This window comes from Schistosoma mansoni, chromosome W, assembly GCF_000237925.1.
Source record: "Schistosoma mansoni strain Puerto Rico chromosome W, complete genome".
In the NCBI taxonomy this organism is placed as follows: Eukaryota; Metazoa; Platyhelminthes; class Trematoda; order Strigeidida; family Schistosomatidae; genus Schistosoma; species Schistosoma mansoni.
In genome coordinates, this window is record NC_031502.1 from 7814218 (window position 1) to 7886306 (window position 72089).

Genomic DNA, 72089 nt, shown 5'->3' on the forward strand with positions numbered 1-72089 from the left:
CAAACTTCACTCCATTGTACAAGTTAGTGACTATCAGAATTTTGTATAGTTTTATTTCCTTACTTACCTGCCAATTGAAACCTTTCTCATTCCTTAGTTTTCCAGGAACGCAATCAACGTTGATAAACAGATATGTGAGTAATCCCTCAACTCGTTCGGCTATTAATTGTTTAGCACTATTCGATGGATTATATTTTTTAAGACTACTTATTTGACCACCTTAAACAATTTTCTCGAATTTTGGATGATTGAGCAATAATACCCGAAACGTTTCCCAGTTTCATTCAATTTTTTCAATCCATGTGAATAAAAAAACGAAACAATCTAGAAATGATAGTATTAATCATGTAAAACTCTGAACACACTCTAAATCATTTGACAAGATTAAAAGAAATCATTACAGAAGTGGATATTTGTGTTATGTATCGTGAGTATTTTACAAATGTTTGACACGAATGAATACTGGTTTCCAAAGAACAGATGTTAAAAGTTACGGAAATAAAAATGGGAGAAACTAAGAGGCAAGGAAAGAGAAAAGGAATTTACGATCGAAATTGCAATCCTAGTTGTTACGTAAGTGTCAGTGAGCTACTGACAACAACATACATCTAAATGAATGCATCTAATCAAGGCGTTTTGATTGTGACAGCTTTGATGGAAAATAATAGGTACAAAGTCATTTGCTCATTGATTGTTTTGAAGAACATTGGGATATAACCTTCACGTCTACTATCAAATGGATGATAAGAAAAATGCTGTTGACCTCTTGGTCTCAATTTACGTTGAATGTGGTCGAAGGTGCAAACAACACTTTATCTTTCTGATTTTCCAATGTGCATTCTTCGACATGTACATATTATTTGACAAACGTAATCGGAGGTAACATGAGACGAGTATTCGTCAACTTCCGATAGTCGCACTGAGCGACTTTGTTTGGTATTGAGACTAGTTTAGTTGCTGGATAGGCTCATTTGAATACAGCTCGTAGTCTATAATCAATCCATTCATGTCTTTACTTACATTACACTATTATTTAATCCATTTCCATAGTTTTATTGCATAGCTTTTAACATTAATAGTTCAGTAACCTGTTTTCATGACCCTTGGAAGGAAACCTCGTTCTAGGAATCCAGTGTAGGTTGAGGTTCCGACAGGAAGATGTCGTAAGAAAATAGGGGCAACATCGGAAATCGAGTAACCAATCCGCTTCATTCGACACACCAAACTGTTGCAAAAATATACATGCTTACATAGATAGTCAAATATTTTATTGCGCTCCAAGGCGTGTACGGTAGCCATTATCAAAGGAGCCTATTACATTCACTCAGTCAGCTACAACGTAGGACCAAGCACATATATACATTGGCCCAAGTTGCCATACCTCATCGGCACAAGATGAACTCCAGATTCATAGAAGCAGTTACTTCAGTGGTAATAATATATAAAAATGAGGATTATATATAAGGATATGATACAGAAAGAATTAGTTCGTAGAAAGAAAGATATAGAGTCATTTTAACCTCACGGTTTAAAGGAAGACGAAGAGTGTATACGCCTACTCCAAAGTGATCGATTCTCAGCCATGTCACCTAGTCTCCAACCATTGGTTACGATAGTCGCGCAGACCCCAACCAAGTAGTCCGCATCTACCAACATGACTCAGACAAGAAGTTAGTGACTTTATGGACTGATCCCACGTTTTGGTCTTGCCATCCCTGACTTTCTTCCATTAGGGTTGATCAGACTCCCAAAATAAGTGAAGTTGTCGACACGTTCGGCCACTTCACTCCCTGTCCTTAGTTCAGGTGTTGACGCAGACCAGTCTTGAAGCAACAACTTGCATTTAAAGAGGAAGAAACGTATCCCAAACATGATGACATTGCTGCTCAGTGCTACCAAAAGACTGCATTTTATTAGCGTCTTCACCAAACAGGACTATATCATCTGCGTATTCTAAGTCGATAAAGGGAACCTCCTGGAAGGAGATTAATTCCTGATAATTCGGTCGACGAGAACGTTATTTCCATCAGTAGGTCTATGATGAAATTGAACAAAAATGGAGATAGTGGACAGTCTTGAAGGACACCACCTGAGGCTGCAAAATCAGATGACAGTTCGCCATAAGTTCTCACTCGACTAGTAGTGTTCGAGTAAAGAACCTTCACAAGGTTTATGTACTTCTGGGGTACACCTTTCAATGACAGACACTGCCATAGAATCTCTCGGTCTACAGAGTCGAATGCTGCTTTTAAGTTGAGAAAAACTATCATTGTCGGATGCCGATAAGCATCCCCGCGTTATAAAACCTGACGAATGGTGAATACGTGGTCGATGCAGACACGACCAGGTCTGAAGCCAGCCTGATTTTCTCGTATTTGCAGTCTTTGTTAGGCGTCCGATAATTGAGGCTAGTATTTTAGATGCTATATTAGTCAAACAAATCCCTCTATGGCTATCTTAGAATGATTTTTACCCCTTCTTATATATTAGGATAATCAGTGATTGCGACCAGTCAGATGGGCTTATGTCCAACTTCCAGATTTTAGCTAAAATACTAGTCAAGCTGACCACTAAAACTGAACCACCACCCTTAAGGACCTCTGGAGCCAATCCATCTGCTCTTCCTTGTTTTAGATTAGCTATAGCCTTTTGAATTTCAGAGTTGGGGGACCTACTTCAATGTTCCATTCAGGCTGTCTGGAAATGGTGGGTAGTTGTAGAGTAGCTGATCTGCCCCTTAAAGTGTTTGAGCTGAGGGCAAATAAGAGTCTGTCTCCCAGGCCGTCTCACTTACACTTGACTTCTTAATTCCAGTTTCTTTTATTAGTCTGAAAAGCTGTCTCATGTTATCTACAGCCACTTTCTTTTCCATCTCTTTTGCTTGAGTTGCCCACCACTGCTCACAGTAGTTCCCTAGATTTTTGGTTAACCTAAATCTGATTTGTTTTCGCTCTTCATCTTGTTCGGAGCCAGATGGGATGAGTTTATGAGAACCTATCAGTGCAATGGACTTGGCAGAAATCCACTGGCTTTTCGTAACCCTTTGATTCAAATCCCTAATAGATGTCGCTGCTGTTTCTACATCATTCCAAGCAACATCTGGGTCAGACTCCTTTTCCGAACTGCCTAAGTGTAGCCTCAGTTGTTCCTGGAATCTCATTTTGGTTTTCTCGTCACTAAGTTCAACTCTAGTGAGTCTTCTTAATGTTGTGAGGCGCAAGCGTATGCGTGCTCGTATTAGAGCATGATTACAGTCTAAGCATGTACACCAGAACACGCGGCAGTTTACTATTGAGGCTCTCCAATGATGACTGGTGGCAATATGGTCTTTTTGAGTCCATCGTTGGTTCGGTGCAGGGAATTGCCATGTCAGACGATGTATCTCCTTATGCTTAAAGTTAGTGCTTGCTAAAAATAAACGATTGTCTGAGTATAGTTGCAACAGACGATCACCATTATCTGTTCGCTGAGCCGGAATACTAAAATACCCACCTAAATGTCTTTCTGTTTGGTTTAAGCTACCTACTTGGACATTAAAGTCACCTGCTACGAGTACTATGTCTGAGCTTTTAGCTTTTTCAAGAAGTTGAGAGAGCTTTCTGTAAAAGTCATCCTTCACTTCATCCAGACTGCAGTCAGTGGGAGTGTAGACAGAAACGACGAAAAGGCAAAGACGTGTGTCCCTATACTTCCGAGGTCTTACAGAGTCGTTTAGCCGGACAGCACATAGGTGACTGTTAACAGAGACCCATTCCAATAATGCTTGTTCAGCCGTCGTACTTAGTGCTATGCCTACACCTGTCAGTCCACGAGAACTAGCTATCGGGTAGCCAGATAAACGGAGGATGTATCTCGTCAACTCTTCGTTATGGCGAGGTGAGGTCGAGTGACCATACTGTGGTCATATATGCGTGTTTCGGAGACGCAACATACATCAATAGTATGAGATTATAGGGTTTTAGCCAATGAAGCTTGCTGAACGATTTGACATAGGGTGCGTAGGTTGAAGGCTCAAATGTGTAGTTTGGAGCGAAGTTTTAGTAGACCTGGGACAGTATTTCGCACACTGGAATCGTTGACCATGGTGACACTTGAGGAAGTCAAAAGACGAATATTAGAGTTAAAAGTCGAGGTTGGAGAAATAATAGAAATTGAAGAAGGAGACTGATTATGAATACAGTGACCTTGAGTGCTGTTAGAGGTATGAAGGCTGTTACCGCTTCATGGTTGCCCACATCGTGGAAAGGTCCTTTTAGAGGTATCTAAAAAGGAAATTGAGTTAGAGGTGCTCTTAGTGGTTTGAGAGCGTGACCACAGTGACCAAGGGACAACTGCTCGAGGTCGGTCACACACTAACTTTTTGTGAGTCATTGTGTTAGCTCCGTACTTGTTGGGACCTTACCACCGAAGACAGAGATCTGTCAGATAAGGCAAGATGTGTATTTTTAGGGCCGACCTTTCCTAACCCCACCCTCCCTCGGTGGGATGAAAGCATCGCCTTTATGCTAGTTGTCTGAGGGAAACACCTTACCACCGTCACATCTTTAAACAGTCAGCAGTAAGACTCCACCCTCGGACCTTAGGTTTAATGCTTTTAGTCTTACCACTCTTCAACCGACCTATCTGGCATGGTGGGACCTTGAGGAACGACTATTTCAGCCAGTATAGCTCGATTGGCTCATTACGATGGGCAAGCCCGACCACCACGTCAAGGTAGCAGCAACAGTCGAGGAAGTCTGTTAAAAAAAATATCAAGACTTCGCTTATCACCAGATTCAGTCTAAGTAATTGCATCATTCAGTTCAGACCCAACCCCTTTATTCGCTAGTATTGACTGGATACTATTACAAACGTGTTCGGAAACAGCACAGTACGCTTGAAGAAAATACGTAAGTACACCATCTAGGTTGAAATCCAGACGTCGCGACAGAATTTAGAAAAGGTGAGAGTCATTTACCTCCATCAGTATTCTCATATCAAAACTAAACAACTTTTTTTGGTCAGCAGTGGCTGTGATCAGCATACTCAACTAAGGAGCTGTGAGTTCGGAACTTCATTTCACTTCGAGCAATATTGTAATATATATGCACACTTCAAGTAAATAAAACGGCTATAATGAAATGCCGTTAAGTACACTTCTATTCACAGGCCTGACAAATGATTATGATCAAGGTTATCCACACTCTCCCAAGCCTCATACATTCTTAATTCTTCCGCACTCACTTTCTGAGCTTCCTTTATTTAAGTGGGTAGGAACTGTTTAACTTGAAATGACATACAGGTTTGGCCAATCCTTTGTCTTAATTACATGAAAATCAAGACCAATGATTGTTAACTGCTATGATAAACAGTTGATACCACTTAAATGGTGGCTTCCGGTGACTGTGTCGATTCGAGCACCTATGTAATTCCGACTAGTAATGTGCTTAACTGGACAAAAACAAAACCTATACATATGGACTTATACGATCGAAAATTAGATAAGCAGCGAATAAATTATTTAGAATGAGTTTTCAGAATCAATAACTTTCATATTTGAAGGATATTTAAATGGGAACACAAATTCCTGCGAAGTTCTTAATACATCTTTTGATAAGTGCGAACACATTTTCAAGGCCCATTCGGAGTGACTTTGAAACATTCAACACGTAAGATTTCTAAAATAAGACTCAGGGCCAGTTTTGTGCTTGTATTGAGTTAAACTAATGATATTATTATAAACTTCTACGTATGTAGATAGAACACACTGTTAATCAGTGCCAAGAATATGAATATGATGTAAGCATAACAAATCCTTCTATACATTAAGATATTGACATGATATACATATGTTTGAGCAATTCATGGACTAAAGCATAGAGTCACACTATTAAAGTTGCAAACGAAAGCATGAGAATTCCTCTAATTCTAGGTGTTTATTAGTTTTACGAATTGAAGCGATTTTCAAGATATTAGCTACTTAATGGATCCAAATAGCTTTTACTCATATATATGTACACATGTAGAAGTTAGAACGGAAAATTGTGGAATAACTTAATTGGGACAGTGAAGTTCGTCCGTGGTAAATGACGAAGTCCGTAAAAACTACATATCCAAAAGCACCGTCTGACTGTTAGTGTGAAGTCTTTAATTTTATTGAAAGAAACAGGTTAAGTGAAGTGAAATCAGATCTTTGGGTGCCAAATTCATAATCATTTCTTAAGAATTTTTGTAAAAATAACACATATCTGCAAAAGCAAAGTCAAATGTTGTTACCTTACAACAAGTTTTAACAGCGTACACCCATATCTCGAAATCATCCAAAAACAACTCATTTGTAAGAAGTCAAAAATAAAATATTCACCAAAACAAAATAATGTTATGTTGAAGACTAAAAAACGTCTTGTAGTGAACGGAAAATAACACAAATTGTTTGGACTGTAAATAAATGTACATTACGATATTATTGTTGTACATTGTTACATATTTGATATTTGGTAAGGAAAATTACTTTAGTCAATAACATCCTACCCCCCTGCATTTTCTTTGGCCCATGCATTGTATCCACCAACAAGATTGAGAGGACTAAAAATAATTCATACATATATATTCGCACCAATAACTTACTTCTCATAACCCAAATCCTGAACGATTTTGAGAGCCCGCATACTTCTGACGCCACTTCTACAACTGAAGACTACATTTTTGTCCGCCACATTCGGCTTCTGGAACTTGTACTTCTCTAAGAAACTTTTCTCATCCAGTTTGAAGGCATCCTCGACTTCGCCGACTACAAAATAAAAATACTTTTGCACTTACGTGGAATATTAACAGCATAGGGGATCTTCCCCGTTTGTTCCAACTCGTCAGGTTCTCGAACATCTATCAATTTAAGGTCCTTTGATTTCATCATCTCCTTTAACCTTTTCACATCTATGTCCACCGATTTTTCCGACGTAAACCATCTAGATACTACAAGATAAATTTTCAAGATTTAAGAACTAGTACAACGTTTACAAACAATGCTGCTATTTTTGACATATAAACCAGGAGCAGCAACACGAGAACGGCTAGATACAGTTAGAAAACTTTGCAAGAAAACGGTTCGAAGATGTATGGATCGCATCGCGACACCGATTTACTTACTGTGGTCAAAGGGTCTTATATACGATGCGATCAGAACAGCGACGGTTAGAACCAAAAACCAAATCAAAACACTTCCCCGCCCCATCATATTGACGAAAACAAAAACCTGAGATTGGATGATGCGGGAAATTAAAATAAGAAACCAAATCCATTGCAATTAGCTGTTGCATCGACAAAACAATAATTATACTAGATTTTGTAAATATCAATAAAGTTTTTTTATAGAATTTATCTGTATAGGATAAACATTCTAGGTGCTTCTCGGTATATACTTTCAAGGATATGAAGCCTAATTTAATACTAGGAAAAATGAGTTCATTTCTTTATTTTTTGCGATTAAGGACTTACGTTGTAATTGTCACACCAGATTCTTCATTTCACACACATCTGATGAACGACTGGTCAACGAACAACTGAAGGGATATACAAGAAAAAACAACATCCTCCATGAAGCCCAGAACGACTACAAGTGAGGCAGGTCCTATACGTTCAATCTACTAATAGCATGCGAAAATCAGAAAACCTACTGAGATCATAAGACACCTGTTCATTTATTATTCCTCGAATTCTCAAAAGCCTTTGACATACAACCTCTTATACTTCTCAAGGCGGTTAAAAATACAGGCTTAACTAGCCCATTTATATCCTGGCTCCAGAACTTCCTTCAGAACAGAATGTTTCGTACCCAGATAAGAACGGTGAACATGAGTTGGGAGGTTTCAACATCAGGCTTTCCCCAACGATCAATCCTTGGCCCACTCCTATTCTCGATCATTATTAACAACCTGTCTCATAGAATTGGCTCAGTGGCACTGATATATGCGGACAACTCGAAGATCTAGAGGCCCATAAAAAGCTAAACGTATTCACTTGAGATTCAAAAGGACCTTACAACAATAGAGTAATGAGCAGTAGACAATAGGTTGGAACATAACACGTCGAAATGTGCTGTCATAAACATTCCACCTCATTAGACATACAGGACTTACTTCTTGCATAGAAATTGACTTCCGATTGTTTCCTCAAAGCATGATTACGGACTTGTGACCACACAGAGCTTATAAACCAGCTCAAACTACATTAGGTATGCAGCCACGGCGAACGCAACTCTCCACTTGGTGTGTGGATTATTTGGGGCGATCACCACAGATTTGTCCCAAACACTAATTGAAAAGTACACACGACCCCACCTTGAGATCCACAATGTCACTGCATCCCTCTCTTCAAGAGAAGTATAAATCTCCCAGACTAGGAACAAAAACGGGCAACCAGGTGGCTGATAGGTCTAGAACACGGATCTTACGAGGACACACTACAGCACGTGAATTTGTTGTCGTTGAGCTACATGAGAAAAGGTGATCCGATGATGGCATGCAACATGCTGAGTACGCCAAACCATCTGAACAGTGATTAGCTTTATGAAGAGACTTGATAAGCACGTACTCTCCCACGGAATGCCATCTGCGTGTTAGTCATCATTGACTTGCTTTGTCATTAGTTTTTGTTATTATTCGCATTTTTACAGGGGGCTTTATAGTGGCTGGTATTATGTTAAGCCCATATGGGTTATTTTGGCTTCTGGATAGACTATTTTATCTATTATTCTCAAGACACATACTGACCTTGTTGATTATTCGCTTATTGACCCTGAATGTTCTTATATCATCTTGTGCTAATCGCCCATCCTATTATTTACCTGTCCGCATGTTATTTTTGGTCTAACTATAAGTTATTAGTCATGCTATGTTAAACGATGCAGCTCACTCGCCTTCTCCACTGCGCTTCACTTCGTTTTGCTTCGCTTCTATTTGCTTCGTTTTCCTGGTTGTCCATGAGCGAATGAAATATACTTATTTAAAATTTATTCTCGTATTTTGTTTGTTTAATACGGTTAGGTCGACAAATATATATGAGGCGGCTGTGATGCCTTTTTTGTAACAAATATCAAGTGATTTAGTTGAAATCAGATAAATATCTACTAAAATCCTTCTTGGACGAGATTTATCTGATGCATGTCCCATAAACTCCCACGTTTTTTATTACCGCATAACTAGCAATTTTTATCATCTCCGTTCACTTCTTATTCTTTCATCTCGACATCCTGACGTAATAAGAACTAAATAGATCATTTATTTATTCTTGAAACGACTTGTTTTCTTAACACTTGAGTTGTCACTTTATCATTTTCAAGTGGCAACCAACCAACGCTTTCAGTGATTGTTGATGCTCAGGATAAGGATTTCGCTGGTGCTGTGATCTCTGACCTGGGCAGGTTAGTGAAACGTTTATACACGTCGTTGTCTTCGGTTATAGCTGACCAATGTTTTGGTCTTCGACTCACACATGCTCTAACAATCACTGCTCTTCTGCAGTTTTTAAGGTTGGTTTTCTATAGCCATTTGATGTGTCGATATATTTTTATATTATTGTACTGCTTGAGAAGTCACTGTTTTTCACATTTTGTGTTTAATTTTCAACTATTTTTTGAGAGGTTATTTCTTAGAAGCCATTAAAATGGACCCTTAGATCTTATTAACGCGATCGGCTTCAGTGTCTTTGAAGGCAACATTACAGGTAAAAAAAAGATGGTTCCACAAAAGCTGTACTAATCTTTGACCTACCTCAATTACAGCCTGATGAAAACTAGCTTCTTTTCCGGATATAAATAAAATGCTCCCTGGTAAAGGCGTCTGTTTAATATGGGATGATGAAACTTCTTAACCTAGTGAGGAAATTACGAAATAACGACTCAGTGTCTCCGGTGAATCTGACATCAAGCGAGGATTTTACTTAAACTGACATCGCAAATGTGGCCGGCCTAGCTAAAACTTTCGATTAAGACCCTGAGACTATCATCATCGGCACGTTAGTGGAAGCAAATGCCCGAGAATGCCACAGATGTTCAGGGTTTGATAACGTTTCCGTCTGAAAAATTTTTCGTTTGTAAAACATCAACACAGTTTTGTCAGAATTTATGTATGAATGAGTTCAAAGATATACTTAGGGGTTTGCCCATATGATGGGAATCGTTTGATCTAGGGTGGCTAGTAGTTGCGACAGACATGTAGCACCGCGTATCCACTCGTGATTTAGTGCGAATGTGATAGTGTGCCTTATATCAAGGTGAGTCCAATGAAACTACTGAGGTCATCATCAACGTTGAAGACTTACAGGATATTTTTCATTGGGGATTTATTGACCACTACAGTTCATTTCCATCCCCACTGAGGTAGTGATGACCCTAAGAGGCGACCGGTCGAAGAATAAATCCAACGGGTTTATTGCAAGTGTAATATTGTAAGTGTAATTACGTGTCAAAATACAGTGACATTTGCAGAAAAAAGAGCGGATTCGCGTATATACCATACAAAAGTGTGAAAATTGTTGGCATGAAAGAGAATAATTTAGAATTTTGCATATAAAATATGACATACAAATAAATAAGAGTATTAGATGTAAGCGATCTTTTGTTGTTGAAATTATAATGTAAAAATACCGAAGATAAAACTCAATAGTCGGAAGAGACGAACAGCGAGATGAGACAAGAACCTATACGGTTTCTCATGTGCGAATGTTCAAATGTTCTGAAACTCTAGCCGTTCTTCTGAAGTGCGTTGTTTGAGAGCGTTTAATCGGATAGAAGCGAATTTTCGCCGTGAACGTTACTTATCAAGGATGGCATTGTAATAGTGAAGTACGTACCATTTGATTGGGTTCCCTTCTAGGTAAAAGGCTTCAGGATTTTCCACACCGATTTACCGTATGTCCCATTTTTATCGAGGGCATATTATTTATTCTTGCGACGGAAGACATTTAATGGTGCTTCATTCGCAGTCTCAAGGGTAGAGATTAATGAATCACGACGCACAAAATCGTGTGTACCAAGTCATGAGGCTGGTTGGACGAAAATATCAGTTGGCCCTGTTCTAGTTTAAACGGGTTCAACTTGACCCATGGCTTCTGTAGGCTTGCTGGTGTAAGAGTTTAGATCCACATTCGTTGGAGAAAATGAGGGATCTACGAACTCAGCTTGAAGCAGAAGTGTTGTTTCACAAACGAGTTACGCCTCAATGTGTCCAAAACCAGCTCTTACGGCGTTGCGAATACCGAGCAACATGAGTGGAAGAGCATCATTTTGATACGTTTGTAGCTGTAAGCGGAGCTTTCAGCTGTCTATGAAACTGTTGTGTTAACCCGTTAGCTTGTGGATAATAGGTGGTCGTTTTGAATCCTATGTATTGTACAGCACCATATACAACTAGGAGTGCCCTGCCGAAAGTGCCATACCTCGATTTAGTTTCCTGCACTGTATCCAGAAGAACGCAAAAGGTTGCCAGGTGCTGTCGACCCATTGTTGCAAGACTGAGTCAGATGCGTCTACAGCAATATTGATAGTTGTTTTGATGCTTTGATGTGAGAGATTGCTTTTTACTCATTGCCGACCCAATGGATTATCGCATTTCCGCGAAGTTGGTCTGTTAAGAGTCTCATGAGAGACTCGTGGTTCGGTATCACCAGTCGATTAAAACTTACCAGGCTGTTAAACGAACATAAATGCATGTCTGTGATCAGTTTCGAGCAATCCGAAATAGCCTTCACTTTGCTCTGCAGGGGTTGAATACCTTGGGAGTCCAAAGTATGCCCGAGAAAGTATGTGGAGTCTGTTCTGATCTGGAATTTCTGGGTGTTTTAGTAATGTCAAGTTTTTGGAGTCCTACACAGGTCCAGTTGCTGGAGATGAGACACTTTGTAAGGACCTTCAATTAAGCGGTCAGGGATGAATGCGTCGACGAGATTGAGACTTTTTAACCGGATCGACGAAAAATCTGCGCGTTTGCGCAACCCACTACTCGGACTCAGGTTTCTAAGCTTATGCTGGCTTCGCTGTTCCACTAAGATATTCCTTAATATGCTAAATCAAACTTTGAAATTATGACCTTGTAGTTGATATTAGGCCGAAAAAATTGACAGTGAAAAATAACACACAAGAGGGGGTATATTTATTAGCATGTGGGGAGTAGTGTAACGTCGTGTACTATATTACACCTACATAGTTTATTCTAGTTTCTGGACAAGCCAATTCACCTATAATGTTATGAGTCATACTTTGATCTTGTTAATTATTCACTTATTGACCTTGACTATATTTTTTATATGAGCGCATGTGTATGCACATTTCGTATCTTATTCATCGCATGTCTGTCATTCATTTTTGTCTGACTATAAATGTTGATTAATGCTTGCTCATAGCGAGTTGGCTTCCCATCCATCTCCACTATGCGTCATCTTTCCTTCGCTTGCTTACATTTGCTAATGTGCTCACTGCCTTCTAGCCCATGTTATTTATCAATAAAAATGTAGTTGCTGCTTCCCTTTGTCTTCTGATATTATACACCGTTTACGATGATATAATAACGGTTATCGAGACGATCGATTAACAATGCACTCCACTACAAGCATTTCTTAACACTTTACTCTCTTTTAGCTAGCCTTTAGTTCGGTGAAAAGCCTCTCTGATTCTAACTTCGACTTTCCCTCGTCTATTTGAACGCATTCCACCTTGTTTGTTATACGTCACAACTCATTGTCTTTCATTAATATATTCCCTTGTCTGAAAACTCTATAACTACATTTCATTCTGTCAACATGAGCTTGTGCAGGTTTTGTTCATTAGTTTACCATACATTCGTCTGTTGCACTATAAACACCTAAGCATTTCTGAGGGTTTATATCCAAGTTCCTCATTGCTCCTTTGTTTCTCTTTTTTCAACATCACGTTCATAGTATTCAGCTAAGAAGCTTCATACGCCTGGATGAAGACTGAAACAAACTTAGTGTGGGTATTTTCCAGATCACAGCTCTTACTAAGAGTCTCTTATAAGTACTTTATAACAATTATAAACTTCTTAAACAGTCATATTGCACAAATAAGTAGCAGTAACACCATTCTAAAATATGGATGCCGTGATTGTGCTTGATGTGAGTTTAGAAAGGTGGTAACGCGTTCACTGTTCCGTTTAAGAAAAATATCATACAAACTGTTCCCATGGTACAGTACTAAAGCATAAACGTAATCCCTAACTTTCTGGTGTATCTGCGAAAATGCACTGCTTTTTAATTCCATAGATTTTCTCTATTAAACGACCCCGAATGAGAAGCATTTTATATGTCAATCAACGTATTATGTTATCGACCATGTCTGCAAAAATGACGTGTATATACTTTGTCAGAAAAATATATTACTATTGCTTCCTAAACAGAAAGGCATGGAAAAATCTCTGAAGTCCAGAAGTGTGATGATGCCTGTTTTAAGGATGTTGTCTGTAATCATAAGAATTTGGTCTTTTCTTTACCAGATTGAATTTTTTAGAAAACAATTTTATCTTTTAAGGCAGCCATTGGGTCATGGATGCATGGCCAGGAGTAACTATCGTGAGTGGTGTTCATATTAAGACGCTGATAATCAGCAATTGGACGCCAATCGTCACTGTACATTTTAGGAGCCATGCGCAAAGAGGATACCCAGGTACTGTGTGATGGCCAGATAGTTCCCAAATCTATCGTATGCTCGAATTGTCTTGAGGACAATTTTAGTTCTTCTGAAGCTGGTCGAAAATACAAGTAGTCCTGTTGTCGTGATGTGGTGTGTAGTATTGTTGATTACACACAGTAGTTTCAATGATGTTTTGTAAGGCTTAAGGTAGTTTCAGCGTGTTTGTTGAAGGCATGGATTGTTTGCACGCATGAACTTGACCAGGCATATTCTAGGGAACGAAAATAGTGCTTCCCAAACAGCCAGTTTCAGTACTTCCATCCACTAACCTCCGTTTGCATGTGTCGAAGAGTAAATTATGATATTGTAGCACGTCTATGCCAATGATTGGAATTTACACAACTGCTACAATGAAAATGCAGTGAATATGTTTGCATAAACCCACCTTAAAATAAGCATATATTCCAGTGTATTTGATGATTGGCTTTCCATGGGCCGTCTGTGAGATGAAAAGCGGATCTTATGGACGGGTATTTATATTCGCGATAGGAATGCATAAATCTACACCAGTCTTGACGGAATTCTCGTCAATAAACCAGCAGTGTCTAACTGAAGGCTATTTCCATCGATCACCACTGACATTCACGCACACCGGCTGGAAAGTTTCCTGAAAACTCTGTCGATACAGTAGGTTTGAAGCCGAGAAAATCGCAGTGCTAAAATGAAACGAGAACCGCTTGAACTTGTTAAGGAAGCTTGTAAGAAAATCATGGTCTAAAAGGCCCTTCGTCAGAGTTCTTTGACCAATGACCTCCATCATACGTAGCAACGTTTCTGTTGCTGAGCCATGTTGCAGTTCTATATTGCAGAAGATCTGGCTTAATTTTTGTCGATCGGTTAATTCTCCCTGTTTAAAAATAACCTTTCTTGACATGTCGTACTGTTAGGAAACATTAAGAACGATACTATATGTGACGCACTGATTATAATTATTCAGCAGTGCTATCACCACTGCCAGGAATCGCCCAAGTGAGTCTGTAATGTGGTCCCAACAGAAGCCAGCTTCTGCATAGCAGAACGAAGCTTATGTTATGCCTGGCCAGAATGGCATAGGCTACAAAGTGAGGTGGGTTCGTAGGAGTCTTAATCTTGAACAGTTTGGGTGTCTGCTCCATTATGGTGAAGATAAAATATATAAATGAATAAAATGATATCTGAGAATACAAAAATAAGATAGTTAGATGTAAAAATAAAGAAATTGTCACTTGTGGAAAGTGCTCTTGATCTCACTAAACATTACCAAGATGCCAAATAAAGATTTACGGTATGAAAAGAGCAAACCTATTACAGAGGACAAACAAGGCAATAAAAAGTGGATTGGCGAAAGTGTGAGCAGTAAAAAAGAAAGGTAACGACATAGTCGAAAGCTGCGGATGACCTTCAAGGGTGGTTGGTCCAACCTAGTTAAACTGTTTAGAATCTTCAGGAATCTAATCGAACAACCAAGTAAATGGTATGCACAAGACTTACAGCAGATCGAGTATTTCATTAAAAATGTACCATCATTGGATACTTTGAGGGTACAGGTTATCTAGATTGTATGAATACGTTGCCACGACTCACGAAATCCAGCCCGAGGATTCCAAGTAGGTTTATTGTACGGCTTGTTAATTAAAAAGGTAGGAACGTCTTTCTTTTTTGACTTATATTGGCATCGGTTCCAGCTATCAGCACGTATGATAAGGAAGTGACTCCATTTTTTGTACTTAGATGGGCATAGCGAATGTCACATAGTCCTAAAAGTCAAAGCATTTGAGAAGCAGTTATACTATCACTAAAGTACAAAATACTTTCCGCATGTATTCATATGTTCTCTTTTCTCATACAAAACTCACAAAAAGTGAAAATTCCAACCTAATTTGAGCACACATGTGACACATTTAAAGTACTAAGAAATGTCTTTTACATGTTCTGCTGTATCATTAGTAAATGGGTGTACTAACAGACAATTGATTTCGCTAGATTGTCTTTCAAAATCTGAATGTGGTGATAAAAAATCTGAATTTGGTAGGCATTTAGCCACTCATTGCTCAATGATGAAATTATAAGCACTCAGTTCTAAATTCCATTTCTGGACTACGGCAACAGATCATCAATAAATTGACTTTGCTGAGTGATAAGTCCTTAACACTGATGCTGGCCTCAGTAGTTTTGGAGGATAGACCTCACTCAAAGGCGCTCGCTCAAGCACTCGCATCAGACCATTTTGGAGAACACCGTGCTACTTATCCCCCGCGATAACTGACCATTTAGGATCATACTTTTCCAAATACCGACTATCCCAAAAGTATACCGTCGAACTCTTTGATTACTAACTTCTGGTTCGATTGGCTTTCGGACAATCAGTTAGAAAAATGTTGCAAACACAAGATCTTTTAAGCCACGAATATAATAGACATCTTTGCGATTCTTCGCTTCCACAAAAACTCTCTACTAGAAACTGATGAAAAGTGAGGATGAAATTCGCATCACGTTAGGAACAAATCTGGAATAAAATTGAAGAGCACCAACCCATAATATAAAAACTGAGTTATTCGTTGGTGACGATGGTTGAAATAACGGAGCTAAGTGACTCATATTAGGATGTAAAACCTCATATATTTACAGTGTAGCCCAAGAAGTTGATAAAATCAGGTCAAATCTGACACCTGTAAGAGTTTACGGCCACGTATATGTCACAAAAGAGTTAAATGAATGAACGTCAATCGGATGTTAACTGCCGATCACTAAATGGCAAGGTGGACCATCCTCAGTTCTTACTAAGTTGAAACATGTTTCAAAATCATGGTATAATCACAATACAAGAATCCTGGCCAGAGGACTAACATGACTACTGTTGAGTATTGCTACTTGGTCTTAATGTTTATTGTCAGGTTATGCCACGTAATCAGGAAAAGTGTAGTTGTGATGTAGTCACATTCATAAATATGAGGTGGTGTCAATCTAATTTCATAAACTTTACGTTTCCCAACTATTTGTCTACTGTTTAACTATAAGATGCCGTCCAAAACACTTAAACAAATACGTTTATGTTATAAACATTTGCACAACCCCGGATAGCTCATCACCCTCAGCATCTGTTTTCGTTGACGAATTCAACGGCTTTACTGCAATTGCCTCCAATTACTCACTTTCATTTATATCTAGTTATCTTTATTCATGTGATTATAGCTTGGCTTCATCCCTAAGTCACAAAAATGTAGTAGATTCTCCCACTTGTCTGGACTCCCTCTGGGCTTAGCTTTATGTAATGTTTAAGAGTATTTCAATTATAGTATAAACTAGTAATCCTAGAAACAATGCAATTTAATCAAGAAGTATTAGATGAGCACGAACGAATGTACTGTATTTGGAATTCAAAATCAAAACAGTCATCAATACAAAGAATTCATCTGTTCAAATAAACACTAGACTTTAATTATTAATATAGGGATATATGTGACTCGTAAACGCACTCTATTGTCTAGTTTTGATCATTGTATTATACGTATTCTATTTAAAGCATATGGTAAGCTTGTAAAAATCATACCCTTACATCAAATAAGGTCGAATACAGGAAGAAAATATCAAACATCTGAAAAACATTTTTCGTACAACAAACTGGGGATTATTTAAAAATGACGAACTGAAAAATACCATTAATGTTGTCACTTATTATCTTAAGTTCTGTTCTGATTTTTGTTGTCTCACTGAAATCATTTTTGTAAGTTTTGATTGACCTACATCTCCACAAGTAAAACGATTACGAAGGATAAACTTGAAAATATATAAGAAAATCCCATTGAAGTTGAAAGCTAAATGGTTTAGTAAACCAGTAGATTAGACGTCTAAACTTGGTATTTGCTCAGAAACCCCTATCTTGCTAAAACTATTTAAAGATCTCACAGGTGGGAAACGTATTAGTGACGATAGCCAGTTAAGTGTGATGCAAGCATATCTTTTGCGTGTCAATAACCTGACATCATGCTTCCTATATCCACACGTTTGAACGATAGTTGTGCTTCGATTTTCAATGAAACTGATGTCCGAAAATGCCTTCAGTTACTTAACTCGTCCGATAGTTTAGGACCTGATGAAATCCCAAACTTCTTTTTTAAAAGATGTGCTGACTTTCTGTGTTATCCATTCATGAGCATCTTTAATGAATCATTCTCAACAAATCTTATGCTGAAGATATGGAGAAAGATAAAAATAATCACAACACCAAAAATATATAAAGCGACAAGAATGCAGAACATAGACTCATGGTAAAAACTTCACCTCTTTTCAAAACAATGGAAAAACCATTGCTACTTCCGCTTCGATCCGCATTGGAAGAACATATTGATTCATGTCAGTTTGGTTAGAAATGCAAAAGAGGTACCTTTGATGTTGCTGTTATTCTACATCATAATATAGTGTTCAGCTTGGAAAAGGGCAACTAGTAATTTCGATGAAGATTTCAAGATTATACTTCCGGCTTTGGCTCTATTTCAAGACCACTACTTCTTAAGTTTATTAGCATCAACACCGATAGCTGGAAGACCGACTGACTGTGTTCGTATCTCTCTGGAAGAGAACGGTACACTGTGCTTGGAGGAAAGTGTTCCAATTCTCTACTATGCGGTTTGTCTCACTGTATGCACACGGATTTCTACCGCTTTACACCCTCTGAAACGAATGAGTCCTTATCTCTCTTTGAACGACGGCCTGTTGTTAATGATCTCACACTTAATCCTTCTAAATATCAAATTGTTAACTGTAGCCTGAGATATGAACATCACTTGAACACGCTGTTGGATTCCCATCAAGTTTCTGCTATAAAGGTTTTGAAATAGCAAGTGTCAAAGGTCATTTATCTTGGTATAATTTTCTCCTCTGATCTCTATTGGTCCTCTCACGTTTTATTGCTATCGAAGAAAATTTTCCGCCTGATTTATTGCATGAAGTGATATGGAGAGCCAATCAGAAGTAGCCTGATGAGACAGTCAGTCAATGGCAATCAGAAATAACCTAAAAGACAAGTGCATTTCATTGGTTAAGGGATGGATCAATTTCCCAAGGATAGATTGATGTATATATGAATGAGTGTTTGTGTATTTCATTTGGTAGTCCGATACACTTTCTCGCTTAAGTAGTCAGTTGGGATGAGGTTAACAGACAGCACACCATGTATCATTATTAGATTTTGGACATCGTCCGTCACAACAAAGAGGCTGCATAGTTTTGGCATTACTCGACATTTACTCCTACGATTTGGTAATTCTTGCACAACACCTTTTATTCTTTACTGCTCTCCATTATTCTTTACCGGGCTTTTGAGAAAAGACTTTGATGTATTGTGGAGATTATTGAAGGCAGTTAGCAGGATAGGAGGTAACTGTTTTGAGGTCGCTATGAACATGATTGCAGACAGACATTTAGGATCTTGCAAAAGTCTGACAGGTGTTATCAGATACTAATGATCCACTTTATCCATATCTTTCTCTTTTTATATCTTCTGGTAGAAAGAGACTTCAATACATTAGAATCCATGCACACAAACAAAGGTATAGAAGCCATACAATACCTTATCTAGCAAATATGCTGTGTGACGAACAGGTTGTTAGAGTTGATCTAGTAAATAACTCGTATTCTTAAACATGTTTCTAATTTTTAAAAGATGTACAGATTCAAATCTTCTTTGAAAAAAAAACGTTTTATTTAATTCCAGGTAGTTTATCTACTTAACTTGTGTATGTATGTATACAGTTATCAGTTCCTTTCGCTTTTTTTTCTTTTTTGTAAAAGAAACATTTTGAAATACCTTGTGGTGAGAATTCTACATTGTATTAAGTATACGATATTGAATAAAGCCATTAATAATAATAACAATAGTAAATAATAATAAGAGAACCAAAAAACGTACAAGTTACAGTATGGAGATTGCATTGCAAATTTCATAATGTACAGAATCTCAGAAACACAATTCATGAATTAGCAAAATAAAGTGTTCGACAATGAATTCATTAATGGTATAATGAAAAAATGTCTATGGAATAATGGAAGTAAATAATAAAAAATGATATTTTTTTACAAATAATTAGAACCAACACTGGTGTTTGATGAACTGAATTCGTACCCCCAAAAGAAGCCAAACTAAAAATACCTGAGGTATTAGTTCACTTGACAAGGAACATTAAATGTAACACAGCATAATGCATCAGAAGGCAGAACGGTAAATTTTGCAATGGATCCTGATTTGAAAGGAAATGTGACACCACTGTCAAATGCCAAATGCCCGTCATCCATAAGCGATCGGATGTACAATCTAAGTTGAAAAATTAAACAAAAAACACGTTACTAATTAATTATGGACGGTAACTTAGTTTTTGCATTACTCATGGTTTAATCACGTACATATTAAAATATCTTATTTCTGATGTGTGATCAGATAATGAATGTACATCCAACCAACGAATTTTTTGAGAAATGACGAATTAAGAACTTAAAATCATTGTTATTTTCATTGGTATATATCGATTCATATATATTTATATTATTATTACTAGTTCGTCATCAATATTATTCTTCTGAACAGATGATTAATCTATTTAGCCGTCACCCCAGTTATTTCATACTGAATTCATATTACTATATAATCTTTCACCGAACAATCTTGAATTCACACTCTATAATTTGAAACGATGTATTTGGCTAAAACCTGTCCACTATACGGTTTGTTAACTTGAAAATATAACTGTAGAACGTGAAGAGGATTTATTAAAAAGGATATTATTCGTTCAAATATCTGTATTTTAATATGATGGGGGAATTTTTTGACGGCTAAAAAACGATTGATCAATTTTTTCTGTCTTCTGATTAGATGCTGATTTGGAACGACCAACAGTGATTAAAGTTCTTTAGGCGCTGTTCCATAGTTATTGTATGTTACTGATAAGAGTGAAGGGGCTTAGTCCGATAAGTGTAAAGTGAACTAATCAATAAGTAGTCAACTACTCAATATCGATCGGCTCGATCAAACTGACCCAATAATTAAGAGAAAATCTTTGAAAATCCAGCAACAGCATACTTAAAAAACAACGTTAACAGTGTAGCGCAAATCCCATAAAGTTAAGAAAACTGTATATATACGTACTACTGATAAACTTACTCTGAAGCGAAACCATGCGGTTTAGTAACTTTGAATACACCTAAGAGCAAAAATAGAGTGAATTTAGTGCTTGAAGAAATGGCCTTAACCTATTTAGACAGAAATTTGATTATAACAGCAAAAATAACGATAATCATATTAACATTCATACAATACATTAATTATATGATTTAACAGCTATGATTTACATATTCAAAATCTTAATTATTATTGACTATGTTTAGTATAAAATAAAAATTCGATGAGACTGGAAACTATAAATATGTAGTTTTATGTATTTAGGATTCACGTGAGATAGTTATGATAATTACACAGTTACTGGACATGTTAGATGCTTGGAGATAGTCGACAAGAAACCTCAGAACTAAGTTTCACGTAAGTTGGCACTCGCCAGTATACTGTACCTGAATGCTTGAGAGAACTGGTGCTTTCTTGAGGGGTCCAAACCCACATCATCCAGCTTCAAAGTTTGAGAGGTTCCTGCTGCTTTCCAAATAATGTATCTGGCTGTGGCGCTGAGTGAGGCAGGTTCGAATCCTACAGGGATTATCAGTTCCCCAGTTAACGAATAGTAATAAGCAAGAAACCAAGATCTAAGGTCTGCCACAGAACACTTCAAAGCACCTAACACTAAAACACTGAACACGGTGACCTGTCACTTACAGTAATGGACATATTGCAACTAGATCAATAGAATTTGATCGGAGTTTAAAAGGACTGGACAAATATAACATTGGTCACCACACAATCATGAATCATTGTTATTGAATATATCTACAACGAATCCAAAACCCAATAACCATTTACAGAATCATTAGCTTCGAGTCACAGCGATTTTCTAAGTCCTGACCAACAATAATACTACTCGGTTACTTGAAGTAAAACAAGTTAAGTGGAGCCTGAACCGGGAACCTAATGTATGAAGTCAGTCGTGTTAAGCATTAAATGATTGTTCGACAAGTTCAGAGAGATACATGTAACAGTTTATCAGATAAGTGATAAACGGAATATTTAACGTTAGTAACAGATTTCCATCTAATTCAGTGCATTTAAACACACTGTTTGAATCTAAGTATATAAAAAACACTTAAGTCTTAAATGAAGAAATTACTTTGGTAATCTATAAAACATTTGTAAAAACAATAATCGATCTAAGGTAGACCACCATTGAAAATCAAGTAAGCAATACTGAGATTAGACGCAGAGTACTATGTAAAGATGATAAATCACTTGATGTGGTAGTGAATACTAATTAAATAAGGTAGTTGGAACATGTGTTACGTAAGGCCAACTGTCACCTACCTCGCGTGTTGTTAGTCAGTGTTAGGATAAGCTGAGAGGAAGGTAGAGGTAACCAAAACAAAATGTGATATCAGTCCATGAAGTCATTGATCTTAGGTATGCGGTATGTTGGTGGATGCGGAGTACTTTGCTGAGGCCTGCCTAATCACCAAAATCAGCGGATAGAGACGAGTGACAAGATCCAGTATAGGTCACAATAGCAAGGATTCATCTACTGTTTGTCCTCCTCTAGGTCTTGAGTTCCAATATTTCTCCATACATTCTTTTTCATCTTGCCCTTCAGAACCATAATCTCGATCTTTAGTCTTTTTAATTATCATTGATATGATAATCGTCTCGACTCCTTTGCTAATTTTTATGTTAATTATATCTTCTTGTGCTTATATAGTGCAGCAACTCGGATTAACATATGTCTTTTCTAGGCTTTAAGTTGACTACGACTGATGGCTGGCTAACTGAATAGCTTGACAGATGGATAACGTATTCGCTCAGTGCGTTGACTGACGAATATTCAAGTCATAGACAGTGAGGAAGAGAAGTGTTAAAAGTATTTTTTCACCCCATTGATGTCTCTGATACATACTTTTTATTTATAATGCATTTTTATTCTACATCGTCGATCAAACAGATAATCACTTAGCTGAGAAAACTTTCTACAAATTTTCGGAATAACAGGATAACCCGCGAATCAATGAACAGCACTTAGTTTATATAAGTACAAAATAACGTCGAAGTAAAACTGAAATTGTATCACAAACTTTTTATTTGTTCAGAGTTCAAGATTTATAAATTGGTTGGAATCTAGAAGTTGAATAGTAAGTCAATATAGACAGGTGTCCAATGTTCAAACCTAACAATATTATGCTGGAAATATGAAAGTACCTAACTTTATGACACTATTACAAAGCAAAATTTGTTTGATAATGAGGACTGAAACAGTATGGTATTTTTTTCTTCTTATTTTAGTAATGAATACTTGGCATAACTGATTAAATAAACACTATAAATTCAATTGGCTGGATAAAAAGTTATTATCAAACATCAATTTTCAAAATGATGAAATAACTGTTTTATGTCACATGTTGAATAACCGTTTCTATAACGAAAGGGCTGTATGAAAGCAGATATCAACAGGCATAAATCAATAATGAAACAAACTCCTACTTACAAAATTTACGTTAAGAAAATTTTATTTTGTTAATTAAACAAATTCAACTGTACATAATTTACTTTCATCACTGATGATGGATAACATATTACTTTATATTTATACTTGTTAATAATAAGCAGGCCTGATCTCTATGATCAATTGAGTACGCTAACCCCTACGTCTTTAAATAATCAGAACTGATGTAAAACTAAACTACTGGATATAGCACATCAATTTCATTATGCTGGACCAAAGAAGAGAAACATATTAACTTCTCATCATTTTAAATCATTGACAGAACTTCAAAGAAACCCTGATATTGTCTTGTTGAAGCCCGATAAAGGATCAGGCGTGCTTATCATTAACAAATATGAATAAAAAAATTAGGTGTTATCCATTCTCAGTGATGAAAGTAAATTTATGCCTGATACCGAATTCGGAGGTAATAGCAAACTAGAGGGAAGAATAAATTCAAACCTAGTAAAACTGATACACATGAATACTATTGATAAAGCGAAATTTAATTTTGTGAAAACCTATGGGTTCTGAGTATCCCTATTTACATGAATTACCCATAATTCACAAATCAAACATTCCTTTATGTACAAATTTATCAATGTGTCGATCATCTACACATAACATATCTGACAAGATTGTTGGGTCCTATCCAAAGACGTTTATGTAAGTATTCTCTGAAGAGTTCTTTTGAATTAGTCGACCATTTGATGATATTAATATCAAGGGAAAGACAATAAGTCCATTTGAAATTAATGGAAAATGGCTATTCTCTAAAATTTATAAGCCGATGGAAAGGTCATGGTATGGCGAGACCTACTATGGCCTTGACACAAAAACGTCTGTCTGTATCACCTTACCGTTTAGAGGTGATCCAAATAGCTTTTTATTGAAACAAAGGCTTAAATCAGTTATTATTAAGACGTACTATGGAGCAAAGGTCATTATCAAAGGAAAAACAAGGTCCATGTTTCACCAAAAATCTAAAAGACACGAACACGATTGTGTCACATTCCACTGTGTTTATCAATTTGAATGTATGTGTGGCCAAACATACATAGAAAGGAGTAATCGTGGTCTCCAAATTAGGGTGTCTGAACGTGTACCTAAATGTCTGAAGAATCAAATGACCCAATAAGCGTACATGATAAACATCCACCATCCTCTACTGCCAACATACAGTTGAATCAGGTCATAAGATTGACCTAAACACGGCTTTCGTGGTGTTGTACAAGAGTGTAAAAGGGCGTATACTAAGGTTTATTGAAGCCCTAGCCGTATGAAAATTCAAACCCCTTTTAAGTATTTCAAAACAGTTTATTCTCATCTTAAACCCACCCTAGTAATATTAGCTTATTATCCAGCGGGGTGAGTTTTCACATTGTTTTTCGTATTATTTTTTTTAATATCTTTGTTTCCTCCATTTGTCTAGTTGACTTTTTTTCTCCTATACAAATGTTCTTACCAAGTATATATGTGATCAGATTGTTCGAAATATATTGCGCTAATATATCACATAGTTCTTATAATCCTCATCTTCTTATTTGACTAACCTGATATGTGTTTCTGTAAATTGAGGTCTGAATTTTGACTTACTGAATTTCACACATGAAAACATTTGCTTAATTGTGAACCAACTAAAACACAACGAATATTCACTGTGCGAATTGTTATTGACTACGAAACTTGATCCATGTTAATGACGAATCGAATTCAGTCGACATAGCACGTCTGAAGCTATTTTTCATACAGATATCAGTTTTTGATTCTACTGTTTTCCGCTAAAGATCTTGATTAGCTGCATAAGCTTTAAAATCTTTAGAATGTTATGAAAACTCATTCTTGAGTCCTGAAATCGAGCGACTGTACTCTTGAGTACATTTTGGTCAGACCGTTCGTATACCCAAATGTTGCGGAATGAATATAGTCAATTTCTTCAATTTCCTGAGACAGCAAGATTGAGTTTCATTTGAGGATTCATTTCCTAAGGATTTTATATTAAATCCTAAGTTTCCAAAAGGTAACTGTATACTATATCAGTATATCTGTTATGGATTTGTAATTTGTCCAACCTAACTGTTATTATTAAACAAAAACTTACCATTGTTCAATGGATCTCTAACTGTATACATCATTTGACAATCTTCTGGATTAAAAATAAATGATTTATTATATAATGCCTCAATTGTTTCGATTAAACAATCCAATTTAGTCACATTTGAATTTCCAACTGAAGATGTGTTTGTACCATGATCTAATAAACCATTCGACAAAATAAATGGATTTATCTGTTGAACAAGATCAAATAATTTCTTAATATTTGATTCGGATAATTTATTAATTTGATGAGACCATGAAGTTGAGCCTGTACCAGTAGAAATGACTAGACCACTTGATTTTTGTCTTTCAATAGTTTCCCCAGAATCAACTGAGATATCATAATCGGAGACGCTGAGATTAAACAAAAAATGATCAGCTGACTAAAATGATCAACATTTGCTGAGTTTTAAATATGACTATATAGGTAAATACAATATAGAAAAAAACAGTCTATACTACTGGATCGCTTTAGCCAGTTAACTACTAAAAAATATGGATAACAGTTGGTTTATTATAGTTTGAAAGTATTCAGTAGTCTATGTTCATAATGACACTCGAAATTGAATCCATGATATTTAGACGTTTGGTTAAGTGTATCATCTGCAGACCACCGAGCTGATATTCATCGGGACATATTTCACAGTTCCATCAGTTCGTAATATTAAGCGACTAACATCAACTACCATCAGTAATGTCTATTTCGTCTCAGAAATTATCAAATAAGTAATATTGACCAATGAATGGCGATTTGAAAGGACTTCACGTCATAAAGTTTACACTAATGAAATATCTTAAGACACCTTTTATCAAACTTAACCTATTATTCATTATAATTTAAGAGGTATTTTCATCGAGTCCAATGTGATATAAATGACATCAATCGGGTTTTTGGAGCTCAGTTCTTATATACGCAAAAAGTTTGTGCTAACTAAAAACAGTTAGGTATCTACTTTTATGATTTGTAAACTTCCATATGTTACTCAATGTCCTATACCGTTTCCCATTACTTCTTACTGGATATTGAAAAAAATTGCTATATTCCGTAGAGCGTTGAAGGAGATTAGTAGAATGATTGGTAAATCTCCTGGTATTATTATGAATATAGTTGTGGAGAGACATCTTAAATTTTGCAAACAACTGGCAAGTGTTACTTTATCAGATATAAACTATTCAATCCGTTCACATTTCCTTCTTATAAATCTTCTGATTGAACAAGACATAAATTCATACACGCAAAGGATACAAAAGGTATAAAATAGCCTATCTAGCATATATATTATGCGATGAACAGATTGTAACCGTTGACCTAACCAAAAGATATATGCTCTTGAAAATCTAGGTTATTCACTACTATAAATATTCTCTTTTCACAGAAATTCGATCTAATTTTACCGTACATATGTATGTTGTGATATCGACAAAGAGTGAGAGAAAATTGTTGAAATATTGTATGCTGACTATTCCATGATGTACTAAATACATGATAACGAATAAGACTGTTATTATTAACATTATAATTAAGCAATAGTTTCCAATGTCTAATTTAGTAGACTTTTTTTTATTACAGTTTAAATCATCACATATTCAACTAGGCCTGAGAGTTAATTTGCAAGTAAATTGTAAAAATTTTTTCAACTATTCTACCACAGACTACTTCTGTGGTGAAGAAAGACTCAATTCAGACAGACTAATTTATTGTTTTGTACAAAAACACACAGTGGATTTGTAAAATATGAAAATTATACATTAAATACATAATTTGCACATCTTCCTTCTGTTGTCCTTAGCATACTCCAACAACCTTCCGATTTCTATATCTTATTCTTGTTTTTATTTCAATATTCTGCTGGTAAGCATTCCACTTATGATTTTTGCTATATACTACTTATATCTGTCGACACAGGAAGAGGACATCATACTACTTCTCACTAAATAAATAAACTTCCTAAGATTTTAAGAATCTGTTATTGATAGAAAATCAATTTCATATATTATTACTGATTGATTTAACAAAAAACCAACCAGTGAAAATATAAATATACTTGTGCAGATAACACAATACAAATAAGGTCACCAGAAGAAACAACAGTGTTACATTGTAGTCCAGTAAAACGTTGCTTTAAATGATCGATTTTTCTTATACTTAATAAATATATCACTTATTGAGATTTTAATGTGTTTGTGCATGGACACTTAATTTTGTTTGATTGACGACAATATTCAATGTCTAATTATCCAATGAGTTCGTATTCACAAACAAAAAATTAAGAAAAAGACTAATAACAGACTAATACAACCACTCCCACGTAAGTCCTACTCACTGCCTTCTCGCTTGTAAAACACAGGATCATGCCATATTACAAACATGTTATAGACAAATGAACCTCAAAAGCTAATAGTGATAATAAAATCACAACGATAGGTAACAACTAATTTTTCAAGAGAATATTTATAGAATAAATCGGTTTTATAATTATGAATACAATGGTCTGAAATCTTTGTATGTTTTAACTTCCACGGATATATAAACTGAAAGTTTCAATTGATTACATTTCATTTATGATCGATTCATTTTGTCAAAAGGTATTTCGGTGGGTGATTAAGAAATAAGTGAAGGCTTGTTTGTCAACAACTGGATGACAGTTGAAATCAAATTAAAGATCCACGGAATCTTTAAGTTTAACTTATTTTCTCCATAAAATTTCGCTATTTTGGAACTGCAAACATTTTCGGCAAGCAACGCGACTATTCCCATCACTAGTATCTATAACAAAATATCTAACTTACCTGAAACATAGGCATAGAATTTAACAACATATTTTATCGTAAAATTTATGAAGTCACAACGGGATAGCCTATTAGGTATTGATATTCGGAAACATTAAATTTTATCTCATTTTAGAAACATAAAGTCAGTCGGTCAATTAGTCATCCTTAACGCAGAGCCTAGCAAAGGTATACGTTCACCCAAGTCACCACACCACACTAATACTACGCGATGAATAGCAAAAGAGATCGAGATTAATGTAGTAGCAATTATGAGAATAATTGAACATTGGGAGTATAGAACAAAAATAAAAAGTGGAAAGGTTCATGTAGTAATTTGTCAGAATACGAATGTTACTGTTGATGGTATGCAAACGAACTAAACTGCTACTTTTTCAACGGAACAAGACTGAAATGGCTCGGCACAAACAAAATACTAGACTGTTAAATGCTGATTTATTAATACAATAACTACTGGCTTACAATTACTCTAAACGACTTCAAAGTGTACAGTAACATGTACGTCACTTCAAAAGTCCATTAATAGGTAAATGTGAGTGCGTTGAAATGGTAGTAATTAATTTTAATTAGTCAATAGTTCAATGCACGTATGTAATTTACAAAATCCGTAGATTAACAGTTTTAACTAACAAATATAATTAGGTTGCTGAGTTGTATATTTTACTTTATGCTAGTAGCTATGTAGAGGAATAGTATAATTCAATATCGAAACGAAGATGAAGAGTGGATGTACCTGCAGCATTATGGAAAACTCTGAGGCATATGACCATAAGTCAAAAAACTTGAAGTATACACATTCAACTTAGTAAACGATAGTCCAACCTAATTTTCTCTCTTCTATGTATATTCTTAGTAAAATAAATGAACTACGTTGAATTTCAATTGGTAAACGATATTTGAATATTACACATTATAGGGAGTAAATAAGTAAGAATGAAGTTATTAAACTATATTTGAGTTATTGTAGTTTTTATTTCACAGGATAACAATGATGTATGTATTGAACATTATTTATATCCAAATGAGATTTGTAAAACCTTGATTTTAGTAAACGTTACGCCCTTACTCAAAATAACAAACTGACTAATTGATGTAACTCATTAATTATGTACATCTTTATGTACTCAATTCATTTTTGCATTGTTTGTTTGGATCTTCCCATTGATGCTTAGGACTGCAATTGACCAGTCTCTTATTAGCATATGTGCATCGTATGAGGATTGCTTTGATATCGCCTTAAAACACAAGCATTATAAGCAGAGATGGATGGTGGCTGACAGTGGGATCCCGGATGCGCGTTTCGTCTTACTTGGGACTCATCAGCTAGATGTACTCTCATTCGAGTTGATATTCACTCCGATCTTATAATGCATGTAACTTAAGGCAACAATATCGGTACAATCCGCACACGATGCACATATGCCAATAAGAGATTGATCTATTGCTATCCTAAACATCAATGGTAAGATCCAAACAAATAATACAGAAATGAATTAAAACTTTACCATATGGCACAAGCTAGTGACTGTCTGGACTCAAAAGCTAGGTGGATAACCTGATGGCGTTTGAAGCGAAAGGTACTGTGTTCGAGTCCCAGAGTGAACATCAACTCTGGGTGCAGGTACATCCAGTCTCAATTGGAACGAATTGCGAGTCATGGGTTTCATTACTAGCTACCATCCATCTCTGCTTATTTATGTACTTAGTTTATTGCCATAATTTATGTTGAATTTTAGTGTGTAGTATCTTTTGACCACGATAATCCACTTGACTCTTCCAAAATCGGGGCGGGAATTTCGACACTGATACCGAATACCAAACAATGTAGACAACTCACTAAATATATCTGACAGCTTAGTTACTGTCGCCTCGAAACTGAGTTCCTGAGGTAATTTCGGCAGAATATAGTCAGAAATGTTTTTACTACTACATCCCTTTTGTTCGCATTATTGTTAACTCTCGATTCATGCTGTGATTTGGGATGAGTCGAATGAAATATTTTAGTTGCAGAATAGACGGTAGTTGAGTATAACACTGAGTGTGATAGCTAGTGACTGTTAGGTCGCCCAAACCGTGGTAGATAGAGAAAGGTTTGAATTTGAGGCCAAGTGGGCAAAAGGTGATATTTTTTAAACTCTTGGTTCTTAGAGAAAATAACAATTCTGTAGGAACTGACACGTTTACACTACAAAAGTTCCATGTGCTTTGATTATGTGTTATAAAGTAATCGCAAATACACTGAAAATACAACAAAATATTAAAAAAACGATAACTGACTAACTAACCATGCACTCGAAGCAGCCCCGGCGAAAACCTCATTCAAAGCAAATACAGGCAGTAATGTTGTCTTCATTTCACTTGGACAACAAGAAGATGGAAATAGTTGGCATGATGACGAATCCAGTGGGGTGTTTGATAATTCTATTTCATGAATAGTCTGATTAATTGGTTTATTTTTATCCAAAGGTTGCATTATCAACTGATCATTTTTTGAATGAGTTATGGTGACACGTATACGCTGACGCCAAAGCCATCTGAAGGTTAAATTAGTTTAGCTATGACAGCGCAATAACAAAAATGTTAAATTAAGTTCAGAATAATATAAAACGTTTAACCATTCACCTTGATTTTATTTTGATTATCGATAGCTATTTCACAAAAATCTCAATTTTGGTTACAATTAATCTCTAGAGAAAAATGCTTAAGTATTGTCCAAATCATTTTAAGCACACCATCCTTTGCATATTTTTCCACTTTAATAACTATATTTCATAAATATAAGAGGACACTAAGCAAATAATTAATTAACACAATTCAATTTACCATGTGCGTAGACAATTTTCATTAGCTATATATACCAGAAACATATTGAAATCTATGCAACTGGGCTTAGATTTTGTTGATTAACGGATAATTAAGTCTAACATAACTTTACAAGTATCAGTTATTTAATTCAATCTCGATAACCAGACTATGTATTTGTAAGATATTCTATGTTACTCACTGCCATGATTAAACTGTCACGGTTTTACATTCCGCGTCAGTTAACCTGAGCATCCAAGAATTGTTGTCGTAATTTAGGGAATTACACTTATGATTGTGGTGCACATTCCCACGAGCAACCGTCCAGTAAACTTCAATTAATTTACAATAGATGAAGGCTGGACATTGAGAGTTTGTTGTAGCCCTTTATGAACAATATAATAACACTATTCAACTTACCTCCTTCGTCTAATCGGCTTTGAGGATCCGTTCGGTGTTATAAGACCATTTTTCCAACCCAAATTTAATATACGGCTTCAGATTCTTATAGAAATGAGAATCGCGAACTGGGTAATGGCAACACGTCACCGTTTCATAATTTTTGATGCTCTTTAAGGCTTTAAGATATTAGAACACTACCAGATACAATGTACTCAAGAACACGTTATCCGTGTCCGTGAGAACGTTCGAAACAATAGAGCTTGTACTTTGTACGTTATTTACGTCCATAATTTGGAGGAAAGGTGATCAGTCGAGAGATGTTTATCTTTTATATCAATTTTCAGAAATAACTAACCAATTATTACCAGTTTAAAACTGATAATTTAGTTGGACGAAACGGGATGAGACAATTTTTATTAAAAAACAAATATAATAAAATAACCGTGTGATAAATGATAATTTTGCTATAATTTGAAAATTACAAATCGAGGTCAGTTCGCTGTTACAACAAAAGTATTACCATGGCTAAGGTCAACTGAACTAACCACTGATAAATTCTCATCACGCCCTAGTGAATATGTCATATAATCAATTAAGAATAATGATGATGTGATAATAGCTCTCATATTAGTAATACTTTTTTCTGGTTTATCAAATATCGATCTCATCTAATGAACACTGATCTTTTAATATAAACACTGATCTGTTTAATAATAGTACATGCAAACTTCAATAAGAATGATGGAAGGTCACTAGCAGTGGAATCCAGGACGCGCGTTTCATCGTATTAGGGACTCGTTGGCTGGATGAAGCTGCATTCAAGGGTTGATGTTCACTCCGGGGCCCAAACACTGTGCCGTTTGCCTCAATAGCCATCGCATTATCCACTTAGCTAGAACGAAACGAGCGTCCCGGATTCCACTGTCAGCCACCATCCATCTCTACTTATAATGCTTGTAGTTTAAGGCGATATCAAAGCAATCCTCATACGATGCACATATGCTAATAAGAGACTGATCAATTGCAGTCCTAAACATCAATGGGAAGATTTAAACAATCAATACGAAATGAATGCAATAAGAATGTTTCAATATTTTTCACATTGTTCAGCTGGACAAATGTAGGCTTTTATTTATTATATCGAAATTAAACGTCAGTACAATTAAATATCAATTGATACAGTTGACGTTATTTACATTTCGCAGTCAAATAGACCTAAAAGTTTATTATGTCAAAACTAGGTCTGTTAATTAGCATTTGATACGACCAATATTTCAATTACTTGTCCAAAATGGTTGTTATTGTAATATTGAAACATTCACATATTATGAATATGTACAATTTGTTAGTGTCTCTCTAATATGTTTAACAAATAAATCAATGATTCGAAAAATGATTCCAGACGTGAATAATAAAAATCACTTAGTGGTGACCAATTTCACGTTTATTTAGTCCTTCTCAATCCTGACCAAATTCGACCAATTATGTTGCAATGTGACTCTCAGGTTAAGCAAATAGACACCAAGTCCACAATGTTAAGATATAAGCTGATTAGAAGTGGCTGGCAGAGAGAACCTGAGCTTGGTTTTATGCTAGTTAGGACTCATCAGCATAATTCTACACATAAATTCTATACAAACTAATTACAGTTGACTTATGCCTTACCAAGTAAAGTTTGGGACCTAGGGTGATAGGAGAAAGGACAGAAACTCTGTTGTGGTAAACAAATGCGGATCACTTTTACTCATATAAAGTCTAGAACATTAGTTAACTTTATTTCACTGAACTGATGTGGTAGGACAACATAGATCCATATATATTGGTCCCAGATCTTATGTGTATTATGACTGGCTGATTTCTGTCCATTTATACTAGACAATTATTCGAATAGTTAACATATAAAACTGCCAAAAATAGGTGTTGGGATCATTAATTATACAGTCAAACGACCATTATATAGCCACAAGTCCAGTGAAATTTTCACATATCATCAAGAATTCAACAACAGAGTGGCTGAATTTAGGATAAGGCAGGTTGTACAGTTTCAACAAGTATCAATAGGAAGAATTCCAGACAACTCGCACAACATACGACCATCATATTTTGAATATATAGTTTACTTTTACCAATGGTTGTCGAAAAGGAACAAACAAAGAAAAATCGAAAACTTGAATGTTTTCTTAATGTCATTTATTTACAAGGGTTTTATTTCAAAACTGTCCTCTTTTATTCTCAAAATCCACCGGGGGTCATCTTACACTGTGACGTAATGTCATATTCGAAACAACGAATATATTTAAATTTTTACGAGAGCTAGTAGTAGTCTAGATTGGATGGGAAGTAGACATGTCAGGATTATCACCATTAGATATAGGGGCTTTTGTTAATTCTTTATGATAGATGTCAATATATGTGATGGTCGAAAGAGATCCACGTGAAGCCCTCAACTTAAGTTTCGTGCTATTTGGTACTGGTCAGCAAGGCGTGTATACACACTCTTGATGGAAATGATACTCCCCTGTGAAATTTGAACCTGTGTCGACTAGTGCCATAACAAGAGATGCTACAACTGAGTAATTTGGGCCACAGCTAACCTCCTATGAGACAGAGATAATCACGTAATAACTGTTCATATTGTAATAACCAATGCCTAGTTAGTTATCTAATCTTTAATCCTGATCATACTTAATCAATCAAGTTACAATGCAGCCACTATATGGAATAGCTCGACATTGTAGTGCACATTGTTAGATGATATGTAGTAGAGGACAATCAGTAGAACTGGATTAGTACTGAAAACTAGATAAAATGATATTGGTCTTGGTTGAATTCCTGGCAGTGTAAGATCAAGGTGTTAGATGTTAAAAATGGTCCAACACACATTGAATACATGGACATAATATCAAAAGTTCTTGGATAGATTTTAAATAACTCCATCCAAGTAAAATCCATAGTTTAACAGTAGTCTTCTTTAGATGTTTTGATAATAATCTGAGTACTTGGCTTGCATAACATTTTGTACCAGCTATATATTTGATGTCTGAAGTGCTTAAGAGATAATTTATAAATTTGAATTCATAGAATTAAAGTTTGTGATGATAATACTTATTTGTAGGATGAGTAGATCCATAGAACCTTCATTTGTACATAACACTTGTGGAAGATAAATCAAAACGTTTAGGATCTATAGATTGAGGAGATTTTAGTAAGAGGTAGCGGCTTTGTTGAAATAGAAACTTCAACCTGTTTTTTTGTTGACGATATCGTCTAGGTAATCAATGAAAGCTTTATAATAAGACTATCCGGAACGAAGGACGCTATTTCAACAAGTTGTTGCTGATAATACGCTGATTAATTCTCAAAATTGATTTAATTACTAATCAATAGAGCAACCAACACAATTATTTTTTTCATTCTGTTTGGAATATTTGGAAATAATGAATTCAATTACAAAAAGCAATTTTATTATGAATCAAAATTAAAATATTTGGATAAACATAGGTCATCGTACTTACTGAAAATGTTTTGATAAGAGAAGATCAATAGCTGTCGAAACATTGGAAGTACACCATTTCGGTAAACATAAAAATCCATGAGAGCTAGATATACAGAAATAAATGGAAAGAATACTTCGTTAAGAAGTTTATTTATTTATTTCAACACATGAAGATTAGTACAAGGAAGCACCAAATATATATATATATATATGCGCCACACTTCGTCATTCCATTTGTGTGAGGACTAGAATATTGTCCGGGTGCCCGAACCGAACAAAGTGGTTTCCTCAGGGAGCCACATCTGGAGCCTTTAACCTAGAGATCTAATCCAAAAGGCAGTGGAGCAATGTTAGGAGGTGCAGTCTTATGGTATCCGGTGACTAACAATAGGTTTATACGCTATTTAGTCCCTTAAGATCCTAAAGCCTATATGTACCATTGGTTTGGAATCAGGGTTTTCCAACTGCCCTAGATGGGTCCTCCGTACCCACCAACCCGATTAGTGCGCCGGACAATCGCCTTTCGTCTTCTCAATTTCATAAACAACACTCCCGTTAGGAAGAAAAACCGTTATAAAGGTTAAACTGATATGTCGAATAGCATTTCATAAACATTTGTTTCTATAAATAAATCGACAATGATGGAAATATATTTGATAATACTAATCATTAAAAGTATGAACAGAACATTTATTGTATACCTCATTTGTTTCTATGTAACAATAGATAAATTATGCTATAATATACGAACATTTTAAAGCATTACATAACACTGCAAACTTGATTGGTAAGATTAAATTAGCACTGAATAATACTTAAACATAACACAATAGATTATCCATTTAATTTCAAACTATTAGGTTAGGACTTCATTTACTTTGATTTCGTTGGTACTCCGACTAATCCTTACATAAAGTTTGTACATAACGGTTGAATTAAAGTAGAAACAATGATTAAAACAAAATTTTCGAGTACTGAGTTCCAAGTTCGAACCAAGCTTCACAAACTAGGATCTGCATAGTTTCAGCGAGTTGTATATGGATTGAAATATATGAAAGTTTGTTGCTTTAACATAATAATTATTATCCTGGCATTGGACTTATCTATATTTTTTAAGGCACACTTCATTACAACTACAATGTTTACCTCTATTTAATATGTTTTCTGATTAAGACGAAAGTGGAAACCAGTAGTTAGTCAGCCATATCTATACGCATTTCGTTTTATTTGGGACTTCATATCCGAGCTAGCCCGTATAGTGCCAAAGATGTTCATCCAGAATCACCGCTTACAGGCGGTGTCATGCAATTGTTCAGTTAGACGAAAGGTTAAAACACTAAATTTTCAACCGTTAGACTGTAAGCTTTAAATCAGCTTCATCTTCTTCTATTTGGATAGCCATGTAACACTACCAACTGTCACACAAAACATCTGGTTAAAAGCCAATCACATGGAATATTATGTCAATCTGACTTAATGATGAAACCACTTGACTTCCAAACTTTGAGTTGCAGGTTCGAGCCCTGCTCCATTTACTTTCTATCTGGATAGCTTGGAAGTATATAGACCAACAATAAGTTATTCAGTTGCGCCATTAAAATCAGTTGACTTGCTTAGAGACAGTGCTAGCTTGCAACTTATATGAGCAAATATGAAGAGGCCATGAAGAATAAATTAAATTAGTTGGCAGAAACCTTTGAATGATCTATCTTCTGTATATGTTAAGTATGTAAATAACCCTGAAAAAATAGGTGCGAACTGGTCACAAAGACGTAGGTGCATTTAAGCTGGTCATTTCCCACCCTAGATCGTGAGTTTCAATATTCCTCCACATAGACATTATCAGTCCCTCTTCTCGACCCATATTCTCAATGCTTAATTTTCCCATAACCATTACTACTACAATTATTTTTATTTTTCTGTTATTTATTGTTCTGATGTGCTAAGGAAACTTGGGTCGGCGTAAATATGTGCCCAACTTCACGTTATGACTAAATGAGTTCGAATGATATTTAAGTCTTTTTTAGGAATAAAATCTTAATTATTTACTATTTAACTACAGGAAATACTAGACTGTAGGTGTGCACTGATGAATTGTCTCATTCTAGAAAAAGGTTTTGTAGACTCCCCCCTTGACTTTTATTTGCTCCCCAACCGATATCGATCATTTGTAGGGACAATATTCAAATCAAAATCTAGTCATAACTAATCCCTCAAATGAAGTAGGATTAAGGAATTCTATTTTGCTGCCTTATAAATTCCATCACTATTATCATTTTGTTTTAAGAAAAACTCACAATGAAGGATCAGTGTTAAAACCAATAATTGGTTTATTAGGATGTAAAATTTTACTGGCACCAAGAAGAAATGTTCCATCACCACCAGCAGTAAAAACAACATCTGCCCAATTAACAGAATCCACTGAGTAATCATGACGATCCACAATATGTACTTCTAAACCATGATCTCTAAATATATATATAATAAGAAATTGTTAAAAACTTTAAAAAAGCAGCAGTTATTAACTAAATAACACATAAATAAACACTGAGTGAAATGAAAAGACCTATATCACATAAAAGTAAGGTCTATAAACAAGTAATGCTAACAAAGTTGAGAGTGAATACACAGTAAAAGTATTATTATTATTATTAATTTCATTAAAAGAAAGAAAATGTATTTGTCAACAGGCTAAGCTGGGTCGATTTTGATGCCTACCATATTGAGGAGTTGTCGCCTGAAATCTTCACTTGTGACAATGTCGCGAAGAAACAAGTATGTAACTCACTAATAAGAACAACAGTATATTTGTAATAAATAGATAATTGAATTTCTAACGTTTCGTGGCTTAATGTAAATAGCTTCTTCAGAGAATTAATGAATAACTAAAATAAATCGACACTAACGAGCATACAAACCATTTCAAATCTACACCATACATATCATCGGATTGTCTATACCCACCAACACACAGATGTACGTCTCATGCAGGATGTACTTGACCGAAATGACGTGACATTCCCATAACTATACTTGTTTTCATTCTAATTATAACACTAAAGATTTTTTTCTTTGTTTGGTATGTACAATTTAAACTAATGTTAAAGTTATTTAGTCATTTATTTATTCTCTGAAAAAATAGCTTACACAGAGCCGTGAAACGTCAGAAAATCAATTTCCTGTTGATCGGGATTTTACGAATACATCATTATTTTCATCAATAACAGTGTATCCAATGCTGAATTTATTCGAAATTATCAAGGCGCTAAAGCTGAGGCAGCACTAATCGACTGGATCTACATTAACAGTCGGTTATGTGCTGTTAGATTAGAAAGCTCCATCAAAATAAGAAGAAATCGGTGTGAGAAACGATGTCTTTTTGTCATCTCCGCCTATGCCCCGACAGATTGCAGCCCTGATGCAATCAAGGATGACTTCTACCACCAGTTAACTGTCCTTCACCAGAAAGTGCGCTTGACAGTTATTGTAGTACTAGCCGGAGACTTGAATGCACAGGTCGGGCGTCTAGGCACAGAAGAGAGTCGTCTAGGTGACCGAAGAGGACTTGTTGGTCGCAGGACAGATAATGGGGACCGCCACCTAGCGTCCTCCCTCTGCATCTCAGGCCTGGACTCAGATTGATCACATCGCAATCAGCTACCGCTGGCGTGGTTGTGTACAAGACTGCCACCCCTTTTGGAGTACCTATCTGGACTCTGATCATGTCCTGGTCTACGCCAATCTTACCTTACTTTTCAGTGGCCAGTGAATTGACTGTCATCAACGGATTGATGTTAGTAAATTGGTCGCAACTTCTGTTGCAAGTAAGTATCGAACCGAACTAGCTTCTAGCCCAGCTGCCATCCCACCGAAAAGTATATGTGAGCATTGGTTGCAACTGCATGACACCAAGAAAATGGCGAGTAAAGTCGTTTGCGGCTTCGCAAAACGTCCCGCTGACAAGCACTGGGTTTCTTCTGGCTTCTTGCAACTGATCGAAGCCTGTCGGTCTACTTCGGGTGACCGTGAGTTTGACCATAAACGAGGGATGTTACGCAACGAAATTGGGCAAAGCTTGCGTAAGGACCAAGAAGCCTGGTAGTCGGATGATGCTAATAAGCTGGAAGCAGCAGCTGCATCTGGTAACTGCCGGAAGCTCTTCCAACTCATCCGAGCCACTGGCAGCAAGAAGTCTGGTGTGAGTGAAACAATCTACGAGGATGATGGGGTGCCAATCACTAACATCTCTCGACGTCTTGGACGATAAGCGGAATTTTTTGAAGGGCAGTTCAACTGGCCTGCTGCTCCGGCAACATCGACCAGTTTGTCCTGCCCCCATGGCTGGTGACGACTGATCCACCAAATAAGGCGGAGGTTTGCAAGGAACTCCAACTCTTGAAACGCCACAAATTACAGGGCCCAGATGACTTACCTCCGGCCCTTTTTAAAGATGGTGGTGACTTTCTGGCTAAGGAATTGACTGCGTTGTTTGCAAAGGTTTGGGAGCTAGAGAGTGTTCCAACATCATGGAATGAGTCGATAGTTGTCCCTACCTTGAAAAAGGGTTCACATCGTTCCTGTAAAAATTATCGGGGGGTAAGTTTACTTCCGATTGCGTCCAAACTATTGGCTTCTGTCATACTTCGTAGATTGTTTAAAACCCGAGAAAGATTGACTCGCGAGGAGCAGGCTGGTTTTTGTTCTGGTCGAGGATGTATTGACCACATCTCCACCCTCTGCCAAATGTTAGAACACGGTCATACTTATCACAGGCCAACAATCGTAGTGTTTCTTGATATCAGGGCTGCCTTCGATTCGTTGGACAGGACTGTTCTCTGGGATTGTCTATTGAAGAAGGGTGTGCCTGAGAAGTTTATTAACATATCAAAGGCCCTGTATACGAACACCTTAGGCAGAGTGAGGGCATACAACCACCTTTCTCCATTGTTCCATTCGAGCAGTGGGGTTAGGCAGGGTTGTCTAATCTCACCATTCCTCTTCAACTTTGCCATCGATGACATTCTGGAAACAGCTCTGATGGACGTAAGTAATGGCGGTGTGGATCTGCTGCCTGGAGAAAGACTTCTCGAGCTTGAGCATGTCTTACTGTGTGATAATGCCCAAGGCATGCAATCCGCATTTAATCAGTTGCCAATCAGTGTCCGCAGGTACGGTATGTGCTTTGCACCTTCGAAGTGCAAAGCACTCTTACAAGACTGGCAGGATTCTATTCCTGTGCTCACCTTGGGTGTTGAGCAGATTGAAGTAGTTGAGAAGTTTGTGTATGTAGGTAGCTGCATAAGTGCTGGTGGTGGCGTGAGTGATGAGATTGATGCACGTATAGTGAAAGCCAGAGCGGCTTATGCCAATCTGGGCCATCTTTGGCGCCTTCGTGATGTCAGTCTGGCTGTAAAAGGTCGGATCTACAACGCGTCGGTGAGAGCAGTTTTGCTCTATGCTTGTGAAACCTGGCATCTCCGAGTTGATGATGTTGGACGACTCTCTGTGTTTGATCATCGTTGTCTCCGAAGGATTGCTGATACTCAGTGGCAGCACCATGTTAGTAATGCAGCGGCTCCGCATCGTGTGTTCGGGAGCAGAGATGACAATGCAATTGGTGTCACTATCTCGAAACATCGACTTCGGTGGCATGGACATGTTCCACGAATTATTATTTGCCGACTCTGGGAGTGGTTGGGAAAGGCAGAGAGGTGGTCAGTGCATGACATGGTGTGATAGAAAGCAGTACAGGACTGGTTTCCGTCGGCCTTTCATGACTCCCTGTTTGGGGTCATACAGATGGTGCATCACAGTGGCTAGAGGCGTTATCAGATATGGTTCAAAACAGAAGCCAGTGGCGATCCTGCTGTAACTTTCGTTTACTTTCTACACAAAGAGTGGTCATAACTTCCTTAGCTGAAAGAGATTTTCTGGTTGTACATTTCAGTTTCCCCTATCCTTACTCTTATTATATATATATATATATATATGCATCTTACTCCTTTTCTCTTCCCATTCTCATTGTTTTGTGTGGAGCATGTGTATCTGGTGCCCCCTTGTACTAATATTTATGCGTTTAAATAAATAACTAAATTCTAACCACACAGCTGGAACGGGACAATAGGAAGAAGGCATACGCGCCCCTAAACCCTCTGCTACCGCCACTGATAAAGTCCTCTCTCCCATTCAAAATGCCCTATTATAAATACGAATTTATAGCTACTCTCAGAGAAGTCCTGTTGGCTGCTTTCTTATGGCTAGGGTGTTATTCGACAAAAGGGAAAGGAAGGAAGGCGAACATCTGGCGCCTTAACCGGGTTGATGGATACGAAGAATTCACCTAAGAGAGTTGTAAAACTCCGAGTTCAAACTAAACTGCACCAATATTATGAGGGATCGAATGGCATTTAAAGTTATCTTTGGTTACCGGCTAACGTGGGATTACATCTCATGATGTCCCTTTACTGCCATGTGAATTAAACCTCTAGGTCAAAGACTCTAGGAGTGGCCTACTAAAAAATCACCTAATTCGATTTCGGCACCCAGGAAATACCCCAGCCCGCCGACTAGTATGACAAAGAATGATTCTGAAGCAACTACCCTACAAACTTTTGGAACAAAAACGTTGTAAGAAAGTAAATAAATGTTACCTCACCTTAAAGCATTTTTCAATTCAAATAATTTTGCATAATGTGTTTCATGCCGAGCGACCAGAAGACGAGGGTTAAAACCTCTTCTTTCTATCTGAATCAATTACACCGTAATAGTAGCGATAATAATTAGCATACAGACGTCTTTAACTGGTCATCATTCAAATAAGTTTCCATTGACTTTTCACAATCGTATTTGGATAATTTAGCTAATATTAGCGCAGTTTTGGGTTTAAATATTGGCAATTGCTCCGACGACACAGTAGACGATCTGCACAGATTTGTTAGATATCTAACGTCAGCAATTCGAGCCAACGAACAACATAAGAACATATTCTCTGAACAGACAAGCAATGAGAGGGAAATAAATAGGTTGACTCTGGCAAACATTATTGTATATTTAGTCATGTAAAAAACGTGAATAAATATGAAGACAAATATGTCAGCAGATTTTTAAGGTCTAATTACACAAAACTGAGGATATAGAAAGGATTTTGGTGCGACCCGATTCGTGAATTACAATAAATATATGTCTCGAGATAAAGATCAGTCTGTATTCTTTATATGGTCGTAAAAATACTGTGCGTAGTGAAAAGCACGAAGTATGTCGAATAACGGCAAAATAATGAGTGTTAGTTTTCAGGCCTGCTAATTTCCGCTTAAGCAAACAAATATGCAGCTCTGAGTAGCGTCTGAATAAACATATATTTGTATTCGAGTACATCACGGAGAACTAGTGGTCTGACATCAAAGTGAAACAAGAATCCAGGTACATCAAACTCGACAATACCATCGCAGTTCCTTCTGAACTATATAAATTTATATCTTTTAATGTTGTCATCATTTAGGATTACTTATTTTATTTCCTAGTAATTTACCCTTGAAACTCAGATGAAGTATCGCTACTCAGGCCCATGAATATTGATGACAAATCCTACGCTGTTTACGATCGGTAATCGAGTTTTTTTTTTAATTAAAGCTAATTTTGGGTATATTAAGAGCTATACAAAAGTTCAGATACTTTGAGTAAATCAGTAGAAAACATCTTACTAGTACTCATTGGGAAGGTTTATCTTTAATAGCGCATCGAATATTCAGTTTTTCATACTCGAGGACAGTTTAGTGATTTAGTCATATAACAGAGAAAATTCCACTCTGGAACTGAAACAAGTATTCATTGTTTATCCCACAAACCTTTCCTCATGTTTAATCCGTCAATCTACTTTCGTAATAGGTGCAACACATGAGACTGTGTAGTTATCCTGCGGTTTGAAACATTATTAAAGTATCGAAATATGAAAATCATATTATTTATCTATTCAGAAACAGGGGTGGTAATAAGTATTTTCTTACAAATACGTGAACTCAAATGTGGTTATTAGCTTGACTTAATGGTCGTTCTTGGGTTAATAAATTATATACTGTCTCCGTAAGTACGACAACCATTATTAGGTTATGCAGCCTGATAATTTATATCTCTGAAATCTGAAGTGACGCTTCAGGACTGTTCTGAACTTAAAGTTAGTCTAAGCATTGGGAGTAAGGTGGTTAGTTTCACTAAGCTCACAAATGCCCTGGTAAAGTCGAGGGTGAGGAGATTCCACTCTCCATCTCGAAACGCTCTCACATGGCCACGCATATACATCCACCGCCAGAGAAGTACCACTCACTGCTTCTTCGCGGCATTACTGTTGTTTGCGAAATTGAGAAGATGAAAAGCGAATGTCCAGCGCTTTAACCAGGTTAGTGGATACGGAGGATCCACTTAGGGCAGTTGGAAAACCCTGACTCCAAACCAATGGTGTACATGAGCTCCAAGATCCTGAGGGAACAAATGGCGTACGAACCAATTGACGTTGTTCTACTGCCTTGTGGATCAGACATTTAGGTCAAAGGCTCCGGGTGTGACCCCCTAAGAAAACCCCCTACTTCGGTTTGGGCACCTGGGCAGTATCACAGCCCACACACAAACCAAATGACGCATATATATTTGATGGGCGATACTTTAATTTATTGACGACCTCTGAACGAATCTTAAACGACCCTGAGAAACACTAGCCAATCAGGAAACAGTTAGTACAGAATAAAAATATATTATACAAAACCAAAGAACCAAAGCGGATACACTTCTTTTACATGGCCCAAAAACTTTTCAGGGTTAGAAATAGGTTAGAAGGTTCGAAAATCGTAACGCATACGGTAGAGGAACTCATCCATATGGCTTCATAATAGTCGATCTCTGGAGCCATGCTAAGGTCGCAAATACTCTTATAACCTCTACCACACAGCTCCAATATTGTTTGTGTGTACTCTATCTGTGTAAGCTTGCCATTTTTATTACGCATATATCTCTACAATACTCATAGCACTGAACGGTCGAAGCTTCAGTAACATCCGTGAATATTGCAGCCAATGCTACTGGTGCCTTTATTACACAGTTCGCAGCAATTATTACACTTTGTCTTAATCTCAATTTGAACCGAGTGAAAAAAGCTATTCTAGAATACTTCTTCATCTAACATATATTACATCGGAAGACATAATGGTGGTCTGCAGTGTCTATGGGTCATTTGATTACCACAATTACAAATAAAGGAACGTTTAGTAGTCCCATTTATTGTAGACACTTAACTTTCACGTCTTTAAAATCTGCTGTGACGGATTTACTGTGATAAGCTAGCTGATAGCAGAATTTCGGAGATCCGAAAGTCAAAAAAGCTGTATTTTTATTAGGATACCATTTGGATACATACAGATTACGGTGTACTATTTATCAATGTCACATTTTAATAAAGTCGTGAAACATAACTCCATTGGTAAGGTGGAAGACACTAGAAATCCTGAATTGTTGTATAATTGGATTTTTGAAGCACCGTCAACACATATAGGGGGAAGAGCGAAAGAAGATGTGATCAAGAATGATTTCATAAAATAATTAAACGACAGCTATTTTTGCATACATGGACCGAATAAAATAGTTGAATCATTGAGTATGTGATAGCAGTCACAGTAAATATGAAAGCGAACTAAGCATTCAGGCTGAAACCAATAAAAAGTCTTACTTCATTCATTTTTTCTAATATTTACACCTACAGATCCACCCTCAAGAACTGTCATACAAAACCTTTAAATTTCCAAAGTCAAATAGTGAAAACACCATTTAATAACATTCATTTCAGCACCGTGATGCAGTGATTTCAACAGACGCTATGTAAGCTTGATTATTGAAGTCGATATTAAATCTGATAGATATGACCATATATACTTTGCATCATAAAACCAGTCATTTATTTACAATAGATTTTTCAAGTCTGATACAAACAGGAACCTAAAATCGCCACTTTGAATAAATTAGGGTTTATTAACTTCCGTTCTTGTTATTTAAATACCTTCTCATACCATTGAATCTGTTGGAGAGTGACAATAAGGTTAACTGGTGATGCTTCGACCTTTATACATTTCTCTGTAATGTTAGTTTTGTTTTGACTTCATGGTAATACCAGAGAAATAGGGCGCCAATCCCCTCACTAGAATAACTAATTGTAATTATCTTAACTTAAGTGGCAACACGATTACCAGAAATAACATTTTAACAAAGATATACTTAAGAAGTTTGTTACATCTGGTCCTTGAGAATGAACGAGTGGACAATATCGTGTGAGCCGGGTAGGGGATGTCAACAAGATAGTCGTTTTGCCTTACTGTGTTTCAGTGATTAGAAACATAACTAACAACAAGATACGAATTTTAAATGAATTTTGGTAAATATAATAAGTCAAATGTGGCATCAAAGTAACTTACATAAAATATGGTGAACGTAACTTCTATCACAATGTATATGAAAATGGCAGGACCTAAGTGAATAAAACAGCTTCGGAATTAAAGACCGACCACTCACAACCTTGAAATCAGCTTTCCGCGTATTCCTTTCGATACTCAATATTCTTTATAAGTTTATGTAAACCTCTAGCAACATCCACCGTATTTATTTCGGATAACCCAAATTACATGCACCATATTTCGATCTCATCTGATACTCAGTTCCTTTTTATTAATTAAACTACATAGTATACTTTTATACTTAGTGATCCAACAAAACCAGTATCTTTGTCGCGAGTTTATGTAAACCGATTGATTTATTTGCACTTGCTTCTTATTTCGGCATGGTTCCAGGTACTTGGAAATTTTCAATGGGTGATAGTATAGCCGCTTGACTGCACCAATTTTAGTCCGTTTGGTAGTTATTTGTAGATTTGTATTTATCACAGTTTGAGTGTGTTTCAAGACAACAGGACTCCATGATATCAGCGGCTATCACCTTACCAAGAAGGAAGTTAGTTGGTGGCAACGTGAAAATAATGAATTGATAATTCGAGTGCTAGGAGAAGACTGTCGTTCCGAGAATAAATAAATAATCTACCTAATTTGTAATGTGTAAGAAGATGAAATTAAAAGAATAATAGGAGACGAAGATGATACTAAGAGAGATAGGAAGTAGTTACTGATACTCAATAATGACAAAACCTGTAATTTGTCTGACATGTACCAGACGCGGTTGGTCCAACAAGGAGATCGTGATCCGTGGGTGAGTACATGTTTATCAAGTCTCCTCACAAAGCTAATCACTGTTCAGGTGGTTTGGCTTACTCATTATGTTGCATGCCATCATCAAATCACCTCCTATTCTCATGTAGCTCAACGACAACAAATTCACGTGTTGTGGTGTGTTGTTATAAGATCCATGTTCTAGACTCATCAACCACCCGGTTACCCGTTTCCGTACCTAGTCTGGGAGGTTTATATTTCTCTTGAAGAGAGGGACGCAATGACATTGTGGATTTCAAGGTGGGGTCGTGTGCACTTTTTGATCAGTGTTAGGGAAAAATCTGTGGTGGTCGCCCCAAATAATCCACTTACCAAGTGGAGAATCGCGTTCGACGTGGCTGCATACCTCATTTAGTTTGATCTGATTTCTAAGCTCTCCGTGGTTACAAGTCCGTGATCATGCTTCGAGGAGGCAATCGGAAGTGGGTTTCTATGCAGGAAGTCAGTCCTGTATGTCAAATGAGGCGGAATGTTTATGAAAGCTTATTTGCACATGTTTTGTTCCAACCCATTGTATACTGCCCATTGCTCTATTGTTATAAAGTTCTTTTGAATCTCAAGTGAATACGTTTCGCTATTTATAAGGCCTCTAGATCTTCGAGTTGTCCGCATTTATCAGTGCCACTGAGCCAATTCTATGCGACAGGTTGTTAAAAATGATCGAGAAGAGGAGTAGGGCAAGGATTGATCCTTGTGGAAAGCCCGATGTTGAAACCTTCCAACTCGTGTTCACTGTTCTCATTTGGGTACGAAACATTCTGTTCTGAAGGAAGTTCTGGAGCCAGGATAGAAGTGGATCAGTGAGATTCCTCTTTTTTACCTTCACTATGCGAAATACATCATGTACATTGGGCATTTTATGTTCTCAGTTAGTCGTCCAGCTTTACCATTCGATGCTTAGATTGGTTGTACAGAACCGGTTTTACCTGAATTCTTATTGTGCTTCACGGAAGATGTTTTGTTATTCATTTTCGCACTCACTAGCATTTCCATTAACTTCTATAGTATTGTGAGTAGTGTAAAGTATCTGTAAAAGGCTAGATTTTCCTATCTTTCAAGATTGGAGTGAGATTGGCCTCCTTCCTTTCTCTTCGGAGTTGGTGCGAATCTTGTGTCTGTCTAAAAGGTCACGTAATGGCATACTGATGCCTTCTGTGCACTGTTTCAGGATCATGGGTTGGATGATGTTGCATCCTGCTGACTTTTCTGGAAAAGAAATTTTCAGTTTTTTAATACAAACCCAGAAGTTGGTTAGATGTATCTCGGACCCTCAACTGGCAACAGAGTTGAGAGATGTGATACAGATTTCGGTCCCTTCTTAAGCTGGTATGCGAAGTTGGTATTAGATATCATTGCCATCTTCAAAATAATTTAATCTTTTCCAGTTTTCTGTTTAGGCGTCCAGATCCCTTGTTTTGTTAGGCATTTTCCTGATAGTGAATCTACAGAAATATTTCGGGTCGGGTTGCATTTCGGCTGCTAACTCGAACTGAGGGCATTTCCTGTTGCTTCGGAATTCGGTATTGCATTGTTTATCAATGCCAAATAAGAGTGGAGATCAGATTCCGGAAGGAAGACCTTTCATGTGTGTCAGGCTCTTGGTTTGGTCTGTAGTAAGCGTTTTGTACTTCGCCCAGTCCAGGACCTTTGCTTCCCGGAAACGAGCCCACCCTGAGGTACATTGTGTTGGATTGCGTTCTAAATGATATCCCTCACTACTTCCCAGTGGTCATCCATTACTATCCTCTTCTGCTCTCGTGACGATGGGGCGTGTTGAAGGTGCTTCCTCATATTCTATCATACCTAAAGTAGGAGACATTCTCGTTCCATCAAAGATTTTTCTTGACCACATCTGATATGACTGTAACATGGTTACGACTTTCTATTAGTAGGTGGAGATGAATATCTTCATCGGGAAGCCGATCTTCTGTCAGCAAGTAATCTGAGCTTGAGGGATTTCTGTTCAGGTCCTATTTCGTCTTGCCACACACGCGCTCAGTCAGTCCTGAACATCTGACGGCCGTAGAATCATCCTGTATGGTGCATGTCCTACTTGATGAGGTTTAGGGATGTAGTAATGAAGTCTCCAGCTAGTTGTATCTGGTCAAAACCCAGAAATCGCTTGTTATATCTCATCTTTTTAGGTTATAGAAGGTATGAAGGCAGTCACATCGAAAAAACACAGGAATGATTCTGTCACTTCGGTTAACTTAGTAATGTGTTGTGTCATAGCTTTGAAGTGGCAACTCTGCCCTCCATTTTGCGCACTCTATCGTATTGGAAAAGTGTCTTCCCTTGCAAGCTCACTTATTCACCCACGTTGAAGAGCTATAGCTGTTTCAGTATGGACTATGATCTTCAGATCCAACTGAAAGCACATGTTTCCTATTCCCTCTAGTTTACCTCTTGGTCCTCTCACGTTGCTATTGGGGCACCTATTTGTTCATCACACCATCTGATGCTCCTTTACAGAAGAAACTGTCTTCTGGTTTTCAAACAGATTGTTTTCTGAAGTGTATTGGCCATTTTCGTGAGAACTGGTCGCTGTAGGTTTGTAGCTTGTATAATGTGTTCCATTAGCGTCGCCGTGGTCTTTGTGTTCTGTACGGTAGGTTATTGATCACGTTCAACTAACATTATTATGTTTGATTGGGTCTTTCTGTTGTTTTCTCACTGGTTTAGGTTGACTTTCGCAACAACTGATGTGACCGAAAAGGTAGATTTTACGAGCCGTACTAGGCCTGAAGGACCTCAGTTAAGTCTTTTTGGTTTCTAAAGTTGATAAACTTTAGATGCGGAGAATTACTGGTTGTTAGGTACTTTATACTACCATTTAGTCTGTATACAGGCGGTATGACTTGGCTGACGTGATATTCTTCCCTAGCACTGTACACTATTTGTCTCAACGTTCTTTATCAAAAGTTTCTCTACTTTCTAATAAACCACTCTCAGACACTGGGACACAAAATAAAACCAGGGGGTTCTATCTAACAATCTAGTTTCTCATCATTGGATTACAAGCGACCAGCTCCCACCGTGACACTAACGGGTTTGTGGGGCGATCTCATCGAAGGCTTCACTATCCTCTCCAAACACATCATAACAAATCGATGCTTCTCTAGTTGTGGTACTTATATATCCTAATGCATTAGAAGCCGTCGTTAAACGCACTTCGACCAAACACCTTTACCTAACAGCACTTTCGCATCCAGGAGTGTTCGTGTATCTTTCAAATTCTCTATGATTTGGTACGCGCGTTTCGTCAGGTCATGGTTCGTCACCTTGACCCCTCGATGATACCGGCCTAAGTTCTACGTCATCAATACAAGCAGAACTGAAGACAGAGTCACCATGAACTGGCTGCTCGTTTAAACGGCTATCTTTGCCGTAATTACTTTCCGGGCAAAAAATCACGCAACAAAATCTCAGCTACTGTAATGCAATCCTCAGAAGTTAATGACCACAACGTAACCTTGCTGCTATCCTATACCCAGCCTAAAAGGACGCAATGTGGAAAAGCTGTAGGGTTTTCAGCAAATGTGAATGACTACCGTTTGCTATAAACCCGCACTCTACCAATTTTTATCACTTTTTCCTTTTCTTGTAGTAAGTTGCTGAGATTTGTGATTTTGTATTACATCAAAAATAGAAATCGAGACTATTCACTTACATAACGCTCATCAAATCGGTTAAACTTCATGGTACTGAGATGACACTGGGTCACGTTACATTTCACTGGATCATCACGACTTGGCACTATGCAACTCCTAAAATTCGAGTTTTTCATGAGGGCGGATATTGATGCCTACTAGTTATTTACTGAAATCGCACTGATGGGGCTTCGATTACTAATTCTACTATTGATATGGCGAGATGAAAAGACAGAATCAAATTTCAACTCGTGTTTTTTGGTCAAAATTACTTTCGTTTTGAATTCAGTGTGATTATTGTTCGGAGTAATACTTATTTCATTTCACAGTGTGATATTATATTTGATGTAGCACTGATTTACATGAGTGTGATATTTATTGAAGATCAGTTATCCTCGTGATAAGATAACGTGAATTATGTCCATGCAGCATGCGATTTGTTATAAACCTCGGTATATATATATATATATATGATGGTATTCCAGTTAATAATGGAAATAGGTGTACAAGCAGTATACAAATAATGTATTTTCGACTAGGGTCGTCATGTTTTGAGGTTAGCAAATGTTCACTTGTACCAGTCTAATTGTTCTTACTTCACGTATTGGGAATTGCAGTGATTCTTCGTTCCCAGATAAAGGTATTGAGCGACGCAGATAAAACAATTAATATCAACACTAATATCGAACAATACTTTGTTTCTCCGTAGACGTCTTTGAGGAATGCTACTGACCATTATCGCCGTATTGTGTTTTGCTAACTTACATGTTAGTAATGATGGATTCCCATTTTGCTCCAAGTGTAAGGAAGTAATAATATTGAATTGAGAAAGTAATAGAACGGATCGCGTAATACGTGGAGGGATTCTGAAAGTCTTCGCAGGTAAAAGAGCTAACGTTAAGTTGCGTGAATTGACAACTTAGAGAGGAGATAAAAGCAGCAGTTGTATTAAAATAGTAATAGCTATTTGAGAGGACATACCTTGGAATCTGAACATTTGAACAGCGAAGGATTTCTATCGTCTCCTTTCGGCAACGGGTTTGTATTCTGTGACAAGTCTTTAAACGTTGTCCTGGCCTTTACCGTTTGACACATTTACATACAAATTAAAAACACGAATTTCAGCGAAGGGATCTCTTTTCAACGAATTTATTATCAAGCTGTACAATCGTATATATATATGAAAATGTTTTGTTAAAGTACTAATTCCGTGAGGAAATGTGAACACTAATAACCAATTTCGATAATGTAATAAGAAGACGAAGATTAACCAAGACTATAATACTGGATTACGTAATACGAATAATAACAATAGATTTAGTGAATAAAATGTTTTGGTTACAATAAGTCAAGGTCATTAAAGGTCATAGAGGTGTAAAATAAATAAGGTGATATGATGAGTATTCATGAATAAAATAATGAGAATATAAGACATAAGTAAAGGGGAATAGAGTAATAATAATAATAATAGAATGATAATAATAATAATATTAAGGCCATGGTAACGATAATGATATAACGTACTTTTGTACGCATAGTTCTGGTTTGAGCTCGTGGATGGTAAGAGCTTCGGCTATTTTTAAGAGTTTGATACGAAGAAATCTTGGTAGATTTGAACGAATCATATAAACAACCTTAAAATCAGACTGTGGATTCGTCGAATGATTACAGTCGATTAAGTGTTCAAGTATAGAACTTCTAACTGCTTTCCTTTCACCATTGTAGAACCAAACTGGTATAATTATAATCTTGGCTAATCTTCGTCTTCTTATTACATTATCGAAATTGGTTATTAGTGTTCACATTTCCTCACGGAATTAGTACTTTAACAAAACATTTTCATATATATATACGATTGTACAGCTTGATAATAAATTCGTTGAAAAGAGATCCCTTCGCTGAAATTCGTGTTTTTAATTTTAACATTTACATACAACGCAAATTAAAAAAAGGAACTCTCTCCTCATGAAACAAATTGTCGTTAAATCAGAGTAACATGCAATAGTAATGCTTCTTTACAAGCCACTCAATACATAAAGTCATTGAGAAGTGAAAATTTTAGACTCGGCCAGTAATCAAGATCACTTTTCTAGTTTTAACCTTTTCATGATCCTGATACATGTTATCGTGGTCTTGCATGCCACCAAAAACTGCAATCACGTTTGATTGTTTAAGATTCATTCAAGACAATCTGTTATCTTCTGTTCAACTGCTGTTGTAAAGCTATTACTGGTCAACTAGACCATGTGTAGTTCATACTTTTGCATTGCTGTAGTGTCTGTAAATAACGTCTGCTTCGTCTACATGCAGATATTCTAGTACTATTAGAAACGTCAGTAAAAGCGTGTTGTTTTCATCTTTAGTAAAGTCCTAAAATTTGATTGGCTAATGACAATAATACTGCATAATTTGGCTCACATATCTGTAAATAGATGTAGCACTAAATTTCCACGAAAAATTTATGTAAGAATGTTTACATGTAGCAAATCTCCGGCAATCACACATCCGCGTGTTGACACAAACTTTATAAAGCCCTTCCCGGTGATCGATGAATAACGATTCACCGGTTTTGTGGTTGTGTCAGTCCTTAACTGCATGATCTTTGGAAGTGAGCATACAGTTACTGAAAAGAATTATATTCAACGGGTAACACTTAGAATAGATCCAAAACGGTGAACATGAGAAGAATTGATCAGTACGGTGTAAGATCAAAACTAAGGTTTGACTGAAGAACAACTGTCTGGATAGTTAAGACATTTACTATTGTTCAGTTGAAATCGAAACAAGGTGTTTATCAAAATAATAGTTCTAAACAAATACTACCGCTCAGTTATTCGATCAATAAATGTTCCCTCAATAATTGATCGAGCGCACATAAACGTAAGTGTTGTTCTGTTCTTTCTGGATAGATCACGCGAAAATGGTGATGATATTTTGTTGTTTTATAACACAGTGTTTTCAATTCTGGAAATTGCTTCAGATCAAAATCAAAATGCATAATCCCAGTCAACTGAAGCAACACGATCAAAAGGGAAGATTAATATGGCTGCCGCCAAGATTAAATATCAAATAAAACGACATAAATACAGTTCAGGAAGAAACAGAGGAACTCAATGAATGCGAAAGAAAAATAAAATATTACCATCTCAAATGGCACCAAAAAGATTAATAAAAATGTACACCTGAAGAAATCAATAAGAACACGTTGCAAATATATGCATGGAGGGATTTTCATTCAAAAAACCTTCAAAATGAATCTTATATATGGCATGACTCATCCTTGTGGGCGTGGTCACTCTGTGTAACTTGCCCCTATTTACATTAAACATATTGTTTGCTGTTTTCAGCCGAAATGTGTTTTGTGGAAGTACTAAATGTTATATTGTTGACTGCCAGGACAGGAAGAGTCAATATAGACAACGATGTGACTTCTGAGTAATACTTTGTAGATTAGGTGTTTAAATCACGACAAATATACAATACTGAGATTAGGTCTACTATTATAGTAAAAGATAAATGTGCTAATACAGAACTAGACCATAAATCTGTAGTTTCACATTAAAAGTACACTTACGATGTTTCACTATATCCTTCAAGTACTTTCTTCATAACGAAAGGTGCGAGCTAATTGAGTGTAGGAACTAGTTGATCCAGTGCATTTTACGTAGATCACCTCCGCCTCTTTTCCAGATGATGTCCCGAGATTTCAATTACATGCATATGTGCGGTGAGTCACCTCGTTTCACATAATGTCTAAGTTACCGGCTGAGGGAAAGTAGAACTCTAAATCTGTATGAAGGAAACTGGCAGATTTGATCTTAACTGAAGTTTTCAACCCCCTTCTAGCATCCAGAGGCCATCAAACCTCTTGTCCTTTCCAAACCGAAACCAAACGGAAACTGATTTAACTCTCAGCTATTCTGTTTTGATAACTCGTTATATGACATCATCGCTTTTGTTCAAAACGTCTTTCTATAATCCAGCATTCAGAGTCTTGAAAGTCAGTTATCGGACTTTTTATTCAGCCACATAGTTGTATAATAATTTCCTTGACTGTTGTTTAACTACTTTAAAGCCACTCTGAAAATGTTCACGCAACCTTGTTAACGGACTTAAATAACCTCGATTTCATGTCAGCAGGTAAAATAGTACTCATCAAGAAACATTATCCCCATGTCATCTCACAATTTTTTGAAATTTGGTGTGGAGTTTGAGGGGGATGGTCAACTTTTCACCTTCGAGTGTGTAAGATAAAGTAGTCATAATAATGAATTTTTCCTTAGCCAGCTGTGTACGATGATATTATTTACAAGGTTTCGCAGAAGTATGTGATATTATCTTTCCCTACAAATTTCAAAGGTTCGGTATACCTCAGTCCGAAACATCCAATTACTGTTTTCGTAAAACAGAACACTCGGGTACAATTGAATATTATACGACTGAAGAGGTTAGAAAAACGTTCCATTAATTCGTTTTTGACAGAACTGTCGCATTAGAACCGGAGATGTCGTTCAACTAGTTGAAATACCAGTGAGTCCCTAACAAATATTTTCCATTGGTAAAATTCGCAACAATATAACCTTAACATACATGTAGATTTTAACTATGAAACTATTTGACCTTGATGCTTTGCATTTGCAACATCAAGCATCGACGTTTTCTGCCTATACTCAGGAAATTGGCTCCATTTTACTTAAACAGTTACTAAGCAATAGCTGTAAAAAGATCGTTATTGGATATTGGGAACGTCTAATCACATGGAAGTTTGAAACGTAATAAACCAATTATGATATCTTAAAGTTAATATCGAAAACATATGCTTGATGTATTCGGAAAATCAAGGTGAATAGATCTATTTATTAGCAGTTATACTGATCGTCTAGAATCTTACTAGATGATCTAGTTTTTCATAATTAATAAGTAGTATATTTGTGTTTTGTTTAAGGTCCTATTCATCCGCCTAGGCTGAAACGGAGTTATCCTAGGGGATCACTCTCTGAACCTTCAAGCTAAAGATTTATTCCACAGTATGTGAACTAAAGTCAGGAGATAATACCTGTTAGTATCTGGTAACTGGATTGGTTTTGTAAGCCATTCATTTTCCCAAGATCATCAAGTGGATGCACACCATTGGTTTGGTATCAGATGTCCCAACTTTCATAAGGAGATCCTTGTCATATGCCAAATAATTCCGACTACGGCCATCTGCCTTTCCTCTTTTGTACATGCTCCTCAGTCTTCAGTAATAGGGATAGTAGGTTTGTGAACCTGTGATAATCCTGACAGATTGCCTTCTAGTGAAGGTCCAGCTTTTCCTTAAAATTTTTTACTGATGGGGCTGGTACCACTTGTTCGAGTAAGGCGTTCCAGTCATTGACCACTCGATGAGAAAAAAAGACCCCACTTTGAGTTTATTAGATCGCGGTTTGTGAACCTACTTGCTATGACCTCGGAGATTATCTGTGCTGGAGGGAGCAAAACGATAAGACATTAACACCTAAATCATTTAGCTAGAGTTGTATGACCTAGCTAGTCTTCTAAAGCTCTGCGGAATGAAATTCTCTTCATGTTTGTTTAAATTCTATTTGATGGGCTTGGAGATGACCATTGTTAAACGAAGTGAAAAAAAGAAAACTGTCGGTAGTTACACGATCTGAATTTTTCAAGCACTCCTCGCAGGAGAGATTAGGAAGATTTCTCACCAGCTTAGTATCTGTATTGTATTTTCATCGTCTATAATGAAAAGCGAACTAACTACACGGATGCTGTATTCTAGGTGAGGCCTCATGTGAGTGCGTTATAAAATTTGAAACTTGTCTTGGTCAAATCATTTGAAAGCTATGCGATGCAACCATAACACACAAAACCGTTTATCAGATGCTACTTTGCAATGTTTACTGATAAAATAATTTGCCGTAAAAAAAGTAAAATTATGATGAATAATGTTCTGACATGTTTGACACATTTCCATATTGAGTCATTTATTATGATGAACGAAGAAGGATTGGAGTTAAGATTCAGAGTTAACGGTATTAAGGCAAGGGTTTAAGGTCAGACAAAAAGGCTGAAGTAAGCAATTATGTTTATCAATTGGATCTATGAATATAGTTAAGAGTAGGAGAGTGATCAGCATTATTAATGTTCATATATGTGCAGATAGTTCTTTGAATAGAAGTTTTAACTGCTCATAAGTTACCTGGAAAAATGGTTGTCCTGCTGTAATTTCGTGGGTGTTTTAGTTTTACTAGATTCTACTATATTTCCTAAGTATCGATTTTTTTTGACATCTCAAAAACCGCTCAGTGTCATTTCTGACTGTCGGTTTTGCAATTTTTATCAAGTTAAGCGTCTTAGTAGCTAATTATAGGTAAATATTAATGTATTCTCAGATAGCTCTTAATAAGTTACAAGCTTTCTGTAGGACAGCCGGATAGGAATGTCTCAAACGGAGCCTGTTACGCTAGAGTCAACAGATTGCTATTCCTTGTAAATAGTCAACTGACCGTAAGTTAATTTTTCATCACTTTTGTATGTACAATAAGTAGGCCCATAAGTCGTTAGTCTGACATGGGCTGTCTACTTCCATTATGGGAAAATATGGCTAACGCTAGTATCTTTTTAATACCTTTGGAGTTGGTCTCAGGTTCGATAAAATATCACCCAATCTCTATTTGAGTCAGAGGACTGTTTTGACTACTCAGAGACATTTATGTAAAAACCAGTACTCTTGCCAGAGCTACTCTTGGTTCTCTCGTCGCTGCCGCATCTTAACTCGTAAGTTGATATTCTGAAACGTAATTAGTACTTACATCAGGATCAGTCGGTCAGCTACAACGTAGGACCAGGCACATATATGCATCGGTCCAAGTTGCCATACCTCACTAGGACAACAAGATGAACACCAAATTCATAGTAGTTAATTTACTGGTGGTAATATGTAAAAGAAAGATTGTATATAAGGATGTAGTACAGGAAGAAAGACATATGAAACAATTTTAATCTTATAGTTTACGGAAAGACGGAGAGTGCATACACCTACGCCATTGTGATCTATTATCAGAACCAGGCTGGCAAACGTCATTAGTTTCATGTGACAGTGTCTGATGTCGCCTGCAAAATCCTTTGATTGTACATCCTCTTCGGAGTCGAAAACTTTTAGCAATATGTTTAGTTTTATATGCAAGCAACACAACTTTCTATCTCTAATTGTTCTCACTCTTTCTCAAATTTCCATTGCATGCAGTGTTGCACACTGGTCAGGGTAGCGGTTTTCACTACTGATAGGGTAGAGAACGAGAAGTCATGTGGGGATAAACAATTTGCACAATCACACAGTGGTTTAGGGGAATGTAAACATCATACATCAAATACATCTCATTAACACATCTTTTTTTCAGTTTTCTCTTACCAGCTCCATTTTTTCTCTATCCCTGTCGTTATCTTGATTGTTTTCAATTTCCTTCTCTCTTCTCATTTCAATCTTCTCAACCTTCTGCTGCCAGGCGTTTCGCTTCTGATTGGTGTTATATGCTACTTATGTCGACAGGCATTAGGAAACACCATATTGGCTTTTAACAGGAGCATACTGAACAGCGAGAATATTTATCTTTGTGTTGAATGATGGTTTAGTTAAAGTACTTTTAACTTGGTTACCTAATTTCAAGCTTACCGCTGATTTTCTGTATCTTGTAATTAATATATCCGCTCGTTCTTCTACAAACCTAGCTCGATCTCCTAAATTAAATTCTCTGCCTTGACTCATATACTATACGCTTAATCCTGTGCACTCAAATCTAAGATTGGAAGGCAAGCGTGAGATTATAGTTTCTAGAGTTCTGTTAGCATTCAGATCAGATTCGTAGCCGAGTTGTTATGACGCGATTTTGCATGCATACATTTTCTGTCTTAAATCAGACAGAGTCATCAGATCACCACTTCTAATCGATGGTCTGTTTACTATTTTGTCTATGAAGGACCTAATGACTATGCGATTTTGTTCAAATTGTTTTCTTAAATATCTACAGTTAACGCAAAACCCCTTTAAATCCGTCCATTATGATTCAATGTTCGGTCGCTTACTCAGTTCTTCCAGCATAAAGTTAGATAATTAAGTTCCTTAGGATTTCCCTTCGTCATTTTCTCAACAGCTTTCTGAAATCCTTTCATAGAGGGCCAGTACTCAGTTGGACCGCCATCAAACTTCTGTACTTCTTATATAACCCTAAATAACGTTCAACGTGGTCTGGTACTGCCTTTGACATAGGTTTATCATATATTTTAATTGTATTATGATTACAGAAGTCAGGTTTATTTCCTTCGTTTTGAAGTTTCTGCAGTGAATTCTGCTTCCCAAGTTCTCCCCTTAGCTCGGTTAATCCCAGTTCTAATTGCTTTTATGTTTGTATGATTTTCCACTTTAGAATCTCCCTTTTCTGACTACATGGATAATCCTGGCGTCTCATCGTAATTTTGTTATTGATGCAACTTAAATAACTATCAGGTTCTCTAGAATAACGTACCTGAAGTATACAAGTCAGAGAATTGTCTTGGTTACTCTGAAACATTTATAGAAATATATGCATAAATATTATTAATATTGTGACAATGAATCATAACGTAAGTTAAGCTTACATTCAAGGTGATAAAAAACAACAGCAGTTGTACTTAAATGTGACATGTTCAAAATGGCTGTCCAAGCAAAATGCGTTTCAACCAATAAGAGCGTAGTCAGTTTGTGAATAATCAGTTTAACGAACGAGGTACAAGGAAAAGGGGATTAACACTGATTACTAATAAGTAATATAGTCATAAAACAAGAATCTCAGCTGAGTTTCAGGTGTACAGCTATGGTGACGTGCTTCGTTAATATCTACAAAGTAGATATTATTGAAGTAATCTGACAAGGCCATAGTTTTGGTTGAGTCTGAATGAACTACTATCTTTAAGTTCTTAAGTACTCATAACAATGGGATTTCGTCATTCCGCATGGTCCTCTTACAAATATAAGAAAATAGTTATTTTAGACAGGTTTTCTGTCACGTAAAACTTGGCTGTTATAAACAATCCAAGACTTTGTGGTATGACTTTTACATATAATTTTATGTATTCAGAATTAAGTGCTTTATGATGGCTCGTAAAGATAAATTTTCAGAGATTATCTCCTACCCTCTAGTATCTTTAATATTTGTTTGCTTGTACATGAGTGGTTATATGGTAGTGTACATCTAGTTGACAATGAAAGAAAAAGTTTCGTGAGTCCTTTGAGTGTGATCTCAACCTTCGTCCACACTTCTTCGATGGACTGGTCTATACTAACCAACCAGTCTGATAAGGAAGGGCAATTTTTGATAGCTGAAATGTCTGCACTCCATATATATTGTCGAACGGTGGGAAACGGAGTCGTGTTTAATATCGTATGTTTTGATTAATTAGCAGTATCTCAGTGATACACTTTACCTTTATAAGGTAAACGATATGTATTTGTTGGTTTATATCCGTTTTTATAAACGATATTAATTGTCTGTTTTTTCAATAGAATCTTTTCCCAAGATTCCAAACTTCTCAAATATCTTTGATACAATCATTTACTTAATTATTAAGTGTAACAGTCAGATATTACGGATAACTGTTTGTACTTTATCTTTTGGGTTTTATATTTATGTACCTATCTATAAATCCCGAGGCTTTTCCTCCCTTTTTAATAATCATTTAAAAAAGGCATCATGCAGATATGCTTTGCTTGGTTTACGTATATATTATGTAGTGAAGTACTCATATGTCATGTAAATATTGTCTATTTGGTTATTCAACAAGTATGCTTTAATTTCATGAAATATTAAAAGTATGATAACATATATTTCCCTTAATAGAAAGGAAATGGAGTAGAGGTTACCTTTTTTGTCCGTCTACGTTAAACGCCTCCATAAACCAATCGATGCAGGCGTCTTAAATGCTTCGTAGCCGAAATTTTTCATCTGACATTTTTTTGGAAAAGGATTCAGTAATAAATGTTTCAGTACTATATTCAATATGCAACAGTCCGTTTCAGTATGAAATAGTTAATTATTTACATTTCCATAGGAATTCATTATTACAATTAGTGTGACACGCAATAATGATATCTGTAAATGTTTCTAAAAATGGATTCTGTTTTTTTCTCAATTGGGATGGTGTACATTTCAAGATTGTTAATGAGCTTGGTTGTTATCACACATGAAGAAAGATTTTAATGGGATGAGCACAATGTTATAATCAAACAATTTCTCCTTTTTTAAATAACTAATTTACAAGATACAGATTCGCTTGCTTTTTGTTTGAGTTGTGTATTTTAAATGTGAAAGGTAGTGATGCAACCTAGTTACTTAAACTGAAGTAGGTGGTGGTCAAGTTCCGGACCTACAATTCAGTAGCAAAAAATCATAAGTCATAGTCATCGCTTCAAATTAGCATTTGACTGTGAGTTAATACTTAAACTGATAACTTTTTAGACTTTATTCTCCCATCTAACACAGCTTGAAGTCAGTCACATGTAGACTAACTTAAGATTTCCTAGTCATAGGACTAAGTGCTTAGTTGGGAATAATAGAATTGTTTATAAAATCGTTTATAAAATCTGTTACAAAATAATGATGGAAAATGTAGCATATATAAAGGAATCATGTGATTATGTGTGATATAGTTTAGGAATGAACTTGAAACAATTCCGATGAATTTTCAGCTAGTGCTTAGCCAATCAGAGAATAGCTAATAGAAAGCTTTGAACTAAAGATTATCAACTTGTTAGTTGAATTGTGCTAATTATTTACGGTAGAATATTTGCAACATTTAAGACAGATTTTATAACAATGAAAGCAAATTTTTAACATTAATACCGTTCTTGTTTTAGATATATCGCGAAGTAATATCACTCTGCTATATCTTGATTCTATGTATCAGGGTGTCACTTTCATTGACCTAGATAGTGTGGGAGATGTTTATGGATCAAGTAATACATAATTCATTTCTGTGTTGTTTGTTTGAATCTTCCCAATGATGTTTAGGACTGCAATTGATCAGTCTCTTATTGGCATATGTGCATCCTGCGCGAATTGCCTTAAGTGATAAGCATTATTGAGGCAATCTGCGCATGATGCACATATGCTAATAAGAGACTGGTCAACTTCAGTCCTAAACATCAATGAGAAGGTTCAAACAAATAATATAAAAATGAATTAAAACTTCATCACATTGCAAAAGCTAGTGACTATCTGGACTCAGTAGCTAAGTGGATAAGCCGATGGAATTTGAAGCGAACGGTGCTGTGTTCTAATCTCTGAGTGAACATCAACTGTGAGATGCAGGTACATTCAACTGACGAGTCTCAGATGGGGCGAAACGCACGTTTATAGACTAGCCGCTTATGGTGAACAATAAGGCATGAAAATATTCAAATCTATTTAGTTAGCAACTCAGAAGCATTTAGACAAACGTACTGCATACACTCATAATTGATAATAAACAACCTTTGAAATCATTATTTATAAGTCATAATCATAATAATTTGGTATTAATATAAAAACTATGAGAAACTCATTGACTGTAGTCAAGTTTATTACTCTATTCGTGAACGCATATGTTATTACATTCATTACTCGAACATACAAATATTTTCCTTGTATTTAGTGGCCGATGCAAAAACTTATGATAAAACACATTCTGAATCCATTTATGTGATTAATTCAGTAGCATGTTTATTTTATTTTATTTGAACACAAAAATATTGGTACAGAGACACCAGATACATATGCGCCACACAAATTTCATTTAATTTGTGTGAGGGCTGTGATACTGTCCTGGTGCCCAGACCGAAGTAGGTGGTTTTCTTAGGGGGCCACACCCGGAGCCTTTGACCTAAAGGTCTGATCCACAAGGCAGTGGAGCATCGTAAGGAGATGCAGTCCCATGGTAGTTGGTGAGCAACGATTGGTTCATACTCCATTTGTTCCTTCAGGATCCTGGAGCCCATGTGTACCATTGGTTTGGAATTAGGGTTTTCCAACTCCCCTAGGTGAACATTTCGTGTCCACCGACCCGGTTAAAGCGCCGGAGATTCGCTTTTCGTCCTCTCAATTTCGTAAACAACAGTAATGCCACGAGAAGGCAGTGAGTAGGAATTCCCTGGCAGAGGATATATACGCGTGGCCATGTGAAAGCTTTTCGAGAGGGAGAGTGGACTCTCCCCACTCTCGGCCGTACCAGGGTATTTGGGGGCACTAGACAAAACACATTCTGAATCCATTTATGTGAATAATTCAGTAGCATGTAGTTGAATCTTAACCACAAGTAGTAGGTGGTCTAAAATAGTTTTCTTGAGTGTTGATAAAAAAAACTTTATTTCAGAAGTCAATCAGATTCATAGAGTCCTGAAAACCGTAAGTTAAATTACATTAAAATCTTTAGATGTTATTTGAAAGAGTGTATTGGTTTGAAGAAATCCAGAGTGTATGGATTTATTTGGATAGTAATTCGATAATTCTTCATAGTTAATAAGTCCCTGTGTGTGATTTTCAACAGTTTTAATGTATTTTTTCTGTTTTAAACTATTAATTTCTATTGGTTATGGACACTATCTACATGAATTATGATGTTGTTTCAGCTTCGATGCAAAATATTCCTCTGAATTTGTTGGTATAATGAATTTAGAGATTTTCAATGCAATTGGAGGAGTAGTTTTGTTTACAACCATAAATTTGGTTTATGTCTGTTTTATTATTCACCCTCTCCGTTACTACACGACTGTCAATTTTCAGTTTCTTAGAAATTAGTAGGTATGAGATTCACACATCTCTGGTTAGCGTGTCTCAAATAAATCGAGGTATAAGTCTAGAGCACCATAAAAAGTCGTTACGAAGCCATTTTAGTTATCCAAGTAAATAGTATCGTTAATTTAAAGTTTATCTATGAGTTTCATAAATTCAGCCATTTTCATACATCGTTTCGATTTCTTGTCAATAAGTTTCATTTTTTCATGCCTCTCTCTCCATAAACTTATGTTCATTGTTTAGCTGCTATTATCATTTAAATTATCAGTAATTATTAGATTTTTAAACATCCGGAATAGTATAGGTCAAAAAGTTTAAACACAATCTATTTAGTACAATTGATTACTTGATTATTCGGTTGGTATTGGACACAATAAAGGTAATAACAATGTTATCGTTAAAACAGTCCATCTAATGTATGCTGTTTACAACACAACATGCATACATGGATGCCAATGTAAAAATAAATTTATATTCCGTACACTGATATGTTGTTGTCTGTCGGGGTTGGGGGTGTGGATACATGATCGATATGTAACCAAAAATATGGCACGAAAGTTTAAATACAACTTAAATACATTTGCGTAATTCATAAGCTGTATTATGTAAGAAAAAAACTAGTAATTTTGATCTACACATGTAAACATTCTGAAATATGTTTCGTTTATTTAATCACTATAAGACCGATAAACAGTTAAACAGTTTTAACATCAAATTAAAACAATCACTGGATAACACGATGGCGTATAAACCGAATGGTACTGTGTTTAAACCCCAGAGTGAATATCAACTCTGGGATTCAGTTACATCCAGATGAGAAGTACCAAATAGGACGAAACGCACGTCCTGGTTTTTACACTGCTAACCACTATTCATCTCTGCTTATAATGGTTCTTTGATTAATGTTTCGAAAATGTTTTTCATGTTACATTGATTTTGATATTCGTGTAATATTTGACCGTAAAAGAGATCTATGGGAAAATTTATTAAGCTGATTATACTTATTTACATTAATTTATTCTTAATGCATGTGGGTTTTGTAACTTACTGAGTTAGTCTGCAAAGGGAGTGTTTAACACGATTTGTAAATCATGTCAGTTAGTACTCAAGATCATAAAAGTTGGTAATAACTACGATACGATATATTTTGGAATATCTGATATCTATGTCCAACCTCTAGTGTTTAGTATTAACTCTATAAGTCAATAGTATCTTGGCATAATCTACTACAAAACATCGTCCATCTCAATTTTTATGAATAGATCTAAGATGGAATAGTGTACTGGAATATACTGAACAAACTTAAATATGGTTGTCAATGCACACTACATATCGTTGTTTTATGACAAAAAAAAGCAATTATGACAACTACGGCGAGTGAGAAAACCATACACTAACTCAACACCAGTGTACAGATATCCATGTTTAAATCAGTTCAACTGTTTATAAATGCATATCAACTGTTAGTATAATGATTTATCAATACGGCTCATGCACCATTGTCTCCTATCTAACTAGATAGGTTAAGAGCTACAAAAATGTATTCATGACTGTATTCAACTCCAGATCAATAACAAGCCCGTTACTTAGATATATCTACATCATAGTGAATGCTCTCTCTGTTCTATATCATATTCTGACTCACCATCCATCCCTTTGCATTCAACTAAATTGATGATTTATAATTGTCAACCCATATCCACTGCGTATTTACTGTTGTTAGTTTTAATTCATCACTAAGGTTTAGAATCTGAGATTTAATTTTGCGACTAAGGTTAATAAAGTAACCGATTAATGAACGCAATGTATTTTATTTGATGCTTATTGATGGAAGAAGCTTAAAACAGAAACTATTTTAATGCATCAAGATAACTTTAGCTACTTGTACATTTGTTTGTCTGCATGCATAAGTAGCAAACCTTAAATACTATGGTTTGAAATTAGATCAGTTATTATATACTGTTTTTTAATCACACATAAAACAGACTGATACTGAACACTATTTAATCCAATGTGTTGGGGTGCAGGCTCTCCGTAATTCTCATGATCAAACAGAAAACTATCACACGTCAGCTATTATCATGACTCACTTATTTTAAATCACACCTTGTTTATATTAGAAAAAAATTTAAAATTATTGTCAAAACTATCTGTAACAATCGGTTAAAACAACCTACTTCTACTACCACCATGACTGTATCTTATGTGGTTTAAGTACTTAAAGGTTAAACTTTTTGCTAAGTTTCACTGACCACCGCTGGATCCAATAGTGTGAAGTTAATCGTCCTTTTCAAACGTTTAATAAAGTAGTATATCTAACATTCTAGAGCAGTTTTTCTTCCGTTTAAGAGATGAGAGTTAGCATGTAAGAGTATGGAACTCCACTATATATTATGCGTTTTGTTTTACCTCTAATCTTTCTTACTCTAAAAGCATGGAACATTACATTGTCAATATAGGGTGAATGAAAAGTCAATTTTGTGACATCTTATTGATCTCTCTACAACTTATTACTTACAAAGAGAGGATCCAGTATTTTGGGATCCAGAGTTATGTAAAAATTTAGCAAAATTTTAAATATCGATTCAGTTGTGCTATCGAAATTGTTATGATGATGCACATAGAATTAATTTTGTTTGAAATAGTAGTTGTATAAGCAAATATTTACAATGGAATAATTTAAAGATATATGTTCTTCAAAATAAGTGAACACCCAACCCACTAAGTGGATCGAATTAGTTGTAATGTGTCTGAGATGGATTATTATGTACTTAATCCTGTTACCTTTTATGGAGGAGCATAGGCTGCCCACCAGGATTCTTCATCAAACTCTGTCCTGGGCAGTCCTTTCCAGTTGCTATTCATTCTTTTGATTTCTGCTTCCAATTCCCAACACAATGTGTTCTTTGGTTTTTCTCTTAGAAATTCTGTAAGAGTTTTTCATGAGGAATAATGGGTTATATGAATTCTAGTTGACATTGAAATCCAACTGATTTTGCTTTTTGATTATAGTCCTAATAGTGATGTGATTTTATTTTACAATTGATTGATTTAGCTTTTTATTAAACTAAGTACTCACTAATCAGCATCTTTTCTAACTCATTTCGAGAGTTTTTGAAACACTGTTCTTTGGTTGTCATGAATAATTTTGCACAATTTGCAACCTAATGATCATAGAGAAATTTGCCAAAAGAGTGAAAATCTAATAAATCAGTCATTGTTACCATGCAACTATGCCTGAGTGTGAGTCGGTCCAAGTTCCAATACCTCATGATACCGCAATGAGATATAATTTATTAGGATGAAAACTAATCTGATACTATAGTCTTCAGCGTCAAGAATGGTTCGTTTATTGACTGAAGCTTTAAAAAGTTTCTAACCACAGTAAATGAAAACTTTGGAAATCAGTTTTATGAACTAGTTGGTATAAAAAGTACCCTTCTTTGGAAACGGAAAACGGCTGGCTAAATATTGGATACCATGAAGGCTTGGTCACCTGTTTCGTCCCAGTTTAGAATTTCTCAATGTTTTTCACTCAAGGAAAATGAAATGGAACCGAAAACTTTCAGTTCTTATTATGATCATGACAGAGACCGCTGGACTTGAATCAAATGGTCTATATTTCCGATTTCAATCAACCAATCAATCCGCGATTTAGTTTTATACCATACAGTGCTATTGGTAGCTACTTGAATCACTCTTGAAATGACTGGATTCCACCAAACGCAACTTCTTACTAGTATTTCAGAAATTAATTTTAAAGCCAGTTACTTGTATGATCATATTACCCTCATCAAAAAATCCATTATCTTCAAAAAAACTTAGTCTCACAAAAACATTCTTTAAGTTTTTTACTACTTATTAGTTAAAAAGTAGAAGACGATAAATAACTCAAAATTAAGCGTCTTCATCATGATATAGTCCCACTCAATTGAGGAATTTAAGATTATTATTATTATTATTTAAACTATCTACTTTGTATTGCATGTAGTGGTTCCATAATAAATCTTATTAGATTATTAATTCATTTGCTTTTTCATCAGGATGGGTTTAAATGCTGGCCACATGAATACTGGATATAAAAAAAATAGTATTCGATAATAACGCAATTCTGACAACAGACAACCATAATACATTCAAATAAGTAGAGGTAAACTATTTTAAATGTAGTTTTATTTAGTGTAAGGTGCCTATGAAGATCGTTGAATTTCATCGTTTAAAACAGACTGGTTTTGGAAAACTCGGAAACTAAGAAACACTGGCCAGCTGTCTCAACTTTATATGGGACTAATGAACAATACTCATTCACAACACTACTGGTTATCAAACCCTGGACCGTCTGCTTCTGTGATGAGATCTTAACTTTAACATTCGAGCTGTAGTATACTCGAATCGATCACCAATACCCAATCACAATGGATGTATATTCAGCTGGCTACAATCACAATAAAATAACTTATATACAAACGTGATTTAGCTGTTAACTACTACTATCAAATATTGTCTTTTATATTATATCACAGGTAATCAATGTGTAACCATTATCAAACTCTTTTTTTTTGATAAAATCTGACACATTTAAAAAGACGATTGTTTACATCCTAATTTGATTTATGCATAATCATGGTGTTGTTGTTTTTTCGCTCCGTTTTCTTAAGAAGAAAACTATGTATTTCATAGGAAAAGTATGGAAGATATAGATATGTCAAAATGAAAGTTGATATTATTTACATATTTGTATAAATCATATTCCTTTTCTATATGCAACTTATTTTCTATTCAATGGTTTACAACATAATAGTAATAACCTCTTTCTCTCTGTTTTTTACCTGATTAGTATATATCTAAATACATACCTTAAACAAATAGACATCTGTAACTGTACACAATGTAATCATTTTATCATTAGTATTTATTTTTCTATAATGTATATTTCATTTCTATTATAATGTACTCTAATTCACCATGACAATGTCAATGTGTACACCATAAAGAGGATGTAATATATGCATTGAATGAAAATTAGGTAATTATTTGATAAATATATTTGTAATACTTTTTTGCTTTGTAATAAGTATTGTTAGAAAGCCACATCAATAGATTGGATTCCACACATGTTTAGCAGTGATATGATTATTTTGTTTTACATTCTAAACCTTCGTTTTAACCGGGAGATAGTGTTTTCCTATTCAACTAAATTTACTTACTTACTTACGCCTGTTACTCCCAATGGAGCATAGGCCGCCGACTAGCATTCTCCAACCCACTCTGTCCTGGGCCTTCTTTTCTAGTTCTATCCAGTTTTTGTTCATTCTTCTCATGTCTGTCTCTATTTCTCGGCGTAATGTGTTCTTTGGTCTTCCTCATCTCATTTGGCCTTCAGGATTCCATGTGAGGGCTTGTTTTGTGACGCAATCGGGTGATTTCCTCAATGTATGCCCAATCCACTTCCAGCGCTTCTTCCTGATTTCTTCCTTCACTGGATATTCAACTAAATGGTTTATTATAACGGTACACAAACATAAAGCGTTCATAGCTTCTTTCTTTAATTAACGGTTTAACAAGCTTGATTTAACAAGTAGGTAAGTTGCTCCTGTTAAAATATTTCTTTATTAAATAAAATAGTGATCAGTAAACCAAAAACAAATCACATCATCATAGTTCGTAATCGCAATTTCTATGCACTTATCTGGTAAACTAAGCACGAACTTTTTGAATCGGCGTAATAAATTGAGAGTTTAGGTCAATAGCATACTGATTCAATTTTTAACCAGTTAGTTAATAAGTAAAAATCTTAATCTATACACTTTTGAATGTAGAATTTTGTGTCATCTACAGCTCTCATGTTCGGATTAAACTCAACTTGATGCTTAATACACGAATTTGAAGATAAATCAATAAATTACAGTAATTATTCAATTTTCTTACTGAATTTCTGAGCTTTCCTACAAGTAACATATTAAATTACATTTTAAGAGTACTCAACAGAAATTTCTTCATAAGTTAACGACACAAAAAGACAATGTGACTTAGGATACTTTCCAAAATGAAAATCAGTAGCTTTGCGTTTATGGATTACTAAATTATTAAGGTTTATTTTTCTTTTCGGTATTAATCTACTTTTGAATATTTTTGTTCTTAGGATAGGATTGTTTGTGTTCACGAACCCATTGATAATCGAACGAAGGACTATTTGTTCCCATGGAGAGCGCTTAACCTTTAGATTTCTAGCATTGGTTGGCTAACTAATGTTAATCTGTGGTGTAAACCATTAAAATCAATGTTGTCAAAAGCGCGATATCTAAGTACATGTTAAAAGAGTATACGCGATCTCTGGTTAATTCAGCTTAATCATTGAACATTAGAAAATCTACACTTTCACAAGATTTTTCGTCTTTTTACACATATCTCATAATTTAAAACAAACCATTAATTTCCAGTATAGGGTTGTGGAGATTGCTAAGTTTTGATTGAGATCATGAATCGATCGATTTTAGACCATGACTGAAAACCTGAAAGCATTGGATGGCCGTTTCGCCCTAGTATGACGCTCCCCAGTTAGTTTCACGCGTAAACGCTTAATCTCTAGATACCGTCATCCAACGGTGTTAATGTCTAACTTCAATCGACCCATGATCTCGCGCAACCATTCATCCATTGTCTGAGGCAGATACTTGTCTCTACCTGACACGGATTAGACTCCACTGGTCACGGCTTGTCACTAGAACTGCTAGAATTACCTCTTGAAGCTAGTCACTAGTGGGCACATGGTAATTAACAGTACTAGGTTGTGGAGATTGTTAACTTGTGAATGAGATCATTGGCGGTGGTGTGATATTGATCGATTCATGATCTTAATGGAAACTATTAATTTGTTCAAAACTGTATTATTCTCATGCCTATCCAACCATCTTTTGTTAGTTTAGTTACGTATATGAACTCAATTATATTGTAACTAAATCAAAATCAAGTATAACGTGAAGGTTTCTACAATCCGTATAAATATCAAGCAAATAATTACTTATTTAAACATAGGGGGACAATGTTAACCACTACGCCATCCATTTATGGGTTTACATATTTTTGTACAGCTAGGTACTGAATTAAATCCTCTTTTTGACTTCATGAGTGTCTTCCAGAGCGTTTTGATGAAAGACATTGCTGAAACTGAATATTGCTTCCTTCTCAATAGAATTGTCATATTATACAAACCAATAAATGACCATTGGTTGTTTTTTACCCGTCATGTTTATTTTTATTTTACCGTTCGTTATCTCATAAGTTGTACTATTTACTTGCTGTAAGGGTTTGTAAAGACTGTTGAATATTCATATTTCACATCACAGACTTGCCTTAATTAGATAACCATTGGAAGCCCTGGACAATTAGTCCAATCATTCTCTTCTTTATAAATAATCTGAGTAGAGTTTCCATCTCAAAAGATCATCTAAATGAAGAGCTTGTTCCAATTTCCAATATTGAGTTTTTATTTACATAGTAATATTTGTTTAACTACAACATGAAATCATGTCCAATTAATAATACTTATCTATCTACATGCAATCATTCAAAGGAATACACAATTAAGCATAGTTTTCTTTTTCATTTTCAAACAGCCTTGATAATGCTGAAATTCAAATAGAATCATCCAACTGGTCTTACATTTGTTTCTTTGTTCTATAATCTCATTAGAACTGTAACGCATTAATTGTTTCTCAAATTAAAGGGTTATCTATTCCCTTGGTTAATAACTTATGGTAGACATTATCTGTTAGGCGGAAGTAGTATTCCATCCTCAAGTGCAACCGTGTAAATACTGATAATCTAATCAGGAATGATCCTCAGTCTCTTGGCCTGTAGGCTACTTGGAGCTTCGTCTCAATGTTGTCTTCCTCTTATATGTTGATTATATCTGTGGAATTCAAGATGCTTCAGCTTTAAAGTGACATGTAAATATAGGCGATATCAAGGTATTCGTTCAGTTATATTCGGAAATTCAACCTCTTAAAATTAAAGTTCTGTTCAGTTCTTGACCAATCCATATCATATGATCTGACTTTCTACATTCAGCTGTACAAATAAAATAAGTTTATTTTTGATGGTTTTCGCGGAGATTTTGTACAATATGTGTTCATCTTTCCTCATCACAAAATGTTATCAGTTGAAAGCTCACTAAACTGCTATTCTATTTCAATCTAAGATTATTTGTTAGTACTCGCTTACAATTACCTTCTCCATATAGTGTGGAGTTATTGTGACCTGTCGGTCCAATGTAATCCCAATATAAGCTCTTCTTAACGCTTGATACTATTAGGTTATGCAAATGTGACGAGGGTAATAGTACATAGGATCCATTATACCATAAACAATATCATTATAAACATGAATCATTCGCATGCATACATAATAACAAATTAGTACTGAATAAAAATATATGAGCGGTGATTCATTTGCACTTCTCATTTCCATGTAACCTTGATACATCATGTGATCTGTTTGGAATCGCCCAGCCTCTGAAAAATTTAGGATATTGGAATAGTCTAAAATTCCAATTTCCATTTATTTTATTTATTTAAACACATAAATATTGGTACAGAAGAGCACCAGATATATAAATGCACCACACAAGTCTCATTTGATTTGTGTGAAGGCTGTGATACTGCCCAGGTGCCCAAACTGAAGCAGGTGGTTTTCTTAGGGGGCCACACCTCGAGACTTTGACCTAAAGGTCTGATCCACAAGGCAGTGGAGCATCGTGAGGAGATGCAGTCCCATGGTGGCCGCTGACCAATAATTGATTCGTACGCCATTTGTTCCCTCAGGATACTGGGGCCCATGTGTACCATTGGTTTGGAATTAGGGTTTTCCAACTCCCCTAAGTGGACTCGCCGTGTCCACCAACCCGGTTAAAGTGCCGGACAATCGCTTTACGTTCTCTCAATTTCGTAAACAACAGTAATGCCACGAGAAGGCAGTGAGTAGGACTTCCCTGACAGAGGCTATATTCGCGTGGCCATGTGAGAGCATTTGGAGAGGGAGAGTGGACTCTCCCCACTCTCGGCCGTACCAGGGCATTCGGGCATTTCCATTAGTTTGCTTTATTTCACTTTCTACATCAATTACGATCATTCAGAAACGTAATTATGAATTAATTCTCATTCGAGTAAGTTTTTCTCCGTACATTATTCAGTTTCACTATGTGTTTATTCATCTGCCGTATTAATTGTCATCATGGTAGGATTATAATTAAAAATTTTAATTGTAACAAATGTAATTTATTAAAATGAAGAATAATCTCTAGTGTATTCATCATTCTATATAGAAATTAATTATCTGGACAAACCAACAATGATTACCCTGAATTGTTTATTTCAATTGTAGTTTTCTTATGATTGTCATTGTTCTTAATGGCGATGATGATGATGATGGCCAGTACATTTTTGTTTGTTGTCAACATATATCATTGATGACTCACCTTAAAATAAAAAAATTTACAATACTGATAAAGGTTAAAATTTTG

The 72089-nt window shown here is 36.0% G+C and overlaps 4 protein-coding genes across 5 annotated transcripts in view; 2 read left to right on the forward strand and 2 right to left on the reverse strand.

The window, feature by feature from the left end:
- Window positions 1-6111: 6111 nt before the first annotated feature.
- Window positions 6112-7280, reverse strand: Smp_007450.1 (hypothetical protein; the record flags this gene model as incomplete). 2 transcript variants are annotated; one of them, XM_018800093.1, is made up of 4 exons in its annotated part: window positions 7126-7280; window positions 6799-6951; window positions 6607-6769; window positions 6112-6564 (listed from the first exon to the last, which is right to left on the reverse strand). In XM_018800093.1, exons 1-4 carry the CDS (start codon window positions 7211-7213, stop codon window positions 6507-6509), a joined length of 462 nt encoding a protein of 153 aa, XP_018653942.1. In that variant the 5' UTR covers window positions 7214-7280. The 2 variants fall into 2 exon arrangements, with proteins under 2 accessions (XP_018653942.1, XP_018653941.1); XM_018800094.1 differs by having other exon boundaries at window positions 6507-6564; window positions 6997-7193.
- Window positions 7281-19466: 12186 nt separating this feature from the next.
- Smp_126160 (putative poly(p)/ATP NAD kinase) lies at window positions 19467-37297 on the reverse strand (the record flags this gene model as incomplete). The annotated part of the gene is made up of 6 exons (XM_018800095.1): window positions 19467-19967; window positions 20811-20850; window positions 25379-25728; window positions 30450-30585; window positions 34884-34967; window positions 37162-37297. 6 exons carry the CDS (start codon window positions 37295-37297, stop codon window positions 19814-19816), a joined length of 900 nt encoding a protein of 299 aa, XP_018653943.1. The 3' UTR covers window positions 19467-19813.
- Window positions 37298-53942: 16645 nt separating this feature from the next.
- On the forward strand, window positions 53943-54545 carry Smp_143540 (hypothetical protein; the record flags this gene model as incomplete). Its single annotated transcript, XM_018800096.1, has 5 exons — window positions 53943-54014; window positions 54053-54093; window positions 54129-54216; window positions 54252-54299; window positions 54366-54545. 5 exons carry the CDS (start codon window positions 53943-53945, stop codon window positions 54543-54545), a joined length of 429 nt encoding a protein of 142 aa, XP_018653944.1.
- A 17412-nt stretch (window positions 54546-71957) lies between these two features.
- Window positions 71958-72089, forward strand: part of Smp_198600 (hypothetical protein) — a gene marked incomplete at both ends in the record, with an annotated part of 165 nt that continues 33 nt past the window's right edge. Inside the window, one exon of the mRNA XM_018800098.1 lies at window positions 71958-72089. This exon is cut by the window's right edge and continues 33 nt beyond it. Coding sequence (XP_018653945.1) covers window positions 71958-72089 — 132 coding nt within the window.